Genomic DNA, 72,089 nt, shown 5'->3' with positions numbered 1-72,089 from the left:
TATTTTCACCTGGATCTTAAAAATCAGTCTAACCCAAAATTCGCTGCAAGAAAGAAGAACATGATTGATTGATTAAATAAATAAAAACTAATATATATGTTGCAGTAATGACAAGCCAAGTACTAGGCTCTCTATTTCCTGCTGAACGGCCTGAAATAACAGACTCCACTCATTTCTACTCGGTTTCTACTATGAGTTGAAATAAGTGGGCTATCTGTTTTATGTGGTTTTTCTGACGGAAATCGATCCGTCAGACCACTCTTTCATCACAAATGCCAAGGACAACTTTTTCCATGTCCACATGATCATCCTGAAATAAAATAAAAATAAATGTTGACAGAGTGTGCACCTTTAAAACAAGCTCTTCAAAACACTGATGTACATTAATTCAAGTTTTTGCACTACATTCAAGGAAAAGACATCCATACTCCCAAGCAAAATCAATTCCATCTTTCTTCATGACATCCCTTCTACTTTCCTGCAAAATTAAACATCAAGATGCATATCCTATTGTAGCGACCTTGGAATTTTTGTGCTAATCTTTCTTGAAGTAGTATAAGTCTTGTATATGTAATTCAGGGGTTTACACTTGTACACATATTTTACTATAAGTCTTCCTCTTGCTTTATTCACTTATCCCTGAATCATATCTGTGTTTTGGCTTAATCTATTCCATGTTTTATGCATTAATACAGTCAACATACATCCTTCATTAAATATGTTGCATAAGTGATGTTTTGGAACTCGGGAGCTGAGTTATGCTCGACCCCCGAATTTCAGGGCGTTACACCTGTATTTAGACTGTGGAAATCTTATGATATATAATTTAAAAGAATAAAGCCGTGATTGGAAGTGCACTTAAACCACATTTACAGCATAGAAGTTCTGAGGCCACCTTGTGTTGAAAAGTCCTCTGAGAATGGAGGTATAGTTGTTGTAAACCTTTGTAGGAATTACCTTATCAACTTTGTTTCCAACAAGCATCTTGATGCAATCTTGATTAGTTGAGTAGAGATCGATTTCCTTAGCCCTTATATCCGCAAGATTTGTAAATGTGTCTCGTCTTGCTACATCATAAACTGGAAACATTGCAAAAACTTTAAGATTATCCGGCTGAGTAGATTTTCAGCTTTCAAGACATTCTTAGTAGATCTTCTACTCACGGAACTACACCAATAAGAAAACTTTGAAAAGTTGGCTTTTCGTCACCAAAAGGGTGGGCTACTTTTCAAACATATTCAAGTCTAACAACGAATTTGGACTCTAAACAAATTGTAATCTATGTTCGGCAGAGCCCTCCATTATTCATCGAATATGAATGTGAACCCAGTGCTTGCAGACTCCTTGCTCCTTACCAAGTCTAGATTAGGCATCCCAAAGAAGATGCTAAATTCCCTTCTAAATTCTCCAAATTAATTTCCACATTCAGGTTGGAAAATTCCCAAATTCTAAAATCTACCTCCGAAGTTGAAAAATCCCCAAATCCTAAAAATCGACATACGAAGCTGAAAAATGACCAAATCCACATTCGAAATTGATAAATCTCTAAATCCCCATGCTGTTGCAAATAAGATTGAGATAGAGAGAGAGAGAGAGAGAGAGAGAGAGAGAGAGAATCAGACAGACCTTATGTGGAGTGTTTGAGTTTCTCTCGAACAATGAAGGGCTCCTGTGGTGAGAGGCTTTGGATTTGAGGTCTGATTCATACGTCGGGGTTAGCACGCCGTGAGATGCAACAGAGACATGGTAGTTTCTGTTGGATTTGAGAGAGGGAGAGAGAGAGAGAGCAGGAGAGAAATGGGTTTTTGTTGGACTTGAAAGAGGAGAGGCGGGAGAGAATTCAGATGCTTTCTCATCTCGAGCAGGTATTCGGGTGAAACGGGCCGTAACGCTGTTTGTAATGGTCATTTCACTTACCTCGATAGCTGTGATGGGCCTACTCTGATGCACCAATGGTAAGGCGCCAGCTATGAGCACCAGCCCAGGAGCTACTGGTGGGGGACTAGCCAATCCGCGTCCCTAACTTTCAGCCCAAGTGGCAACCTGTTCCGATTGCCTATTTCCGCCAATGCATCCGCAAAGGCGCGTTATTTATTAAAGAGAACGTGCGAGTCACGTCAAGGATTTTCCCTTTTCCATGGACAGTGGGTGTTGCTGGTGCTCTCTGCAACCGTGCGGTCGCTGATGGTCCCCGACTTTCCACGGCTACTCATGAATCTGGTCTCTCACACTGCAACCGTTGAATCCCTGCCACATGCACTACCATGTACCAATATCGCCAGTGCTAGCTGCTCTCGCTCGAGTGCACTTTGAAAGTGCATTCGCTTCACATGCTGACAAAAGCACACGTGTGCAAAATCAGAGCCATTAGTCAGGATATCCCAAACATGTACATAACATATCAAGGAAACCTCGCGTTATAATAATTGGATGAACACACGTGTGGAAAACATTTCGATTTCCTTTGACACGTGTGACACACATGATGATCGTACATATTAAATAGAAATGTACACGCCAAGAACCACCTGTGAAGTGCACTCGAGGACGCGGATTGTACAGCTAGGCGCTCACCACCCTTTGTAGTGGTGTGAAGAGTCTGTGGGGCCCACCATGATGTCTATTTTTTATCCACACCGTCTATCCATTTTTCTTGATCATTATAGAAAATGAACCCAAAATTGAAGCATCAATACTCAAGTGGACCACACAACAGAAAACAGTGGGGATAGTGACGTCCACCATTGAAACTTTCCTAGGGCCCGCAATGATGTTTATTTGTCATCTAACCTGTTTATAAGGTCAAACAGACCTGTATGAAGCGAAAACACAAATATCAACTTGGTCCGAAACTTCTGTAGGCCTGAGAAGTGGTTAGGGCAGTCATTCAATTCCCATTGTTTCCTCTGTTGTAGTCAAGCTGAGATTTGAATCTACTTCAATTTTGATCTAATGATATGAAATGATCTGGAAAAACTGATGAACGGTGTGGATAATTCACATACATCACGGTGGCCTCGCATTCTTCACACTAAGGTAAAAGGGTGGTGAGAGCCTCTTTACACAATCCACGTCCGCGCACTCGAGCGGGTGCAATTGGCATCTTCACTGCAAACTTGCAAGTAGTACTAGCATTTTCTTTTTATAGCTAAAAACTATGCTTTTTTTCCTTTCGTCGTGTATTCGAAAGGGGGTGAATACAGAGTGGCAGGAGAGGCAGAGATGGGACTGCTGAGGAATCATCCGTCACCTCTTCATTTGGGCTCTCACAGGCCATAACCTACCATACCACGGAAAGATGGGACACATGCATGTGTGGAATTCAGTAGGGGCACGTAGGCTCTCCGCTTCAATCGGGAGGTTGATTCCTCTACGACCGTTGTAGACAAGAATTCCGTAGTATTGAACCAGGTGGGTCAACCTGAGTCAACTGGGACGGCACAATGACCTGGTCATTGAGTCGGGAAAACTCAATTGAGTTGGCGGAGTTAAATGAGGAATAGGGAAGAGGGGAAGACGATTGCGTACTGAGTAAACTATGTGGGGCCCGCAGTCACTCATTCATTTTATCCACTCTTTCCATCCAGTTTACAAAATAATCATAGGGCTTTAGCCCAAAAATGAAGCATATACAAAGATCAAGTGGACCACACCACTGGAAATAGTGTGAATTGAGCGTCTATGGTTGGGGGCAACAGAAGTTTTAGATCGAGTTGATATCTGTGTTTTCTCTTCATCCATATCTGTGTGATCTTATGAATTGGTTGGATGATATATAAATATCACCGTGGACCTTAGAAAGGTTTCAATAGTAGAAATCAATACTTCCACTGTGTCCTGTGGTATGGTCCGCTAGAGCTTTGGATATGCTTCAATTTTGGGCTCAACCCCTAAAATGATATGGAAAAATAGATGCACAGTGTGGATAAACCACATGCATCCATGGCGGGCCCAACAGAGTTTACTCAGTATGATAAGAGAGTAACTTAGTACGCAATCCTATTCCTAGAGGAGGAGGTTTTTTTTTTTTTTTTTCCATACTTCTCTGAGTTTTTTTTTTCCTAAGAAAAAGACAATTGTTGATGTAGAAATTAATCTAGTGAGCCTTCCCGGACCATTGAGTATCTGTGTGAAGAATGGACAAAGGAGACTCCGGCTAGTGTAGGGGATCCTCTATTGCGTATGTTAGGTAGGGAATCTGGGTTCGGTCATTAATGAGGTTTTAGGCTTGAGATTGTATGTCCCTTTCACCATTAGGGATATTCCCATTTATAGGTGCGAGAGGACGGTGAAGTAGGAGGCAGTCTTCCTCTTTGGTAGGTGTGTATTTCAGAGAGATTCGGATCTCGTACATGTCATGAGGATCCTCTGAGATCCTCGGCTAAAATCTTGGGTAGGTCCATGTTGCGATTGTCTTCCTATGTCCTCGGCTGGGATCTCGGGTAGACAGCGTCGGGACTGGGTCAGAATCAATAGAAGTAGGGTTATGCCGACCTAAGATTATTCCAACTCAAGGTTATGCCGATCTAACTTCTTTAGCAAGTCGTAGTTGAGTTCCTTTTGCCATCTGCAGATCAACGAGTTCTCCGACCTGCTCTCGAGGACTGAGGAGACATTGAGTTTAACCTCGTTTCTTGCTCTTCCAGAAGTTGAGCCCTTAGTCTTATCAGTTATTGGTTGACCTAGTCGTATCAGTTATTGGCTGACCTAGCTAAGTGCACAAAGTTCTAACCGGACCCTGTCTTATTGGTCGATCTATTTTTCTCATAACAATAAGGCCCCTACTTCCAAGCTTGCAAAGCGGGCTTGAGAAGTAGGTCGGTCTAGGTCAGGTCGAACCATCTTGTGCTTGGGGTGTCAGATTTGTTTGTGAGAATCTTTTAAGTAGACTAGTCAAATCAATTTATCGTTAATTGGCAAGTCAACCCTTTAGGCCGTGCGAGGGCTCGTACTTAGGCCCTTCTTGTTTTCATAGAGTAGATGTAATGACCTCAACTTTGGGCACCTAGTGACATACATTTGTACACATAGGAAAATAATGAATATTATCATTGTCCCTAACCATAATAGAAGCACAGAATTTCGGAGACGAAATTCTCTCTAAGGGTGGTAGATTGTAACACCTCATACTTTCCAGTACTCGAGTGTAACCATATAACCAAACTTAATATAAATACAAGCCTGACATGTTACTTATACACCTTATGAATATTTAAAAATTTCATAGTAAAATGATGTATAATTATAATCCATAATATATTTATACATTTGCAACATCATTTATATAAATTATGAACCATAAAAATCTATATGATGTAAATTAATAAGAATTTATGACAAATAACATGGCTCAAACAACTTAACATTTTATATAAAATTTAAAACATAAAATAGATATAACTACACGAATAATGCCCCAAATAATATATGTTAATATTCTTCCTCACTATATTCATATAATTTAAATGTATTAATAATCTATGATAAAATAAGCTATATATGACAAATTTCATTAATGAAGTTCTTAGTAATGTAAGACAATGATAGTAATGGGTAATAATAGTAATAAAATTAATATTAATATTAGAAATTAGTAATATATTATGAAATGAGCCATTTAGACCACTTCAACCGTTGATGCTCAATCCCGGGATGATCCAACCATTAGATTTACAGAAATCCACCATTGGCGCTGGAAATAAATCCGTATGGCCCACCTGAGCCTTGAAGCTGTCCCATCCTTGGTTGAGGGCACTAACTGAACTCCTAGAACCTAATGAACGGAGTGGATTTCCTATAAGCGCCATTGTGGGCCCCATTGTGGGCCCCACATTGGTGTGCATGTACACCAGAGCTAAAGCAACCACAGCGCACCGGACCGTTTGCACTGTCAGACGGGCTCTGACCTGTGCCTAGCCAAAAGAGGCAAAGGGCCTCTCCTACCTTCCCACCTGCGGGCGTTTTTGAAAGAACGGAGCCCGACCGTTTGTTGCAAACGTGGCCCACCATCGTCATCCACCCGAAAAATCCAAACCGTCCATCGTGTCCAGGGCTTGGGTCCCACCAAAATCCGTCTATCTCACACGTTGAAAGGCATTCACGTACACACAACCCTTGCCGAAAACAGGCCCTACAAAAACAAAAAATTCCAAAAATGGGAGCTGTTTTTCATCCAACTCAGCGATCCGCGTGAGCAAGCAAGAGCTCATCCAGGCCGTCCCAAACTCAACATTCTCAGCCGTCCATTCCACTTGTAGAGACCATGGTTTTCGTAGGAAAACCAGCAGCCAAAAACAGCGCCGGTTTCATGTTGCAGACGGTATTTAGATCTGTTGCACGCTGGGCCATCTAAGTCGTTCGTTCTAATCCAACGGCTCCGAGAGCTAGGGTAAGCAATAAAAAGGGTCGCGGATCGAGCAGTAGTAGAATCCCCCTCCATTCTCGGGCAGCTGCTTGCCGTTTTCCTCCCACTCACGAACCCACCGGCCAAGACTCTCCTAAGCTTCAAAATCACACATCCGTGAGCTTCATAGAGTCCATACGGACTATCCTCAAGGGCTGGATTGCAGGGTGAAGCAAGGAGACTGAGGACGCCATTAATGGCCGTCATACTCTCCACCGCTCCAAATCGAGTCAGGGGCGGAATCGGGTCGAACCAGAACATTTTCTGGTCGTAGTTGAGAGGAAGAAAGAAAGAAATAAAGAAAGGAAAACAATAGGAAGAAGAAGAAAGAAGTAGAAAGAAGGAGAGATAGCTCGAATGAGGGTAGACCGTTGTGTTGCATTGGCCACCCGAACCGAGTCCCTGACCTGCTCGAACTCGCTGACGGGTTTGGGCAAGGTTGTCTGGCTGTTGCTGCCAGCAGATGGGAACCATGAGGAAGAAAGAGAAGTAGAAGGAAAGAAGAGAAAGAAGCAGAGGGAGAAAGAGAGCGTCCGCAATTAGCGGCAGCTACCCAAACCGGGCCGAGTCAGCTGGGTCGGGTGCTGAGTATCGGCCCTGGCTCAGTCGATCTTTGCTGGAGTTTCCCAGCTAAATCAGAAAGAGAAGTAGGGGGGGAGATAGGAAGAAAAGAGAAAGAAAAGACGGGAAGAAGGAGATAGAATAGAGAGTGGAGAGAGGGTGAGTTTGGGCCTGAGTTATGGGCTGACTCGTTGTCGAGCTAGCTGGTCGAGTTCGGTCCGAGTTGGGCCAAGCCCTATGTCAAGCTGGGTCGAGTTCGGTCTGAGTGAAAAGGAGAAGGAAAGAAGAAGATGAGTAGAGAAAGGGAGAAAGTATAATGGGTGGTTGTGTCGAGCCGAGTCAACTCGACTTGAACCGAGTCGACCAAGGTAACTCCACCTTCTCCTTCCTAATTTGGATTTGTTTCGATTTCTATTATCAATGCTAGCCTAATTATCATCATTAGTATCGTTAATACCAAACATGGTCAACTATGAGCAAATTACCTACACTAATGTTAGTTATTACATACAAATTACAACTGTTAAACACAAGTGCTTTAGTCCTCACCCTTAAAAATTATCATTGATAATTATGATCATCATCATTAAATAATATTATCATGGGGTTTGTATAATTCGGTTAATATGATTATTAAGTGTTAGTTGTCATTATATTATGGTTAGTAAGAAAAATCTTATTATTATTACTTGAATTATTTAAGAGATTATATGTCACTATAAGGGTATTAGGTAATGTCGGTATAATTGTTAATACCGGTTACTTAATACTTCCATTATGACTATTACTACATTCATGATACAAAGATAAACAATAATAATTATAATCAGAGTACGAATCCTAAAATACAAGCCTAGTACTAAACCCTAAGATGAAAACCCTAATTCTACACTAAAACCCTAAAAGATAACCCTAGGCTATGATCTTAAACCCTAGGTAGTGCTTAAAACCTGGATCTAATTGTACAAATTCATGATTTGTGGTAGGATATAATTCTAAGGGTGCAAGCACTTAGCAACACTAGAAGGTGATTCGGTTCATCAGGTGAGGACTCACCCTTTGAGGTTCCTACTTAAATTCATCAATCTAGATATGGATGATACATTGATTTCTCTTATTGCGTTACTTATCTTATTATATGAATATGTTACTCTGTTGTGGAATTGATTCATATAATAGACCCGTCTCTTTAAATTTAGCAAGTATAACTAATTTGATGCTCACATGCTATTTCCATTTATATAACCTGCTAGTTGATTAGACGTTGCTACTTGTGATCATTTAATGGATAGAATGAGATTTGCTGTGGGCTCCATCTTGCCGTGCATGTTTGCCTTATGTGGCTTGGATCGTCTATTTGCCCTTCGTGGTTTTGATGGGTCATTGGTGCCCTTTTGTGGCTTGATGGTTATATTCGCATATCTTATTGTTTCTTAGCCATTTTGTGGTATTTGGTCGTATTGTGATTTTCGGGTGGAGGGGGTGTTCGCTTGACAATTTCCTAGCCATCTTGCGGTGTTCACATATGCAATTTTCGGGTGGTCTAGAGTTTATATGTTGGTTTTCTAACCATCTTGCGCTGTTCAGTCGTACCATGATTTCCGTGTGGAGTGGGTATTCGCTTAATGATTTCCTAACCATCTTGCGATGTTCACGTGCGATTTGATTTTTGGGTGGTCTAGAGTTTGTATGTTGCTTGACTCTTCATCTTGTGATGTTAAGTGGTACCATGATTTTCGAATGGAGCGGGTGTTCGCTTAGCGATTTCCTAGCCATCTTGCATTGTTCACGTACGATATGATTTTCGGGCGAAGTAGATGTCAGTATGTTGTTCTCTCTTCATCTTGCGGTGTTCAATCGTACCATGATTTTCTGGTGGAGTGGGTGTTCGATTAGCGATTTCCTAGCCATCTTGCGGTGTTCACATACGATTTGATTTTCGGGTGTAGTAGAGGTTTAAAAGGTGGTTTTCTATTCGCCTTGTGAATTCCACTTGTACCATGATTTTCGGGTGGAGCTGAAGTTTGCTTATTGATTTTCTAGCCATCTTGCGGAGTTCACGTACAATGTAATTCGGGTGCAATAGAAAATCGTATGTTTGATTGTTTGGTTAATTTAGACATGTTATAAGTGATATGGTTTTATGCTCCTTTGGTTGTCAAATTTTGTGGTGCCAAAACATCAATATATGTCTTGTGTAATCTATGTCTTGTATAGCTCATTGGTATATATGATCAAGACATTGTATATGGGTTCAAGACATTACATCACCTCTCTAAACACGCTGTTTCAAGTCAAGAATGAAGATTTGCTTCAAACCATTTCAAGAAATGCAAGTACAAGCTACAACGAAATAAGTGATCTTGTTCAAAGACTCAAGTTCGTGTACAACTCGAAATGAAGTATAATTCAAACTCTAGAAGATCTTAAGTTCAATGCTACATCAAGTATAGAGATCTCAAGCTTCACAATCTTCAAAGGTCAACTATCATATGAAGAAAATGAAGTCTTGATGTTCATATCTCACTTTCAAGCTATGATTGACCTTAGATTGACCTTAGGGTAGGTCATTTTATATACACAATTCAAATTAAATTACTTTACATGTATTTGAGCTGTTCTAAGGCTAGTCCTGAACCCTGTTCGACTAGTCCTATCACTGCCTCGACTAGTGTAGGAAATTCCATAACCAGTCTTAAGGTTGTTGCAATTTTTTGAAATTTTCTGTTCGTCCACGACCAGTCCTGGACTCTGTTCGACCGGTCGTGTGAATAGTGCTGACTCGTCCTATGATCAATCCTAGATCTACGACTCAAACTACAACAACTAAATCTGGTCCCTCACAACCAGTTTTAGGGTGGTTAGAACCAGTCATGGAGGGATCACGACCGGTTGTAGACTGCCTTTGACCAGTCGTGGAACGGTCTGATCCGATCGCGCTCAAAATTTCAAAATGTTGTTGGTCTTACGACCAGCCATAATGTCCACAGGACTAGTCATAGATGCGATTTCTGAAACTATAAATAGTCGACGAATTTCAGAGTTTGATAACTCAATTTAAGTAAAATCAAGGCATCACTCTGAGATAAGTTTGTGTTTATTTTAAACTATATTGTGCATATTTAATATTCTCTTTTGTTAGCTTTATTGATTTGATTTTGTTTCTATATTCCAATTTGAATTTAAAAGAGGAATTATTGTATTCCTTCTTCTTGGAATTAAAATCAAATATAGCTAGCCCATCGGGTTTAATTTAAAATCAATGAGAACTTATAACCATTTCAAAGTGAGTATTGGACATTGAACTTCTATATTCGAACTTCTAGTTCGATTGGTTGTGTCGGGCTGCTATAAAAGCAGAAATCCAGGTATTTTACAATTGTGTAAATATTTTATTGTATCGGTTTCTTTTGAGTTTGAGCTAGAAAAATCTCATTGTGTTGGTTATCTGAGGAGAGCCAGAAAACTCAGAAGTGGGGTTTTTTGAATTGTGTAATCCCATTTGAAAGACATAATTATGAAGGTTTTAGGTGAACCTGAGAAACCTATTTTCATAGTGAATGCTGATATCCCCTGTGTGAGGATATTAGGAGTGGAGTAGCAAGCTGTGTGGCTGTTGTTCAACAGTTGGTGAACACACAGGCGAACCACTATAACTCTTTGTGTTTTGTGGATGTGTGATTTATTTTTCCTATTTTTTATCATTCAAGTTTGGGGGATGGATGGGTGGATGTGAATGTTGTAATATTTACATTTCAAGCATTGTGGGGAATGTTGTAATAGTTTAGAATTTCATTTCTTGTTATTTCCTTTATTTCCATACAGTCTGAGTTTTTGATATTCAAATTATTCTAATAAGGTTGTCCTGCCATAAACCCTTGGTATTTATGGTGCAAGGTTGTCCTTATAACAACATTGGTATCAACCTCTCTGTTCTAGAATTTGAAGTTTGCTTTACATTTCCATATTGTGATTGGTTTGAAGTGCTATCTTTACTTTATTCATTTTAATTTCGCTGTTAAACTTTTAATTTGACATAGTCTTATTCACACACCCCCCCCCCCCCCCCCTCCTCAAGGACATATAGCTAGGCCTTTTCTAGCAGTATCAGAGCCTAACAGCTCGTTCTAATTGTTATATTTTTGGATTTAATTCCTGAGCTAATCGATCTAAGCTATTTATAAGATGTCAAATTTTGATAGCCTTTCAGTCACTAGGCCTCCACCATTTGATGGCTCCAATTATGCCTATTGGAAAGCCAGGATAAGGATTTTCCTTAAATCCATGGATGAGAGCGTGTGGTAAGCCACAGTGACAGAATGGACCCCTCCTACCACTGAAGTGACTGGTATCGATGGTTCAAAATCAATGAGAGTAACACCTTATTTCTCTTAGACCACTCTTCAGAAAAATGAGAGTAGTGCCAATGCAAAAGCACTAAATGCAATCACTTGCGCACTATTACCAGATGAATTCAAAAGAATTATATCCTGTAATATAACAAAGCAAGCTTGTGATATTTTAGAAATGACATACGAAGGAACATTAATTGTCAAGAAATCTAAAGTCCAACTCCTCACAACCAAATTTGAGGAAATACATATGGAGAAAAATGAAATGTTCATGGACTTTTATACAAGATTAAATGACATTATGAACTCTGTGTGGGGTCTTGGCGATAAAATCCCAGAAATTAAAGTGTGTGCAAAGATACTACGCTCACTTCCTGAACGATTCAATTCTAAGGTAACCGCAATCCAGGAACTTCGTGATACGGACAATATGAGGGTAGAAGAACTAGTTGGGCCTTTACAAACCTATGAATTAAATTTTAAAGCTCCTAAATGTAAATCTATTGCCCTTAAATCTTCTAAATGTATTTCTCAAGAAAATTCTGATTGTGAAAATTCTGAAGATGATATGGCTCTTTTAGCGAAAAAGTTTTACAAGATTTTCAAAAGTAAAAAGAGGGTTGATTTTTAAAAATCAAATGATAAGAAAAGATCTAAATCTAAATCTAAAACTTGGAAATCTTTAATAGATAGTCAATGTTACAACTGTCAAGAATATGGGCATTTAGCAAACAAGTGTCCTAAAAAGGACAAACCTAAAAAGAAAGGAATGTTGGATACTTGGGATGAATCTTCTGGCACTGAAGCCTCTTCTGAATAAGAAGATTTTGAAACTGAGTCGGGCAATGAAGTCAAAGCCCTTATGACTCTAGCCAAGTTCACTTTTTCAGATCATGATGATTTTACTCGTGAAGAAAATCTGAATAGTAATCATGAAAATGAAGAAGATCTTCAAGATGCTTATAATGCCCTATACAAGGAAAGTTGTAAAATTGTCGTAAAACTAAAACTTCAAAAAGAAAGGTTTCCAAAACTTAAAGAAAATTTTGATTCACTTATTTTAGAAAAATCTCATATTTCAGATTATTTTGAAAAATCAAAATGCGATTTAGATTTCAAAACTTCCCTGATTGAAAATCTAAATCTGAAAATGAAAAACTAAAACTTGAAGTCTCTTCTCTTTTGAGTTTAAAGGATACATGGAGATATGCCCAAGGCGATCCAAAGTTTGTCTGGATCAAGAAAATGTGGCGACCGATCTGATTTGGGCTACGATAAAAATGTTCCTCCTAATCATAAGAATACTTCTCCTAAGTTTGTGGAAGGAGAATCTTCAAACTCAAAAGGAAATAGTTCACATCAAAAGTTTTTTGTAAGTGATAAAACTTTTCAATCTTTCAAACCTAAAAGTAATCATATCAACTAAAAAAATCAGAACCGAAACCCTTTAATTGAAAAAATAGTTGATTTTCTTAAGGAGCTCTTAAAATCTAACTCAGTGGGACATTCTTACAACAACTACAAACATAAGAAGACCAACTATACTCCTAAACCCAAAGTAGTTATGAAATGGGTTCCTAAGGGTACTTGTTTGGTTGCCCACATGGCTTTCGAAGCTTCAAGCCATTCAAAGTGGTACCTAGACAGTGGATGCTCCAGGTATATGACTAGTGATAAAGGTCTATTCACTAATCTTAAAGATATGACTGATGGTTCAGTCACATTTGGTGATGGTAGCAACTACAGGATTATTGGCCAAGGTACGGTTCAACTTTCTAACCTTCCTTTATTTGAGAATGTTTTGTACGTTGAAGGTTTAAAAATTAATTTATTAAGCATTTCTCAAATTTGCGATAAAAATCATGGTGTTAAATTTTCTAACCAAGGGTGTGAAATATTAAACAAAAATGGTTCAGTAATATTAACTAGTCGTAGAACTTCTGAAAACTACTACATTGTAAGTGATTCTAGCTCATCTAATCAACTGTGTTACATGGTCCATACCGATGAGACTGAGTTATGACATAAACGCCTTGGACATGTACACTACCGCAATCTCTATAGATTGAGCAAAAGAGAACTAATAAGAGGTCTACCTAAATTACAAAAAGTAGATAAAATATGTGGTGAATGCCAAATTGGCAAACAAACTAGGAGTGCTCACAAAAAGGTGGACTCTAATGCCACATCTAAACCTCTCGAACTTCTCCACATGGATCTTGTAGGACCAAACAGGATGGAGAGTCGAGGTGGCAAAAAATACATATTGGAATCATGGATGATTTTATCAGATTCACTTAGGTAGCCTTCCTAAGGGATAAATCAGAAACCCTTGATGAAGTAAAAAGGATTATCAAATGGATCCAAACTGAAAAAGGTTCTTAAGTCAGTAAAATCCGTAGTGATCATGGATTTGAGTTCGAGAATAGTAGTTTTGAGAAATTCTATAGCGATCAGGGGATATTACATGAATTCTCTGCACCTAAAACTCCACAACAAAATGGAATTGTTGAAAGAAAAAATAGAGTGCTTTAAGAAATGACTAATGTAATGTTGAATAGTATGAAGCTCCCTAAAAATCTTTGGATTGAAGCCGTAAATACTGTATGTTATATTATCAACGAACTGTGGTTCGATAAGAAGCCTGCTGTCAAATACTTTCCAATTTTTGGCAGCAAATGCTATATTTTACGTGACTATAAAAATCTGGAAAAGTTTGACACCAAAAGTGATGAAGGGATCTTTTTAGGATATTCTTTAAACAGCCGCGCATATCATATACTGAACAAAAGGACCGGTGTTATTCAAGAATCTATTAATGTAGTCATAGATGATCACTTGAATACACCTGCCCCAAGTTCAAATAATGATGAAGTTCTTTTAATTAACAAACCAGATACTTCATCAAATCAAACTGACTCTGAACTAAGGACTGTTAAAGATCATCCAACCACTTAGATTCTTAGAAACCCTCTCACTGGTGTACGCACTTGTAGATAACTAGAAGATATATATAATTATGTATGTTTTACATCCCAGATTGAACCGGCAAACGTAAAAGAAGCTCTTATTGAAAAAAATTGGATTGTTGCGATGTAAGAAGAGCTTAACCAATTTGTGAGAAATGATGTTTGGTATCTTGTTCCTAGACCTAAAGATAAACATATTATCAGAACGAAGTGGATTTTCAAAAATAAGTCTGATGAACTTGGTAATATAATTCGAAACAAGGCTAGACTGGTTGTACAAGGGTACACTCAAATTAAGGGTATTGATTATGATGAAACATTTGCCCCAGTAGCTCATCTTGAGTTAATCAGACTATTTATATTCATTGCTTTAGAAAATTCAAAATTTATCAAATGGATGTGAAGAGTGCTTTCTTAAATGGTGATCTACATGAAGAAGTAAATGTTGGACAACCAATGGGTTTTGAAGACCCTAAGAACACTGATCATGTCTATTGCCTTAAAAAGGCTCTCTGCGGCTTAAAACAAGCTCCCAAAGCATGGTACGAGAAATTGACTAAGTTTTTACTAAGTCATGATTTTCAAATGGGAAGTATAGATAAGACTCTTTTTGTTAAGAAACTTAATGATTACATCTTAATAGTGCAGATATATGTTGATGATATTATTTATAGATCTACCTGTACTAATATGACTATTAAGTTTGCAGATTTAATAAAATCTAAGTTCAAAATGAGCATGGTTGGGGAATTGAATTATTTCCTAGGGTTGCAAGTAAAACAACAACCTGATGACATTTTCATCTCTCAGACCAAATATGCTCTGAACTTGATTAAAAAGTTCAGATTTGAGAATGGTAAGAATTTTGATGCTCCTATGAGTACAACTTTAAGATCTTAAAAGACTTTACACATAAAAATGTGAATCCTAAATTATTTTACTTTATTTATCTACAAGTAGACCTGATATTGCTTTAAGTATTGATATTTGTGCTAGATATCAATTTGATCCTAAAGAGTCACATTTAACAGCTGTTAAGAGGATTATGTGATATGTCATAAGTACTGCTAAATTATGTCTCTGGTATTCATATAATACTAGTGTTCAATTGGCTGGGTACTCAGATGCTGATTGGCCTGGTAATATTGATGACAAGAAATCAACCAGTGGTGGTTGTTTCTATATTGGAAATTATTTGGTTTCTTGGTTTACCAAGAAGCAAAGTTCTATATCGCTCTTGTAAGACTCGTATCCTAGATCGTATTGTTCCGTAGGCTTCCGCGGTCCTCCCAGTCGAATTCCAGCAACCCGCGACCTGTTATCGGTAGTTACGTGCGACCCTGAGTCATATCCCGTAGATCTGAGTCGGCTTGACCCGAGACCTTTACCCTAGCGACCGTGCCGTCACCGCTGTTCCGATGCCACATCTCGTGCACCGAGGCGATACCCGGGCCAGGAGATGTGGGCCCGCGTTCAGTTCAAGGAAAAACACCGCGCATTTGCAAACCCAAGAAAGATTTCAAATCATGTCCCATCAATCCCATCAATCTCACCTCATGTCAAGTACACATCACCCCATCCCCAAGCAACCCCTAAAGTCAATACTCTCTTACACAAAGTATACCCATCACTCTATCACTCACTCACACCCATCTCTCTCTCTCTTACACCTCTCTCTCTCATCTCTCTCTCATTCTCCCAAGCAACCCCATGAGGGTCCATCGTCCAAGCTCCATGAGAGAAGCTTGGCATGGCCCACTCCCTACCACCCAATCCCACCCTCTAAAATCAATCTCGATCGTTGAATCGCACCCTTTGGAGCTCTAGGGTGTGTTGATGAAAGAAGAAGTCCAAGAAGAAGTATAGATGCGTGATTTTTTTTGTGTGATTTTGTTGATTACAGGGCCCACATATGGTGGGACCCATCCTGATGTATGTACTATTCAAAGAGGGACCCATAATGGTGGGGTCCCTCAGCTACTCATGTCCCTCCATCTCGTCTCTCCCTCTCTCTCTCTCCCCCATATTTTGTGGTCCACTTGATGGATGTAAAAATGATCCGGACCGTCCAGCAGCAAGGACGCTCTTGCTGTCCAAGTTGCTGGACATCCAGCAATCCCAGGCTCTAATGAAGGGAAAAACACATATTAGCTTGATCCTGGGGCCGTGTGGCCCGCCTGCGTGGACCCTCCTATGACGTATTGTATTTGATCCCAACCGTCAACTCTCAGATCATTGGGATTATGATCCAGTGGGTCAGATGCAGCTAGATTAACCGTTGACCATAGTAGGACCGTTGGACAGGGATAATGCTATCCCCGCTTTGTTTGGAGTGGGGTGGCCCACTGACATGGACCCCACCTTGATGTAAGTTGCATCATCACCGTCCATTTGTAGTAGGCCTAGATCCAGCGCCTGTGGGCTACACCATAGCAGCAACAGTAGAGGCGTGATTATGGTGGTGCCTTGGATCTCCATGCCACCTTGTTGCTGACCGTTGGGTGAAAGGAAAACACAAATACCAGCTTGTTCCTCAGCTGGTGGGCCACCCTCACATGGACCCACCTGATGCACGTATTGCATCCTGACCGTCCAGACGATGGGGTCTGGATGGAGGGAAAACAGAAATATCAGCTTCATTCCAAAATAAAAATAAAAATCCTTCGTGGGCCACACTCACGTGGACCCACCGTGATGTATATGTCAATCCACGCCATCTAGATCTCTGGACGGTGGGCCCCTTAAAATGAATGGATTGAATCCATCTGTCCAGACCGTCCATCTGGACGCTAGAGGGTGTGCATATAATAAATATAGTAATATATATATAATATTAGTATAATACTATGGTGGGCCCCACATGGGGACCCACCTTGATGTATGGAAAGATCCTAACCATCTAATATATTTGGACGGTGGGTCATCACACCGTCCAGATCAGGGTCCCACCCTGCACGTGTGAAACCCCACACCGTCCATCTGTTCTGATAGCATCTGGACGGTGCTGTGGGACCCACCTTGATAGTTGGTTTGATCCAGCCGTCCACCCAGATTGGACGGTGATGGGTGGGGTCCTCTTGATATATGTATTCTTTACACGCCGTCCATCCATCTCAGGACGTGGGGCACGCCACGATGTATGTGTCCTCCACGCCATCCATCTGTTTATCCAAGCTGTCCAGCTATGTGGACATGGACCCAACATAAACTACGTGTTGATTTATCTGCACCATACACAGTGTTATGGGGCCCTGTATTGACGTATGTGTTTTGATCTACACCATCCAATGTTTGGACAGTGCTGGACAGGTTGGATGGCACTGTGGACACCAGCCATGATGTATATTTTGATCCACACAGTCCAGAATGTCTGGACGGTGCTGTGGACCCCACACTCACTGTATGTATTGTATATCTACACCGTCCAGTGGTCTGGACGGTGGCGACCACCTTGATGTATTTATTGTATCCACATCATCCATCCTTGGACACGGTCGTGGACCTCACCTTTGATGTACGTGTTTCACCTGTCCATCCATCTGACGGTGGACACCACCTTAATGTATGAGTCTTATCTTGCACCGTCCAGCAACTGCTGGACGGTGGGACCGTCAGCAGATGTATTTATTATCCTCGCTGTCCATCTATTTGGCAGTTGTGGGCCCACCCCACACGTACTGCACTTGTGAGGGGTGGGGCCCACCTTGCTTGTATACAAGTTACATTCAGGCTGTCCAGCGTGGTCCACCTTGATTTATTTATTTATTTCATCCACACTGTCCAAATTGTGTTGGACGATGCTGGACAATGTTTGGACAATGCTGATTTACATAGACAATGTTTAGACGGTGTCGTGGGCTCCATCGTGATGTATTTGTTATCCACGTCGTCCATCTTATGTCTGCGGCCCACCTTGATATATGTACTCTATGTTTACACCGTTCATTTCTGGACGATGCCATGTGGGGCCTACCATTGATGCATGTATTATATATCTCCGTCGTCCGCCCCTTGGACGTGTGGCCTACCTTGAGGTACATGTTGTATCCAAACCGTCTAGCCATCTGAGTCACCCAGACCGTCCAGATCATGGGGCCTACTTTGATGTGTATGTGGCCCATTTGATAATGCCTGATGAAATGTAATTAGGGCCCAGGCATGAGGCCAATTGAGATGTATTTGCAGCCCATATATGAAGCCTAATGTGATGTATTTATGGCCCATTGGTGCGGCCTGTTGATGCGGCATTGGCGCGGCCCATTGTGATGTGTATTAGGCCCGTTAGTGTGGCCCAGTGATGCAGCCCACTTGATGTGTATGATGCCCATGTACAGGGCCCACCTGTGATGTATATTAGTCCCATGTGTAGGGTCCACCCGCTGTGTATTGAGGCCCATGGGCGAGTCCCAATGTGATGTATTCATGGCCTATGGACAAGGCCCATTGTGATGGATTCGAGGCCCATGGTTGAGGCCCAATGTGATGTATGTATGGCCCATTGCGTTGTGTATGAATCCTTTATATGGGCCACTCCTTGGGAGAAATGTTGGTTAAATGTCCACATTGATGGGTAATGATGGTTGAATGTCCACATTATGACCTTTCATTAGGCCTTGTTAGGCCCATTCTTACTGATTCCGAATGTCGTGGCCGATTGCCGATTTTGATTGACGTGACCGATTTGCTTATTCCGATTATTGACCGATCTCGATTGTCATGGCCGATTGCCGATTAGCGATCGAAGCTGATTCTCATGATCGATTTCTGATTTTCGATTGACGTGACCGATTTGCCGATTCCGATTGTCGTGGCCGATTGCTGATTTCGATTGACTTGGTCAATTTTTTTATTCTGATTATCGAGGCCGATTCTGATTTGTCGAGGCCGATTGTATAGGCCGATTCCGATTGTCGAAGCCGAGTATCGATGCCGATTTCAAGTGTTGATTCCGATTGTCGAGGCCGACCTCGATTGTCGAGGCCGATTTTGATTGTCAAGGCCGATTGTCATGACCTATATAATGTACATGCGACCAGTAGTTGAGGCCCATTGTGACATGTATTAGGCCTATGATGCACGACCCATTTGATGTATTCAAGACCCATGTGTAAGGCCCACATGTCAAGTATTTGAGGCCCATGGGCAAGGCCCATTGTGATGTATTCATGGCCCATGGGTAAGGCTCATTAGGATGTATTCATGACCTATGGGCAAGGCCCATTGTGATATGTATTAGGCCCATGAGCAGGGTCCACCTATTGTGTATATGTGGCCCTTGAGTAAGGCCATCGTGTTGTATATTAGGCCTTTGTGTGAAGCCGTGGGCCCATTATATGTTTGGCTCTATGTGGCCATTCCTTGGGGGCAATGTTGGTCAAATGTCCACATTGTCGAGGCCGATTGTTGATGCCGGTTATTGATACCGATTATGAGTATGTGAAAGCATAGCATCATAATACATGCCCGTACGCATCATCTACATGTTTGTTATGAGATGTGATTGACCATTGCATATGTCATAGGGCAGGTTGTTCATAGGGCTCCCTGATACGCGGAGTTGCCCCATATGAGAGCATGGCATGCACATGATTGATGCATGATTGGATTGTGTGACTCATGTATCTTGCATTTGTGTGACATGACCACTATACGCCCCAGCGACATCAGGGCCGTAGCCTCCACATGTATTTCGTGGATGGCCAGATGGGACACCGAAAATCTATTTTATATGGGGTGCTATAGATATCCTTGGGTGAAAGTCCCAGAACCCTCTTGGTACCAGAGGACGCCCTAACGTCAAGACCGAGTGGATACATGAGCACCTGAGTGCCGAATACCAGGAGGTCGCGTCTCCCACTGTGTCGTGGTCGATTAGGAGGGGGTATAGCCTTACCCGCCCGAGCGAAGGGGGCAATGCTAGGCTGAGTCTGACCAACTCGAGGAATGGGTCCGCTATCGACGAGCCGGGCCCGATATTGGCAGGCGGATAGTGAGGTTTCTTCCACTCACCTTGTTGTGCGCGATGGGGCGGCAATCTGGTTTGGAGTGTAATAGACCCCGGTGATTTTCTAAAGAGGAACTGTACTGATATATGGACTTATTGAGTAGGAGTTGCATACTCATACATTCATTTTATTCACTATCTACTTAGGTTGGTGGTGCATAAATAATTATTGTGTACCTTCGCATGGCCAGGATTTTGGTTGGGCGCGCGACTAACCTGAGATCAGGAGTCTACCACATTGGGTCTGACTATCTAAATTTAGGTATATGACTGGTTTGGATAGAAGCCCTTTCTGATAGACCCCTTAGCTTGTGATACTACGTACTACCATCCTGACTTCACAGTTCAGCTTGGTCATTTCATTCGCATCGCATATTACTTTGCATCCTCAGCACATAGTATTTAGCTTACTGCCTCCGCATTGCATAGCTGATCTACATTCCTTCATCAATATATGATATTGGTTTATTATATTTTTACATCACATAGCCTGGATAAGGCTGATGGTATTTATGGGCCTATTAGTATGTCTTCGCATTACTCTGATATCGCATGATTTATGAACTTGCTAGTATTTCGGATATTGTATGATTTATGGGCTTATTAGTATTTCCGCTTACTCTGATTACTCTGATATTGGTTACTGGGCACTTACCTTGTGCACACACTTTTACCACCCACTAAGCTTTCTATAAGCTTATGCATGATAGATGCATGCAGGTGGCGTTAGGTTGCCGCAGTGTTGAGCTTGGAGCGTGCAGTGGACTTCTGAAGTTTTGATTTTGACATATGTATTTTCCCTTTCAGCATTATATTCAAATGTTTATATTAGTGGATATGTGATGATGATGTTGTTTTTGTGATTTAGGTATACTTGTGGTTATGCTTCATACGAGACAAATGCACGTTGAAAAATCCTCCTTGTATGATCCCATGATCAAAATCCGGCGCATGCGCGCTGGGAGCTGAGAATGGGGTACTACGGAGGCTGTCGGCACCGGATTCGGTGATCGAGAATTTTATGAGCCCGGTTTCCGAGTTTGGGGCGTGACAGCTCTCAACTGTTAAGGCTGAATACATTACAGCAGGAAATGCATGTACTCAGATTGTTTGGATGAAAATATGTTAAGCGATTATGGAATTGCACAGGAATCAATGATATTATATTATGATAATTTTAATGCTATAAATATTTTAAAAAATCTAATTCAGCATTTATGTACCAAGCACATTGACATTAGGTATCATTACATTCGTGAATTAGTAGAAGAAAAACTGATATCTTTGGAATACATTTCTACCGAGACTCAACTTGCTGACATTTTCACTAAACCGCTCGACAAAAGCAGGTTTAATAAATTAAAATTTGATCTTGGTATGTGCATTTTAAATTGATTATTCATGCATAGTTGTATCATAATGTATATATATTTGATAAATTATTGGTTTAAATTTTAAATTTGTATGAAAATTGCATGTTTATGCTGGTACACGACTAGTCGAGGATGTGCTCGACCGGTCGTGGTACGATTGTCGAGGACGGCCCAAGACTGGTTGTGTAGCGTGCTGGTCTCTTTAATTTGGGGAAAACCATCATCTTCCTCATTTCTTCTTTTCTCTCCAACAAGCCATGGCACGGCTAGTTGAACCCTACTGTTTGATTCGTCAAGGTAAGTACATTTTGTCAGTTATTCTTGAAGATTCATATTCTATTTTCTTCAATTTCTTCATTGGAGTGCTTGATTTCAAGCTTTTTTGAGTTATTTGGGGTTTTCTTCTCAAATTTCTATTTTTGAGAAAACCCATTCCTCATCTTTTGCAACTCTTTAGTACAATGATTTTCTTGTTGCTAATGGATGCTAGAGGGAAAAAGAAAACTTCCCATGGTCCATCATTTTCTAGATCAACCCCTATCACTTGACGCCATCTTTAATCACCCGAAGATGATCTCTCATATGTGCGGGATTTGCGTATGCGCAATGTTATTGTTGAACGTTCTATGGATTTTGACCACATTACTCCTTTTGGTATCCTACCTCTTCTTCAAGCTGTAGGATGGGCTAACATCTTACATTGGGGTGGGCCTGCATTCCAATCTATTGCTCAATCCATGTTTGCGTGTATCTCTGATTTTTTGACTAAGAATTTAACGTTTAAAATTGATGCTAGAGAAGGTCCATTTGAAATTGATCGCCATCTGATTTCAGGGCTAATGGACATATCTGGTAATGACGAGGGTATTCCTATTCATACTCTAGCTGAGAAACCCTCAAAATTAGAAATACGCATGCTTACTAGAGATCTATGTAATATGAATATGCAATGGACTCATAAAGGGAATGCGCTCCCCTCAAAGTACTTGTTACCCAGATAAAGGGTTCTCCACAGAATCTTTATTTCAAATTTGTATCCGCGTTCTAGTAATAAAACAGAGCTTACATCCTTTATGGTTTGGGTTTTGCACTCTGTCATCTTTGTTACTAAAGTTTGTCTTCCTTCTTTGATATGTCATTTCACCATTCAGTTTCGTCTCCATCCAAGTCATAGTGATATTCCATTTGCCTATCTTATGACCGTTTTATCTACTCACCTTCTAGTTGCTATGCCTGTTGGAGAGGCTCCTATCCATCATCTTATTTTTAATAATTTGAATATTAACAAGATAAAATTGGAATTGGTTCCTGGCCAAGTGGATGTGGGTGGTGGTGGAGCTGAAGCAGGGAATGAAGAAGAAGCTGGTGATCTTCCTCCTGATGATATTAATATGGATGATATTTTTGATGAAATTGAATTAGACTCTGGAAATGATCCTGACTATGAGCCATCTGATTTTGATGCTCGTCTTTATGCTCTAGAGGAAAAGGTAGAGAATATGAATGTTGCCCATGATTTACAGTTTAAATATATGCGCAAGTATCTTAGGCGCCTAAACAAGGGCCTTCATCAACTTGATCCTACTATACCTGCTCCTTCTTCAGGATCTGATTAAGTGCTTTACTCTTGCTCTGTAATAAGTTTTCTTTTACTTTTATTGGCTTGTGAACTTTATTTGGTTTACTGACTTTTGTTTAAACTAGTTAATGGTATGTGGACGTTAATTTGCTTATTTCTTAACTAGTTAATTTATTTATTACTCCTGTTTATTATCCTATTCCATTTTTCTTCCTTTGTCATATTGTGACAAAAAGGGGGAGAATTTATTTGGTTTTGCATATGGATTGATATATTGCTATTGATTATGGATAATATGGACTATGGTAGTAGCATATGGATTGATATATTACTATTAATTTGCATGATTCTTTAACCAAGCTGTAACTGGTTCTCTTATATATGACTGGTGCATGATTCCTTATTGAGCATGTAATGCTTCTCTTATTTTGATTGGAGTATGTTTTGTCACAAATTTGACAAAGGGGGAGATTGTAAGTGCTATTGTTTTATGCTCCTTTGGTTGTCAAATTTTGTGGTGCCAAAACATCAATCTATGTCTTGTGTAGCTTATTGGTATATATGATCAAGACATTGCATATGGGTTCAAGACATTACATCACCTCTCTAAACACGCTGCTTCAAGTCAAGAACGAAGATTTACTTCAAACCATTTCAAGAAATGCAAATACGAGCTACAACGAAGTGATCTTATTCAAAGACTCAAGTTCGTGTACAACTCGAAATGAAGTGTAATTCAAACTCTAGAAGATCTCAAGTTCAATGCTACATCAAGTATAGAGATCTCAATCTTCACAATCTTCAAAGGTCAACTATCATATGAAGAAAATGAAGTCTCGATGTTCATATCTCACTTTTAAGGTATGATTGACCTTAGATTGACCTTAGGGTAGGTCATTTTGTATACATAATTAAAATTGAATTACTTTACATGTATTTGGGTTGTTATAAGACTAGTCCTGAACCCTATTTGACTAGTACTATCACTCCCTCGACCAGTCCAAGAAATTCCATGACCAGTCCTAAGGTTGTTACAATTTTTTGAAATTTTCTGTTCGTCCACGACCGGTCCTAGACTCTGTTCGACCGGTCATGTTAACAGTGCTGACTCATCCTACAATCAGTCCTAGATCTATGACTCAAACTACAGCAACTAAATCTGGTGCCTCACGACTAGCCATAGGATGGTTACGACCAGTCGTGGAGGGATCACGATCGGTCGTAGTCTGCCTTTGACCAGTCGTGGAACAGTCTGATCCGATCGCGCTAAAAATTTCAAAATGTTGTTGGTCCTAGGACCAGTCATAGTGTCCACAGGACTAGTCATAGATGCGAATTCTGAAACTATAAATAGTCGACGAATTTTAAAGTTTGATAACTCAATTCAAGTAAAATCAAGGCATCACTTTGAGATAAGTTTGTGTTCATTTTAAGTTATATTGGGCATATTTAATATTATCTTTTGTTAGCTTTATTGATTTGATTTTGTTTCTATATTCCAATCTAAATTTAAAAGAGGAATTGTTGTATTCCTTCTTCTTGGAATCAAAATCAAATATAGCTAGCCCATTTGGTTTAATTTAAAATCAATTAGAACTTAGAACCATTTCAAAGTGAGCATTGGACATTGAACTTGTATATTCGAACTTTTACTCCGATTGGTTCTACCGAGCTGCTACAAAAGGAGAAATCCACGTATATTACATTTGTATAAATCTTTTATTGTATTGGTTTCTTTTGAGATTAAGTTAGAAAAATCTCATTATGTTGGTTATCTGAGGAGAGCCAGAAAACTCAGAAGTGGGGTCTTTTGAATTGTGTAAGCCCATTTGAAAGACACAATTGTGAAGGTTTTAGGTGAACCAGAGAAACCTATTTTCATAGTGAATGCTGATATCCCCTGTGTGAGGATATTAGGAGTGGAGTAGCAAGCTGTGTGGCTATTATTTAACAGTTGGTGAACAGATAGGCGAACCACTATACCTCTTTGTGTTTTGTGGATGTGTGATTTATTTTTCCTATCTTTTATCATTCAAGTTTGTGGGATATACGTGTGGATGTGAATGTTGTAATATTTACATTTCAAGTATTGTGGGGAATGTTGTAATAGTTTAGAATTTCATTTCTTACTATTTCCTTTTAGTTTGAGTTTTTGATATTTAAATTGTTCTAGTAAGGTTGTCCTGCCATAAACCCTTGGTTTTTATGGTGCAAAGTTGTCCTTTGAACAACATTGGTATCAACCTCTCTATTCTAGAATTTGAAGTTTGCTTTACATTTTCATATTGTGATTGGTTTAAAGTGTTATCTTTACTTTATTCATTTTAATTCCGCAGTTAAAGTTTTAATTTGGCATAGTCCTATTCACCCTCCCTTTAGAACATATAGCTAGGCCTTTTCACATGTTTCCTTGTATTGCAACTGGCAACATATTTTACTTATGATGAAATTTTACTGATTGGTTTGACTTTCTTAACATGAGTATAACTATGAAATGCCCTATTTAGTGTATCCAATTTCATGACTTGTAATCTATATTGGATTATGAATGATGAGTGCGTAATCTTAGAGGGTGCTCCTCACTGCGATAACGATTGACGCTATCAAACCGTATCAGTTAATGCAGGTATAGAGCAAGGCGATGCTCTTTGCAGGGTTGCTACAGGGTTTCACATCCCAAGAGTGTTGTAATTTACTTTATTTCACATGTAATATTATTTCATTTTGTAATTGTAAGAATGAGGGCATTGGTTTGTATAAGTCATTATGGGCAGCTTCTTGTATATTCCAATTGTGAATGAAATTTTCCTTTTTTGATTTGCTCACTCTACGCTCATCTGCTTACTCTGAACAAAAAAAATGTGTACTTGAATTTGACCATCCTTTAAGGTTAACACTTGTGTTTTCAGGAAAAGGGTCATATACTCGGGTCCTGAAAACACGGGGTATTACAGTTGGTATTAGAGCATAGTTTGGACAAACTTGACATTAGGAAATGATCTTATACAAGCCTTAAATGTCTCAAGTTAGGATGTTTGAAAGTAGAAATTTGAACTTAGGTGAATTTTCCTTAGATTCAGAAGAATGATTGAGAATGTGGAAATCCAAACTTAGGTCCCCTTAGGAATTATCAGGGTCACCATTTGGACTCACGTGATATTCCCTTATAACTAGGATAAATTGAAAATATAGGGAATTGAGGTTCTAAGTTCCCTAGAGAATTTCTCTAATAACTGAAAAACTTAGAAGTGAACTTAGGTTCCCATGAGAATTATTAAATTAGTCATTTGAATATAGGCGGAATTCCCTTAGAATAAGAGAAAATGTGAAACCTGGAAATTTCAAACTCTAGACTCCCTTGACAATTTTAAGTTAGACCATTGGACGTTAAACTTATATAGAACTTCCTTTAAAATTATTAGAATAACCATTTGGACTCATTTGAACTTCCTCTGTAGTTAGGAAGAATTGAGCATATAGGAACTCGAAACCTTAGGCCCCTAGATAATTGTTTTGGACGATTGTAGAACTTAGAAATGATCTAAGGTTCCTTTGAAGATATAAATACTCAATGTTTTAGGTCCCTTAAGAAAGTTGTTGGATAATCTTAGAAACTTCAAACCGGACCTAAGTCCCTTTTAACATTTTAGGTTAGTCATTTGAACTTACAACCAAAGCTTAGTTCCCTATTGTAGAATATCAGGGTAGTTGCTTAAACTTGGAACTAAACCTAAATATTGTAGGAGGACAAACACCAATGCAATGTACATAAGACCTAATGAAAACATTCCCTAGACTTGACTCTCAAAATGCAATTCCTAGAGACCTAGATTCTGAATTCATTTAGAAATTTCGTTAGTTAGAAATAATGGCGTCATAATATTTAGCATATGAAGTGAACTTAGACTTCATAAGCGATTCCTTAAACACCATGTTGTACATTAGGTTGGGCATAAGCACTCCCTAAACTTAAGAAATTGCAATGGAAAATGTAATTTGAATTCCTTAACACATCTCTTTACTTAGAATCAATATTTCCTACAAATTCTAGCACATGAAATTAATTAGAGGTGAAGTTGTGGGATTTTGGGTAACTTTTCAACCCTAAGCTGCGCATGTTGGGATTAGATTTGAAATCCTAAGTGAGTTTAGAAATTTCCGACTCAAACTTCATGTAGAAATTTTGATTCTGGGATTTTTGATTAGTGCATTAAGGAATCAGAGTGCGCATTGGAAGCATAATGGGCCACGTGGTCTTATCCGTTATGGAGGTAGAAAATTGCATGATATTGCCCATAAGTCTAGAGTAATAAGGATCACGAGTGGATGGAACCATATTTAAACAAAGTTTACATGTTTTGGCTCAAAGTTTTAAGTCCTAGTAAATCTCAACGATCTCGTTGCCCTGATCAAGCAAAGAATCGAGATTTAACAGGATTGTGAATTCATACCAAAATCCTCTGTCCTGCAGGCAGATGATCGGTGTATCAGGCTCAAACCCACTACATACCATCTACTTGTGACAGCTCGAACACTGTACTTTAGACGCTGGGAACTATCATTCAAGGTAAAGGAAAATAAAAGCAAAGCTAGGATATTAGTACTTGCCACCCAAACGAACTTAAAATCTTAGTAAGTGCTATGAGAAATCCTGATGTTGACAAGCATTAGTAAGATCCCCTAGTTCTAGTTAATACTGAAATGATTCCTAAAATTTAGTGGAATCTAGACGCATTAGTTGATTTGCTAGGATGAAGAGTTAAGGGTTGTAGTAGATTGGGGCATAGCATTGAAATTTCACACTTAGACATACACTAAATAGGGTACACCTTGTCACTAAATCTCGAGGGCGAGATCTACTTTAAGGGGGGTAGATTGTAATGACTTCAGCTTTGGGCACCTAGTGGCATACGATTGTACACATAGGAAAACAATGAATATTATCATCGTCCCTAATCATAATAGAAGCATTGAATTCTGGGGATGAAATTCTCTTTAAGGGGGGTAGATTGTAACACCCTGTACTTTCTAGTACTCGAGTGTAACCGTATAACCAAACTTAGTATAAATACAAGCCTGACATGTTACTTATACACCTTATGAATATTTAAAAATTTCATAGTAAAATGATGTATAATTATAATCCATAATATATTTATACATTGGCAACGTCATTTATATAAATTACGAACCATAGAAATCTATATGATGTAAATTAATAAGAATTTATGACAAATAACATGGCTCAAACAACTTAACATTTTATATAAAATTTAAAACATAAGATAGATATAACTACACGAATAATACCCCAAATAATATATGTTAATCTTCTTCCTCACTATATTCATATAATTTAAATGTATTAATAATCTATGATAAAATAAACTATATATGACAAATTTCATTAATGAAGTTCTTAGTAATGTAAGACAATGATAGTAATGGGTAATAATAGTAATAAAATTAATATTAATATTAGAAATTAGTAATATATTATGAAATGAGCCATTTAGACCACTTCAACCATTGATGCTCAATCCCGGGATGATCCAACCATTAGATTTACAGAAATCCACCATTGGAGCTGGAAATAAATCCGTATGGCCCACCTGAGCCTTGAAGCTGTCCCATCCTTGGTCGAGGGCACTAACTGAACTCCTAGAACCTAATGAACGGAGTGGATTTCCTATAAGCACCATTGTGGGCCCCACATTGGTGTGCATGTACACCAGAACTAAAGCAACCACAGCGCACCGGACCGTTTGCACTGTCAGACGGGCTCTGATCTGTGCCTAGCCAAAAGAGGCAAAGAGCCTCTCCTACCTTCCCGCCTGCGGGCGTTTTTGAAAGAACGGAGGCCGACCGTTTGTTGCAAACGTGGCCCACCATCGTCATCCGCCCGAAAAATCCAAACCATCCATCGTATCCAGGGCTTGGGTCCCACCAAAATCCATCTGTCTCACACATTGAAAGGCACCCATGTACGCACAACCCTTGCCGCAAACAGGCCCTACAAACACAAAAATTCCAAAAATGGGATTTGTTTTTCTTCCAGCTCAGCGATCCGCGTGACCAAGCAAGAGCTCATCCAGGCCATCCCAAAATCAACATTCTCAGCCGTCCATTCCACTTGTAGAGACCGTGATTTTCGTAAGAAAACCAGCAGTCAAAAACAACGCCGGTTTCATGTTGCAGACGATATTTAGATCCATTGCACACTGGGCCATCTAAGTCGTTCGTTCTCATCGAACGGCTCCGAGAGCTAGGGTAAGCAATAAAAAGGGTCGCGGATCAAGCAGTAGTAGAATCCCTCTCCATTTTCGGGCAGCTGCTCGCCGTTTTTCTCCCACTCACGAACCCACCGGCCAAGACTCTCCCAAGCTTCAAAACCACTCATCCGTGAGCTTCATAGAGTCCATACGGACTGTCCTTAAGGGCTAGATCGCAGGGATAAGAAAGGAGACTGAGGACGCCATTAATGGCCGTCATCCTCTCCACCGCTCCAAATCGAGTCAGGGGCGGAATCGGGTCGAACTAGAACATTTTCTGGTCGTAGTAGGAAGAAAGAAAGAAGTAAAGAAAGGAAAAAGATAGAAAGAAGAAGAAAGAAGTAGAAAGAAGGAGAGATAGCTCGAATGAGGATAGACCATTGTGTTGCACTGGCCACCCGAATCGAATCACTGACCTGCTCGAACTCGCTGACGGGTTTGGGCAAGGTTGTCTAGGTGTTGCTGCCAGCAGATGGGAACCATGAGGAAGAAAGAGAAGTAGAAGGAAAGAAGAGAAAGAAGCAGAGGGAGAGAGAGAGAGAGCGTCCGCCATTAGCGGCAGCTACCTAAACCGGGCTGAGTCAGCTGGGTCGGGTGCTGAGTATCGGCCCTGGCTCAGTCCGATCTTTGCTGGAGTTTCCCAGCTAAATCAGAAAGAGAAGTAGGGGGAGAGATAGGAAGAAAAGAGAAAGAAAAGATAGGGGAAGAAGGAGATAGAACAGAGAGTGGAGAGAGGGTGAGTTTGGGCCTGAGTTATGGGCTGACTCGTGGCTGAGTTAGCCGGGTCGAGCTCGGTCTGAGTTGGGCCAAGCCCTATGTCAAGCTGGGTCGAGTTCGGTCTGAGTGAAAAGGAGAAGGAAAGAAGAAGATGAGTAGAGAAAGGGAGAAAGTATAATGGGTGGTCGTGTCAAGCCGAGTCAACTCGACTTGAACCGAGTCGACCAAGGTAAGTCCACCTTCTCCTTCCTAATTTGGATTCGTTTCGATTCTATTATCAATGCAAGCCTAATTATCATCATTAGTATCGTTAATACCAAACATGGTCAACTATGAGCAAATTACGTACACTAATGTTAGTTATTTCATACAAATTACAACTGTTAAACACAAGTGCTTTAGTCCTCACCCTTAAAAATTATCATTGATAATTATGATCATCATTAAATAATATTATCATGGGGTTTGTATAATTTGGTTAATATGATGATTAAGTGTTAGTTGTCATTATATTATGGTTAGTAAGAAAAATCTTATTATTATTACTTGAATTATTTAAGAGATTATAAGTCACTATAAGGGTATTAGGTAATGTCGGTATAATTGTTAATACCGGTTATTTAATACTTCCATTATGATTATTACTACATTCATGATACAAAGATAAACAATAATAATTATAATCAAAGTACGAATCCTAAAATACAAGCCTAGTACTAAACCCTAAGATGAAAACCCTAATTCTATACTAAAACCTTAAAAAATAACCCTAGGCTATGATCTTAAACCCTAGGTAGTGCTTAAAACCTAGATCTAATTGTACAAGTTCATGATTTGTGGTAGGATATAATTCTAAGGGCGCAAGCACTTAGCAATACTAGAAGGTGATTCGGTTCATCAGGTGAGGACTCACCCTTTGATCTTCCTACTTAAATTCATCAATCTAGATATGGATGATACATTGATTTCTCTTATTGCATTACTTACCTTATTATATGAATATGTTAATCTGTTGTGGAATTGATTCATATAATGGACCTGTCTCTTTAAATTTAGCAAGTATAACTAATTTGATGTTCACATGCTATTTCCATTTGTATAACCTGCTAGTTGATTAAATGTTGCTACTTGTGATCATTTAATGGATAGAATGAGATTTGTTGTGGGCTTCATCTTGCGGTTCATGTTTGCCCTACGTGGCTTGGATCGTCTATTTTCCCTTAGTGGTTTTGATGGGTCGTTAGTGCCCTTTTGTGGCTTGTTAGTTATATTCGCATATCTTGTTGTTTCCTAGCCGTCTTGCGGTGTTCGATCGTATTGTGATTTCCGAGTGGAGCGGGCGTTCGCTTGGCGATTTCCTAGCCATCTTGCGGTGTTCACATACGCGGTTTCCGGGTGGTCTAGAGTTTATATGTTGGTTTTCTAGCCATCTTGTGGTGTTCTATCGTACCATGATTTTTGGGTGGAGCGGGTGTTCGCTTAGCGATTTTCTAGCCATCTTGCGGTGTTCACATACGCGATTTCCGGGGGGTCTAGAATTTATATGTTGGTTTTCTAGCCATCGTGCAGTGTTCTGTCGTACCATGATTTTCGGGTGGAGCGGGTGTTCGCTTAGTGATTTTCTAGCCGTCTTGCGGTGTTCACGTACGATTTGATTTTCGGGTGGTTCAGAGTTTGTATGTTGCTTGTCTCTTTATCTTGTGATGTTTAGTCATATAATGATTTTTAGGTGGAGCGGGTGTTCTCTTAGCAATTTCCTAGCCATCTTGTGGTGTTCACTTATGATATGATTTCCGTGTGAAGTAGACGTCAGTATCTTGTTCTATCTTCATCTTATGGTGCTCAGTTGTACCATGATTTCCTGGTGGAGCGGGTGTTCGCTTAGCGATTTTCTAGCCATCTTGCGGTGTTCACATACGATTTGATTTCCTGGTGAAGTAGAGGTTTAAAGGGTGGTTTTCTATTCGCCTTGCGAATTCCACTTGTACCATGATTTTCGGGTAGAGGTGAAGTTCGCTTATCGATTTTCTAGCCATTTTACGGAGTTCACGTACAATGTGATTCGGGCGCAATAGAAAATCGTATGTTTGATTGTTTGGTTATCTTGACATGTTTCCTTGTATTGTGACTGCCAACATATTTTGCTTATGATGAAATTTTGATGATTGGTTTGACTTTCTTAACGTGATTATGATTATGAAATGCCCTATTTAGTATATCCAATTTCATGACTTGTAATCTATATTAGATTATGAATGATGAGTGTGTAATCTTAGAGGGTGCTCCCCACTGTGATAGCCATTGACGCTATTAAACCGTAACAGTTGATGCAAGCATAGAGCAAGCCGATGTTATTCGCAGGGTTGCTACAGGGTTTCACATCCCTAGAGTGTAGTAATTTACTTTATTTCACATGTAATGTTATTTCATTTTGTAATTGTAAGAATGGGGGCATTAGTTTGTATAAGTCATTATGGGTAGCTTCTTGTATATTCCAAATGTAAATGAAATTTTCCTTTATTTTGATTTGTCCACTTTACGCTCATCTGCTTACTTTGAACAAAAAAAAATTGTGTACTCGAATTTGACCATCCTTTAAGGTTAACACTCAGGTTTTTGGGAAACTGGTCATATATTCAGGTCTTAAAAACACGAGGCGTTACAGTAGATGGGTTGTTTTAACTCTTATTGTAGATCATACAGTCTTAGTGTTGTTATTTAGTTAGTTGTTTGACCTATTCTTTAAGGCTTAGGCGAATGGTGAGGTCTGTTTCTCCCTTGTACTAAGGGAAGTCCTCAGTAGGCTATGCAGTGGAACTGGTTAATGGTCCGACCTCTTTTTTAAGGGTCGGGCGATTGGTGGGAGGATGTTTTTCCTTGTTTTAAAGGAAGTCCTCAATGGGCTATGTGGATCAAACTATTGTAGATAACGAGTATAAAGTAAAATTTTCCGACCTCAGGATTTTTTTTGTAGATTCTTAGTAACAAAACTGTAAATTTTGGATCCAGGCCTACTCGACCTTCATGGGTAGTAAATCTTTAGGTGTTCGGCGTTCCATGAGTGTAGCAAAGGTCAACCATCTATATTCTTGAGTTGATAGGTCCCAGGTCGGGTTGTCCTTGACACTTTGTACAACATTTCTCAATTCGGCCCTAGGGTTCTTATACCAGGCTCTTTGGTATTCTAGAAGGTTCATCGGAGGATCAAATCTCTAGTTTGGAACCTTGTTACCTTCACTCTAGAGTTACAGAATCGGGCGACTTGCAATTACCGAGCCGCAACTTTGAGTTGGGCTTGCCCTCTCCTTTCTTCGAGTAGGTCAAGGTCTAGGGTCATCTACTTGACATTCTGAGCTTCATCATAAAAATAGACTTGAGCAGCGGGGAGACCGATCTCGACCGGGGTAATGGCTTCGGCCCCGAAGGCTAGGGAGAAGGGAATTTCTCCCGTGATTGTTTAAGCGGTGCTTCGGTATGCCGAGAGGACGTGGGGGAGATCCCTGGCCCAGGCCCCATTAGCTTTCTCAAGCTTGGTTCAAAGATGGTTCTTAATAATCTTATTGACCGCTTCAAACTATCCATTATGTAAGGCCCGTAACCTAGTCTGTACCGTTCCTTAGGATCCCGCGGTCCTTCCAGTCAAATTCTTGCAACTCGTGACGCGTAAATAGCATTTGCAGGCGACCCTAAGTCGCATCCTGTTAACCCAAGACTTATACCATTATGACTGCGCCGTCGTAGCAGTTCCGGCACCGCGTTTCGCGTGCCGATGGGATACCTAGGCCAAGAGTTTGCACCCGCGTATATTTCGAGGGAAATGCCATATGTTATGAATCTCGAGAAAATCTCTACCATCTATCAAATCAATCAATCAAGTACAAGTCAAGCACACATCCCATCACACTCATCCCTCTCTCACCTAAAAGTCAACACGACCCATGCCTCTCATGTCACGCTCTTACACAACCCATACCACCCATCACTACATCCCATCCCTTTAATCCCATCACCTTCTCTCTCCCTCTCATTCTCTCCACCATTTTCCAAGCAACCAAGAGTGGACGTCTACGCTTCCCAAAGAGAGAGCCAAGTGTGGCCCACTTCCTATGCCCTTAAACTCTCATATCCACCCTTCAATCTTCATCATCCTCCATCAAAGTTAAAGCCAAGGAGCTTGGGAGATCAAGAAGCCAAGAAGTGAAATCAGTAGGTGATAGTAGGATTTCCATCCTTAATTTCTATTTGAGGGCCCAATTGTGGAGAATGCAAGATAAGAAGCCCTTAAAAGCAATATATACAATGTGGCCTCTCTCTCTCTCTCTCCCTCTCTCTCTCTCTCTCTCTCTCTCTCTCTCTCTTTCCCTCTCTCTTTGTGATGATGTGTGTGGCCCACCTGTGATATGGTATGTTGATCCAGACCGTCTAATAGGTGGGACGGCCTTGTTGTCCACCCTGCTGGACTGTCAGTCCAGTTGGGCCATTTGGATGATGGGAAAACACCAATATCAACTTGATCACTAGTTGTGTAGACCCCTCATGGACCCCACTGCGATGTATGGGTTTTTATCCTCACTGTCCATCCCTTGCTTACCCAAACAATAAGGCAGGCAGGCCACCTCCTGCTGGGCAGTCTGCTATCTAGCAACAAGCCCAGATGTAGAAAACAAATATCAGCTTGATCGTGGGAAGCTGCAGGGTCCACCTGAGGCATGTTTCATCTAAGTTGTCCATCCTTGAACATGGGGCCTGCTATGATGTGCGAAGAATCCACACCGTCCGCACAAGGGATGGTGGGGCCCACCAGGCGCATCCCATCCAAACTGTCCAAATCATGGGCCAGCCATGATATATGTGTTTTATTCAACACCGTCCAGATAGGCTGGACGATGGTGTCTGCAATGATGTATGTGTTTTAATCCACATGTGGGACCCACCTTGATTTCATCCAGACCATCCTAACTAGGGATGGTGGGTCCCATGTAGCTAGTGTTGCTGTTTGATGTCAGTAATTTATGTAGGTTTGATCGTGAGGTATGTGTTATACCATACCGTCCAAGTCATGGGTCCCCACCATGATGACGTGTGATATCCACACTGTCTATCACGTGTGGGGCCACCATGATATGTGTTTCATATCCACACACATGTGGACCTACCACACCATGATGTATGTATGGGTCTCATCCACACCATCCAATACTCTGGAGGGAGGGACCCACCTTATGTATGTGTTGTATATCATGTCCGTTCGTGGCCCCCCACAATGGTGTATGTATTTTAGTCACGCAGTCGATCTCAGGACGTGGCCCACCTTAATGTATACATTCTGTATCCACACCGTCCAATGGTGTTGTGGGATGCACCATGATGTATCTGTTTCACCCACGCCTTCCTTCTGTTGGCTGGACGTGTGGGGCCCACCCCACACGTGCTGCACGTGTGAGGGTGAGGCCCACCTTATATGTATGTGTTGTACACACACCGTCCCTCCATGGGACCCCCTTGATGTATGGGTTTTATCCATCCCGTCTGTCCTGATGGGTTGGGCGTGGGCCCATCATGATGTACATGTTTGATCAAAGCTGTCCACATAGGACGTGGAGCCACTGTGATATATGTGTTGTACATTCACACCGTTTAGGGCAGCGGCCCACCCTAATGAATGCGTTGTACATCCAGGTTGCCCATCCATTTTTCCTAGATTATGGTCTGCCCATTAGGCCCATTTGTGGTGTATTAGGCCCACCTAGAAGTATGTAATGTAGGCCCATGGGATGTGGCCCATTGTGATGCATTTGTGGCCCATGAGTGAGGCCCAATGTGATGTATTTGTGGCCCATCTGGAGAGGCCCATTGATGCGACCCACTTGATGTATATAAGGCCCATGCGATGCAGCCCACTTGATATATATGAGGTCCATGCGATGCAGCCCACTTGATGTATATGAGGCCCATGTGATGCAGCCCACTTGGTGTATATGAGGCCCATGTGATGCTGCCCAATATGATATTTGTGTCGCCCATATGTGTAGCCCATTGTAATGTATGAGAGGCTCATATGATGAGGCCCACTGGATATATGAGAGGCCCATATGGTGAGGCCACAATGATGTATAAGATAACATGAGAGAAGTCCATTTTTTCCCAGCCATTTGAGGGCTATGGGCTGTTTCATTAGGCCTTTGTGTGAGGCCCATTATAATGCATATGTGGCCCATGAGTGAGACCCTTCATGATGTATATTTAGGCTCTTGGGTGAGGTCCATTATATTGTATGTGAGGCCCTTATGTGAAGTCATGGGCCCCACTATATGTTAGGCTCTATTTGGGCCACTCCTTGGGAGAAATGTTGGTTAAATGTCCAGATTGATGGGAAATGATGGTTAAATGTCTACATTGTGACCTTCCCTTAGGCCTTTGTTAGGCCCATTCTCATCCTTCTCTAAGTGAGTTGACCCTAATCATTGGGCCTCATTGATAATTGCATGATTCATCTATTCTGATTGGGCTAACCCAAAATGTTGGGCCCCCATAGGTTGCTAGTAGGGTTATTTTTAATCTTGGAGTCCATCTAGGACTTATTTGGGCCCCTTAGGGCATCTAGCGGACCATATGATAATATGGTGAAGGAAGCTTATTCCGGATCCTTAGGATTATAAATAGGCCACCTAGGCCCAACCATAATATGAGGAGAGTTCATCATCACCGTAGATGAAAAGATCTGCTCTATCAGATTTGGTATATTCACAGTCGAGGATTGACCCTCATGTTATGGATCTGTTGTCCTTCTATGGACCCCACCATATATAGGCCGATTATTGATTACGACTATGAGTACATGCTAGTATAACATCATGATACAAACCATTGAGATGGTATGAGGCCCATTGTGACTGTATTAGGCTCATTCTCATTTTCCCTTAATGGGCTAACCCAAATTGATGGGCCCCTATTATTATTAGTATGATCCATTCGCCTTATTGGACTATCCCAATTCTTTGGGTCCCCATTGAGGCTAGTAAAAGTACCCAAACCTGGAAGGCCACCCTTAGGCCCATGAGTAGGCCATCTAGACCCATCATTGTTATGAGCAGGATGCATCATCACCTCTGGCCATAGGTAGAAAAATCTGTAGTATTAGATTTGGTGTATCCGCTGTTAAGGATTGACCCTCATGTTATGGATCTGTTGTCCTTCTATGGACCCCACCATATATAGGCCGATTATTGATTACGACTATGTATGTTAGTATACGCATTGAGTATGTGTTAGTATAATATCATGATTATATAAGGTCATTGCAAGGTTAATTGTTATATGAGGCTCATTATGACCATATGAGGCCAGTTGTGATTGTATGAGGCCCATTGTGATTACATGAGGCCCATTGTGAATGTATGAGACTCATTATGATGGTATGAGATCCAATGTGATAGTACAAGGTCGTTGTGATTGTATGAGGCTCATTGTGATTGTATAAGGCTCATTATGATTGTATGAGGCCCAATTGTGATGTAAGAGGTTCATCATATGTGTGAGGACCATTATATGCGTGAGGCCCATTGTATGTGTGAGACCCACCATGTGTAGGTGATTATTGCACACCACCCATTCACCTATATGGGCCATGGGCCATCTTATACTGGCCCACTATGATGTATGTGATTATACTCATGCTTGGAATACTTCATGATACCTGTCCATACGCATCATCTGCATGCTTGTTATGAGGAGTGATTGAGCATAACATGTGTCATTGGGCTGATTGTTTAAGGGACTCTCTGAGAGACGGAGTTACCCCACATAAGCGTGCGGTACACGCAGGTTTGATACATGACTGAATGGTATGACTCATGCATCTCACATTTTATGATATAACCACCATACACCCTAACGACATCAGGGCCATGGCCTCCACAGGCATGTCGTGGATGGCCAGATGGGACATCGAAAATATTTGGTTCTAGCATACGGGCGTGATAGATGTCCCTGGGTGAAAATCCCTAAACTCCCAAGGCTAGGGGATGCCTCAACGTCTAAACCGAGTTGATATATATGAGCGCATGAGGGTCATATACCAGTAAGCCACGTCTCCCACTATGTCGCGGTCGGTAGGGAGGGGGTGTGGCCTTACCCGCCTAAGGGAGTAGACAATGTTAGGCTGAGTCTGACGAGCTTATAAATGACTCTGTTATCAACGGGCCGGGCCGATATTGGTAAGCAGATAGTGAAGTCTCTTCCACTTACCTAGTTGTGCGCTTGATGAGGCAGCAAGCTGACGTAGAGTGTACTAGACCCCGGTGATGATCCTAAAGATGTACAGTACTGATATGAGGACTTATTGAGCAGGAGTTACATACTCAACATTTTACTCTTTCTTTCACTATCCACTTGGGCTGGTAGTGCGTAACTAATTTGTTATGTGTACCTTCGCAATGGCCAAGATTTCAGTTGGGGCGCGCGACTAACCTGAGATCAGGAGTTTACCACATTGATTCTAGCTATCTAAAATTAGGTATGAGACTGGTTTGGAAAGAAGTCCTTTGTAATAGACCCCACAACTTGTGATACTACGTACTATCATCCCGACTTCACACTCCAGTTTGGTCATTTCTTTTGCATCGCATATTACATTGCATCCTCAGTACATAACATTTGGTTTATTATGCTTCTTTATTTCATACCTTAAATGAGGTTGATAGTATTATGGACTTGCCAGGATCTGCATATTGCATTACATTCATGACATATGACATTTGGGATGCTATGTTTCTGTATTTATATGGCCTAGATGAGGGTGATGATATTCGTGGCTCTTCAGAATTGTATATTGTATTGTATCCTCGGTATTTGATATTTGACTCATTATGACTCTGTATTGCATAGTCGATCTGCATTGCATACTCGGATATTAAATGAATTATAGCTTTACCAGTATTCCACTTACACTAATATTTGTGTGATTGGCACTTATCTTGCCCACACACATACACCACCTTCTAAGCTTTCTATAAGCTTATGCACGATAGATGCGTGCAGGTGATGATGGGACGCAGTCAAGCTGAGGTAAGAGCGTGTGGTAGAGATTCTGGAGCTTTTGGCATTTATCTTGTATTTCACATTCATGTATTATACTTAAGTTTTTGATATTAGTGGATATGTGATTATGATGTTGCCTTTGTGATTTTGGTACACTTGTGGTTATGCTCCTTTATTTACAAAAAAAATCACACTGAAAATCCTTCTTATAGGATCCTAGGATCGGAACCTAGCGTATGGGTGCTAGAAGCCGAGAATGGGGTACTACGGAGGCTGTCGACACTTGATTCAGCGATCAGAAATTTTGTGAGCCCATTTTCCGAGTTTGGGGCATGACACGTGTAAGACCTGGGTGTCCCAACCTAGTGGGCCACTCCAGGCCGCACCACGGTCGGTATAGGTACCCTATGGCCTTAAAAATTTACAGAGTGGTCCTTACATGGGTGGGCCACACCTTTAAAAAAATTTATAATTTTTGGATAATTAAAAGTATTTTAATTAACTTAAAGAAAATAGTATGTCCAGAAAATCTGTCTGACCTAGATGTCCCAACGTGGTGGGACGGTCCAGCCCTTGTTACGGTGTACACAGGGGTCCTTTGGCCCTAAATTTGGTAAGTGACTCTTACCATGGGTGGACCATAACTCTACAAAATTTTGTAATTTTTGGATACTCAGACATATTTTAATTAAATTTAGGAATACAATCTATCTAGAAATTCTGCTAAGTGCAGAATTCTGGATAGACCATGATTGAGCACCCAACGGGGTGGGCCCAAGGTATTCAAAAAGTGGGGAAAAATGATTTTAAAATCCAAACATATGTATAGTACAATTTAGGGTCCACCAAAGTAGCTCACCTATTCAAAACTATTTTACATTTTAAGTTTTCCAGACTATAATGTTGTTGGAATTTACAGCAGAAAATCCAGCAATGTCCACCTCACTTGGCCCACACCTTTGGGACCTCAATCAAGGTCAGATGGGGCTGAAATTTGGGAGACATGAAGATGAGATCCCCAAATTTTATGAAAGTATATTTTATGGGTATGAATAGTGCCCCAAATAGTCCCAAAATTGGGTTCAAAATCATACATCCAATGGGTCTGAAATTTGGACAGCAACATATGCTGTCCATTTCCAGCCCATAAAAAAATATCCAAGGGGATTAATGCTCAAATAATATAAGTGAGGTCCACCTAGATGGACCATAAAAATTTCTAGACCCATTTCCAATCAAATTTCTCCAAGAAAATCAAACATTCGAGGTCATCCAACCCATGCATGCAACATGCCTAGGGACGTCCAACCTAGTGGGCCTGGACGTCCTAAAAATCTAAGGGTCTGGGACGTTTGTGGCACATCACTGGGCTACCAATAATCAAGAGAAAAATAGAAGAAAGAAATAGAGAGAAAGAGAGAGATAGGGAAAGAGATCAACGACCATAGGGGAGGATTCCGGTACTATGAATCCTCCACCATTACAATCACACATACATCCTTCATATATCATGCATGCATGTGATCATACAATCCAAAGAAGTTTCTGATGCTATCCCTAATATGCATACAATGGTCTAGATGATCAAACAAAATCCTAGATCAAATAAATTGATCATGGTGGGTCCACGGAGAATGGCCCACCATGGAAACATACATGCATGAAATAGGCCTTTGGCCTCTCATCATGGAGTGATGTAGGACCTCCATCATTGATTGGTGGTTCCTACATACTACCAAATATTCTAGAAAGGAAATGCAAAAAAGAAAAGAATGGATAAGCTTCATATATATCACCCACATTCAAGATCTTCCTCCAAACTTCAAGGGCTAGCTCCTAAGCTCCAAAGGAAGCAAGAGCAATGGGTGAGATGGGTTTTCAATGGAGGGATTGAGAAGAAAAGGAGGAGAAGGGACTAGAAAATGGAAGAAGGTGTGAATGTCCCATCTCTTGCAAGGGAAAGAGAGAAAGAGAGAGAGAGAGAGAGAGAGAGAGAGAGAGAGAGAGAGAGAGAGAGAGGGACTAGAAAATGGAAGAAGGTGTGAATGTCCCACCTCTTGCAAGGGAAAGAGAGAGAAGGGGCTGGAGAAGAGGGAAAATGGGGCTGGATTTTTTTCTAAGAGAGAAAGAGAGAGAGAGAGAGAGAGAGAGAGAGAGAGAGAGAGAGAGAGAGAGAGGTTGTAAGAGTGTAATCATCACTCTCTCTCCTAGATAAGAGAAAAATCATCATAGCCTATGGTAATATAAACTATGTTGCTAGGCTAGAGTAGGGATGGGTAGTGTAGGATATGGGGGTTTAGGTAGTGTATGGGTGGTGTGTGTTAGAATTTGCACAAAAGAGGGTGGCAACCTTGAAAAATGTGCTCTCCACACTAGGTGGGCCACATGACATGATCAAGGGCTAGAAATGAGATGTACACAACTTATGATCCACTCGTCAGATGGACACACAAGATGCGGTGTCGGAACCGCAACGACGATACGAACAAGATGACATAGGTTTCGGCTCAATCCGAGTCGTGTCTACATGACCGGACTAAAGGATGATCGCAAAAATTATTCGAGGGTCACGGGTCACCAAGATTAGACTGGTAGGACCACAGGAATAAGAGAAAAAAAATACACACACACGCACTCGGGTCGGGTCTTACAGGTGGGCCACATCTGTGAACTCCACTTTGTAGTATACATATGAGGGGACACAAAACCTATTTTTTCCCAATTTTTTGAGGCCATTAATCTACCTCATTGGAAGCTCATATCAGGGTCTATCAAAAATTTGCACTAAACAGATTTTCTGGACAATCTGTTTTCTTTAAATTAAATAAAATACTTCTATTATTTCAAAAATTCTAAAATTTTACAGAATGGTGGCCCACCCATGGTAGGACCCACCTACCAAGGTTTGGGGCTAATGGACTCCTGTGCACACTGTGGCATGGGCTAGACTGTCCCACCAGGATGGGACGTCAAGCCATGGCTGGGCCGTCCACCCTCTTTGTGGGCCCACCTTGATGTATTTGTTATCCCCACCATCTACCCATTTGTGGTCCATGTGGGACATGGCCATCTCCCTCAGTGGCATCCATTTTTAGGACCCATTTGGTTGTGTCTTTGGGTTAATTGCCCAGGTGTATAGGACCCTTTACCTTGGGACGCCCAGGCCCATTAGACTGTTACTGGACTTCCAGTCCAGCAGCATGGTCTACCTGATTTATGTGTGTGATTCATTACTCCCATCTGATGGGACCCATAGGGATATGTGGGCCACTAGTGAACATAAACTTAAATTATATTTATTATTACTAGACTCCATCAAGCCCAGAAACGGATGGGCTGAAATTTTCAATAATAGATCCATATTGGCTGCCCCTAATGACATGATTTGGGGCAGCATAGCCCACCATATTTAAGGATGAATTATGCACATAAGCTTGCCATTTTCTAAGGTGCATTTGGGCTTCATTTGTGCACACTTGGAGGCCCACCTTAACTGAATTTTATTTTGGATTTATGTTCATAGTTTTGGTTGGACTTTGTAGGCCCATTTATCTGGGAATCTTCTAGCTAGGTCCCTTGACCTTTGGGCCTGTATCTCACTACTTATTGTGATGGGTTTGTGGGCCATAATGTGCAAGTGGTTGGGCCTTTGGTTTCCCACCAAAATAACCTTGTACTCAGGCCAAGTTGTGAGGCCCAACTCACTTGGATAAAGTATAAAAATTGTCACATGGTTGGATTTCCGGGCTGCCCACTAGGCCCACGATAATATGTGGGTTAATGACATTTATGGTTGGGCCCAAACTTTGCTTGAGGACCCACCATATTACCTATGTGTTGGGCTTGGTGTATAGCCCTCTAGGCCATGGATTGCTTAGGCCTTGGGCCTTGATTCATATTCGAGTAGTGGTGGGCTATCTTTTGGGACCCAGTTGAGGTTGTATGTCCTCCTTGGTGGCCCTAAGATAGGCCCATGGGTTGCTATGGGTGGTTTAAGGCCTACCATAGGCCCTTGATAGGACCGCTTATCATTCTAAGCTCATATATTATATTCTTTAGCCTTGTGGGCTACCCCAATCTATTGGGCCCTCACTTGAGGATTTCTGCTTAGAGTATCTATCTATATATCTAGACTTGATCCCTCCTTGGGAAGGAGGAGTGTATTGAATGTCATCATCACTATATGGTGCACCTATTTCACCTTCATGACCCATATGCATCATTGAGTAGTTGGATTGCATTCGTGTGTGGTTATTGGGTTGATGTGGTAGATGGATGGAGTTTTCCTCTTGTGCACATTTAGTGCTTGGAGCTAGTGCATGATTGGTATGCGTGATTTATGCATTTGGCATCCCATTTCATGGATATTATCATCCTTGCTTCATCAGGGCCTTACTTCCACAAGTTTATTCATGGATGGCTATGTGTGGACACCAAAAATGTTATCTGAGCATATGGGGTGCATAGGATGCCCTTGAATGAAAACCCCAAAACTTCCATGGTACCAAGGATCTGCCCTAATGCCATGATTAAGTGAAAACTCTGAGTGCATGAGGGCCTTACACCGTTAGGCCACGACTCTCACTGTCGTGTAGTCGGTTGGGTTGGGGTGTGGCCTTACCTGCCTGATGTAAGAGGACATTGCTAGGCTGAGTCTGACCATCTCGTAAATGGGTCCGCTACCATCGATCCTTGTTGGTGATTGGCTGTCCACAAGCAGGCAGTGAGGTCTCTTACACTCATTTGACTATACGGGTCTTGGAGAGCGGCAGTTATCCAGTAGTGTACCTGACCCCGTTGATTTCCTTATGATGAAAATGTATTTGCTATGTGGATTGGATATGAGCACTGACATTACTTCGCATTTCATTAACATTAGCTGTATGAGCCCTATATTGCATCACCTTGGTATGGCGCCCAGTACTCATGTATTGCATTGCATAGCCTTGGTATGCTTCCTGCATTCATAGCTTAGCCTTAGTTAGGCTTGTGGCATTGGCATCATCATGCTTGCCTTTCGTATCTCCTATTATTCCTTTGCACACCATTGTCACACACCTTCACCACCCTCTAAGCTTCTATAAGCTTATGCATGATTGACGTGTGCAGGAGATCCTAGGTCGGCATCATAGCAGATGAGCTTGGATAGGAGTTAAGCCGAGGACCCAGTGTTACTGATCTTCCTTCCTTCTCTTGTCATCAAATGTATTTCCTTTCAGCTATGTACTTGAAAAGCTCAAATTTATAGTGGATTTTATGACGTGTGCCTTTGTTATTTCTCAGATATACTTGCTGTGATCTTGGGTATGCTCATATTGGAATGGATATACGGTTATGAAAATTCTCCTTGTAGGATCCCAGGATTGGAACTGCCTCAGGAGCCGAGAATGGGGTACTATGGAGGCTGTTGCGGCTAGAACTAGCTATCGGGTTCCTTGTGAGTCCGATTACTGAATCTGGGGCATTACAACACATTAGCTTGTGGGTGCCAAGGTAATGAGTAGACGTTTTGGATTTTAAGGTTTTCGCACATCCCTTGGAATTGATTATTGTCAAATTGCTTCCCATTGTCCGAGATGAACATATGCGAGATCTCATATCTGTAGATGATGTTTTCTCAAACGAAGTCAGTAATTTTTTACTCGGTGATATTATCTAGCGACTCTGCCTTGGTCCATTTAGTGAAGTAGTCAATTGCGACGACTGTAAATTTGGTTTGACCTTTCCCGATTGGCAGGGGGTTGATAATGTCGATTCCCCATTGGGCGAAGGGTCATGGTCCAATCGTGGGAGTCAACTGTTCAGGTGTCTTGTGAGGTATTGCCACGAACCTTTGGCATTTATCGCACCTCTAGGTGTACTCCTTGGTGTCCTTCTAGATGGTTGGCCAGAAGTACCCCAGTCGAATGACCTTATAGGCCAGTGCGCGACTGCCGGAGTGTTAACCGCAGATCCCCTCATGTATCTCTCTGAGAACATATTCGGCCTCCTCAGGTTGGAGGCACCAGAGGTATGGCAGGGAAAATCCTTTCTTAAATAAAGTGTCCCCGATCATGGTGTATTGAGCCGACCTGGATCGGAGTCTTTTTGCCTCAAGTCGATCTTCGAGCAATTTTCCTTCCTGAAGGTAGCTGGTTATCGGGTCTATCTAGGTCGGCTTCGAATCTATCGAGAGGACTCACTACCAAAAAAATGATCAATGGCTACAAACTAAGCTAGTTTTTAGCTACGGATATAGACTGTAGCTAGATTGTTATGGCTTAAACCCGTAGTTAAAAATGCCCAAACCATACCTAAAAGCTCACACCTCCATGCGTTCATATAACTTGGGATAGCCCCATAAGGGACTTTACGAGGCCCATTAAAATGTGTGTGCTCCATCTAATATGTCTATCCATTTTTAAAGAGTATGTTAGGGCAAGAGTCCAAAAAAGGAAGTAAATCGAATTCTCAAGTGGACCACATGGTAGGAATGAGTGGAGATTAATACCTACCATTAATTAATGGTCTGGTGCAATTAGACCTTTGATTTGCCTAGATGTTGGGGTCATTTGCTCTAAAAAAAATTACAAAATTATTAGATGGAGTGGATATATCAAATGTATCATGATGGACCCCATAAAGCCCTTGACAAGATGGTCCATCCAGAATCCATCAGACGTGCAGTGGGGTCGTGAAGGATATGTAATGGCTACGGTCTAAAACTGTAGCAGGACTGTAGTAGCTGAAAATGCAGAAAACCGTGATGCCTTTTTCTTTTCCCCCTCTCACGAAACCTTTCATTTCTCGTGTTCGTCCCTTCCTCTCTCATGAAACGTTCATACAACCTGGGAAAAAAAACCCATTCTCTCTCACGTCCGTCCCTTTCTCTCTATCTTGATCACCCCCGCCCCTTTTCTCTCTCTCTCGATCTCCCACGCCCCTTTCTCACTCTCGATCTCCCCTCTGACGAAATCCTCTTCTCTCCCTAACCATCCCCTCTCACTCGATCTCATGAACTCCTCTTCATCAATGGATGATTTCGAGTTGTTGCACTCCCGGTCGTGAAGGATCTAAAACCTCTCTCTGCTGAAAGATTTGGAACCCCTCTCTCACTCCCACTCACAAAAAATAAAAAACCCATTTCTGCTGATAGATCTAAAAGTAGAGCTCTCTCTACTACTTGTCGCAAAAGTCACTGGCAGAGCACCAAACAAGCTCTTTATGGAAAGGTTAGTTTATGAAGAAATAATTTTCAATCAATTTTTTGTTGTTTGTTTCCAAATTTTGGATGTTTAGATTTAGGAGTTTCTGATTATTATTTTTTGATTTATACTTTTTTTTTTTGCTGAAATCGAATGTTGAGATTAGAGTTTCTAAAATTTATCTGTAAATTTGTTGTATGATGATGTAGAGGGGGATTTCCCTTGGAAAATGCATGGTGTACCCTATTGTAAAGCTTAACATGGTGTTGTGGGCTGCGGCATGGTTCAATCCCAAGCCAATTGATCATTGCTTCACTATCGTCAATCCAGTGTCTGGGGACAAGAACATGTGTAGGAAGGGATGCCAACTGTTTGACGAAATTCCCAAAGCCCATGTTGCGCACGCATGCACCTCTTATGTATTCATCACAACTTCTTTCCATTAATATTTCAAATATATATTAGAGTAGTTGTCATAGGTTTTGATTTTTTTTGTTGCATTGATTTGAATTGCAAGTAGGTTTTGTTGGGCAGGTTCATGCTTTATATGCACAACACTAGCAAGCTTACAACATGCGTATATGGTTATACAACCACCACCTTCAGGTATATTCCCTACTTCCTCCTCCAAACATGTGGAAATTTAACCACTGAAGTAAGTTTTAATGCATTTGTGGACTTATGGAATTGAAAATATAGCCCAAGGAGCAGGGACGAGTTGCCTTAGCATGTTGGCTGCTATGTTAAGGAAACACTCTTTTATGCAAGCTTGGGCTTGGCAATAAGAACACAAAACTCTTACATATGCTATGAGTATGCAAGTAATTACAAAGGTTTATTAAAAGCAACCGGTTGCTTTGAGAAATAAAATTATGGTTCCAATAGAATATCCCATGCATATGCAATTCAATTGTTTTGCTAAGCTATGGTTTTGGGAAAAGTGTCTCATGATCAAGGGAGGTGATTCAATAATTGTGATAGAAAGAACCATTGATTTTGTAATTGGCCTTGAATATTTTTGTCATACCAAGGTACTGCGGTATTTTTGTTATTGTTCTGTGGTACATTTTGAAGGGCTTTCCTTGATGTGATGCAGTCTCACTTTATTCATTTTTGTAATATGTGTAGGCTTGTCAATGTTCATAATTGGTAGCATGTTTGATGATCTTTAATTTAGCGTTTTGATGGTCCGATACATTGGTTTTTCCTTTACCCACAATAGCATTTGGATGTCTGCACTCTGCAGTATGCAGCATGATCTTTTTTTGTTTTGTTTTGTTTTTCTTTGTTTCTGTTTTTGTTTTTGTTTTTTGTTTTTGTTTTTGTTTTTTGTTTTTTGTTTTTTTTTTTTTTTTTTTTTTTTTTTGGTTTCTTTTAAGAACTTCCCATCCCACTTAGAAATTTTAGAAAGTTCTTGTATAAAAATGTTGTTTTAACCCTGTTGTCCATATGTGCTATGAGTGATTCAGTAGAAAGAGATATGGAGCTGTTGGTGAGAAATGAACATTCATCATGGCCTGAGGGTAAACAGGAAAATGCTTTGTTATGGTTAACCATATCAGAAATCTCCATTTTGCACATTGCAAATGCAAATAGAATGTAGTCAAATTCCTTTCAAGTGGGACATCCATTGCTTGACAAAAGAAAAAAAATGTATTGGCCCTATAAGTATTTTTGGACTGACAGCTATCTCTGTTGGTGCAAATTAGCTGGACTGTCCAAATCATCTTACCATGAAGCCAGATATCCATGGTAGGGCAAATCATGACACAACAAAGGTGCCACCATAGCACATAGGTACATGTCCAATCCATACATAGGTTTAGCCCTAAAAGTAGATAGTCTTATATGCATCCTGGTTTTATATTTTGTTCTCATACTTTCATATGCTTCTATGCTAATCTTGTTTCACCAATTAGAATTTATGTTCTTCCCTATAATTATTATTATTTTCTTTACATGTTCAGTGATGAGTTAGAGAAACATAACGATTATTTTATAGACGTGGTTATTTATCACCTTTCAGCATATAAGGTATTTTTATTTTATTTTAAGTGATTCATTTCATTTCTTCTTCTTTTTCTTTTTTCTTTTTTTCTTTTGTAATAAAAGGTAAGCATATAGATAGTAGTAACCCATGCTCCCTTTTCAAGACATGAGCTATGGGACATTGCCATTATTAATGCTTAATTGTTGAGAACATAATCAATGCTTGAAGATAAGAATTAATAGAAATAGCGAACAGTTACTTATTGTTATATTGTGAACAATCGAAAGCTCAGTTTCGCCTGTGGTCCAGAATCAGTATAACTCACCTAAAGCATACATGTTTCAGGTGTGACTCAGTTCATTCTCCAGAAAAATAGAGTCGACTTCCACAAATTCTTACTTGGGTTTAAGTCATGGAACAAATAAAGCAAAATAGATTTTTTCCATTGTTTTGATAGATTCATGTGAATTTCACTTTTGTTAATTTTCACCATACAACTTGTTTTTATATGTATAGTAACAAGGAGCAGAAGATTTGAGAGAATGTTAGCCTCGCATGACGTGCCTGACTCCCACCATCAGATGGCACGTTTGTCAGAGATATGGCATGTACCCATTTATTTGCATATGGAGCCCTTGAATTAGCATGTGCAGCTTTATCTCTCTTAAGTACTATCGTATCCAAGTAATATAATCTTTATAAAATAGTTGCATTATCCTATGCATTTACATCTGCTTACTCCTACCTCAATATATGATGGAATGCTCGGTGTTTTTGTGCCTTTGCATTAAAAAAATAAATAATAATAATAAATAAAAAAATCATCTCTACCTTGTTACTATTTTTTTGCCACCCTTCTATATCATCAATGTCATCGTCTTACCTTTTTACTATTGATGCATTTTCTGATTTGCTATTTTGTTTTTGTTTTTGTTTATTTTTTTTTATTTTTTAAAAAAATAGTTTTTAGCTCATTGTTTTGTTTTCAAAGCTAATATTCTTACTCACGGTTGTCTCTTGGACCAACATAAATCCCTAATTATATGCATCTTGATGGTTCTTTCCTCTATTAATGCATTTTGTACTTGTTTTTTTTCAGCTCATGATCTGTTCTCAATGGTAATTTCATGTTCTTAGTCATATTTTGGACTAGTATAAATCCCTAATTCTATGCAATTTGATGTTTTTTCCTTTTTAATTATATTGATGTACTTTATGATTTGGGTTTTTTTGTTTTATGTTCTTTACCTGACAAGTTTGTTTTGAAGTGAATTTCATGTCCATGGTTGCCTTTGCCTGATGAGTGCACCAGTCTGATTCTTGAGTTAAGGCACGTCAATGGCAGTATCACCTTTGATTTAAAATTATGGCTATTTTTTATGCTTCATCTCCATTCTTACATATGCCATGTTACCTTTGCCTCTACAGGAATGGTGTTGGGGCTGGTATATGCTAAGACGCGGAACCTTCTCACTCTAATAACCATGCATGAATGTTGAAACTTGGGTGTTGTCCTCAAGCTTACGTTTCTTCAAGTAAGTGATTTGATTTACCAATAATACCAGACAATTCATTGGGCTTTTTCTTTTATTTTTTGGTCTACTTATTCCTACTTCTAACGGGACTTTTGCTGTAAGTCTCTCAGAGGTCTTTTTTTCAATGGCTTTTTAAAGATACTCTTGGATTTTTACTCACACTACTTACTCACAAGCATGGCGTCCGTGTGTGGTGGGCAGTTTATCAAAATGGCATCTAAGGAAATGAAAAATAGCCTGTATTCAAAATACATGCGTGGCCCATCTGATTGGAAGTTGAGAATATGCGCTTCTTTCTCGGCCAAGGTGAGTTGATTTTATGGACGGCAGGGATCTTCCTGTCATGCCCCAGACTCGGTAACCAGACTCACAAGGAATCCGATATTCGGTCTGATTGTAACAGTCCCCGTATTACCCTATTTTCGGCTCCTGAGGTAGTTTCCGATCCTGGGATCTCATAAAGAGGATTTCTATAACCAAATAACCATTTCCAATACGAGCATACCCAAGACCACAACAAGTAAAATCTCGAAAATAATAAAGGAACACATCACAAAATCCACTATGAATTTGAACCTTTACAAGCTTTCATAAGGTCTAAAAGGACATACATAAGATACTGAAAGAAAGAAGGAAAAGTCTGCAATATCGGGGATCCTCAAGCTCAACTCTAGTCTAACCTCCACCGCTACGACGCCTGCCTAGGATCTCCTGCATGCATCAATTGTGCATAAGCTTATAGAAACTTAGAGGGTGGTGAAAGTGTGCGGCAATAGTGCGCATAAGAATAGCAGGAGGTATAGGAATGGAAACATGCTCAATGACAATATCACTAGCCTTACCAAGGCTTATCATGAATACGATGCAATGAGTACTGGGCGCCTTACCAAGGCGATGCATAAAGGGGCTTAAGTAGCCGATGTGAATGCAATATGAAGTTATACCAGTGCTCATAACCAATCCACATATCAAGTACATTTCCAATCATATGGATATCACCGACGTCCATTACACTGCTGGATGACTGCAGCTTTACAGACCCCGTACAGTCAAACGAGCGTAAGAGACCTCACTATCCGCCTGTGGATAGCCAATCACCAGCAAGGTCTGACGGTAGTGGACCCATTTATAAGCTGGTCAGACTCAGCCTAGCAATGCCTCCTTACATCAAGCAAGTAAGGCCACACCCCTACCCAACTGGCTACACAATAGTAGGAGTCATGGCCTAACGGTATAAGGCCCTCGTGCGCTCATAGGAGAATTTCAGCCATGGGCATCCTATGCACCCTGTATGCTTAAGTAATATTTCTGGTGTCCACTCATACGACCATCCACGAATATCCCTGTGGAGGTAAGGCCCTGATGAAGCAAGGGTGGTATTATCATGAAATGCAATGTCAATGCATGAGTCACACATACAGATCATGAACCAGCTTCGGGCACTCAATGTGCACAAGGGAAGAAACTCCATCCCTCTATGACCACCACACAATTCAATCAATACACACAGATGAGGCATATGGGTCACAATGATGTAAGTGCGCTACTTGTAGAATATACTCCTTCCCAAGGAGGGATAAGGTCTAGATACATAGACAGGTACTCCAAGGAGAAGTGAAGTCCTCTAGTGGGGGCCCAATACTTTGGGATGACCCACAAGCTAAGAGAGTCATAAAACCTCAAGGAGGAAACAGACCTAATAAGGTCTAAGGTGGGCCTTCAACCACCTATAAGGACCTTATGGGCCTACCTTAGGGCCACTAAGATAGTCAGCTACGTATATAAAGTCCAAGGCCCAAGCAATCCATGGCCTGGTGGGCCATGCACTAGGCCCAATACTTTGGTATCATGGTGGGCCCTTAAACAATGTTTGGGCGCAACCATAAAGGTCATGAGTCCACACATTGTGGTGAGAATAATGGGCAGCCCATTATTTCAAACATATAGGTAATCCTTACATTTAAAACAAGTAAGTTGGGCCTCACATCTTGGCCCAAGTTTAGATTTATTTTAATGGGCAAGTAAGGGCCTAACTACTTGAGTATTTGGCCAAAAAACCCATCACAATAGTGTGCTATTTATAAGCCCAAGGATCAGATTTCTATCAAGAAAATTCTAGGTCAATGGGCCTAGGAAACCCAAAATGCAAATATGAATATTTTTCCAATAAAATCCCAGTTGAAGTGGGCCTTAAGTATAAACTAATTAAGCCAAAAATATAATTAAAATAGGGTAAGATATGTGTAAAAATGTCTCTAAATTTGGTGGACCATGCTGCCCCAAAACATCCATTTATGGACAGCAACCATGGGCCTATTACTTAAATTCCAGCCCACCTACAATCTGACATTGCTGGAAATTCAAAAATTAATTAAATTAAATATTTATTTTAGTTCCTGGTGACCCATACATGTCACAGGGGGTCCACCAAATGAAGGAAGTAGATTAAACACATAAATCAGATGGGCCATGCTGCTGGACTAGACGTCCAGCAGCAACCCAATGTGCTGGGCGTCCCATATGTAGGCAGCTCTATGGGATTGGGTATTTGGCCCAAAAACTCACCCAAATGGGGCCCAATTGGACGCTACTGAAGGGGAGGATGATCAAGTTACCTATGGGTCTGACATGGATGAACGGTGGGATATAAAATACACCAAGATGGGCCCACAAAGTGGCCTGAATGACCAGCTAAGGCTTGGACGCCCCAGCTTGGGCGTCCCAATCTGGTGGGCCACTCCATGCCACACCATAGACGGTACAAGGGCCCATTGGCCATGACATTTTGAAGGTTGATATTCCATGGGTGGGTCACACCTCTACAAAATTTCGTGATTTTTAGATAACTAGAAGTATTTTAATTAACTTAAAGAAAATAAATTGTCCAAAAAATATGTCTGACCTGGACGTTCCAACGTGGTGGGCCGGTCCAAACCTTGCCACGGTGTACACAGCGGTCCGTTGACCACAAAAAATGGTAGATAACTCCTTACATGGGTGAGCCACACCTCCACAAAATTTTATAATTTTTGGATACTCATAAGTATTTTATTTTAATTCAGGATTACAATCTGTCTAGAAATCTGGATGTTACTGGAATTATAACTCTCCCTATGTTTAGGACCACATGAAGTGGGCTTGGACCCACTCAAACCCTTGAAAATTTGGGAGAAAGGTGGTCCTATATCTGGTCAACAAATGGGGTCCACTGATGTAGCCCATTTCTTCCAGAAATTTAGGCGAACAAGATGATTTCTACTATACTGCATTGCTGAACTGTCCAAAAAATTCTGGACAGTTCGCCATCTTTGGCCCAACGCATGGGCCTCAATCATGAGATGTAGGGTGTGAGACCCATCCCACATCAAAGTGGGGTCCACACAATACAAATCCCCTAAAGAAATTTGGGAAAAAAGAATTTGAAAATGGGTTAATCACTAACCCAAAACACCTACTTTAACTGGGCTGAAATTTGGACATCAACACATGCGGTCCATATTTTGGCCCATGCATAAAAATCAAAGGGGCCGATGGCCCTGATTAAACTCGTGGGGTCCACCTTGACATGCCAGAAAAATTCCAAGCCATCGATTTCATTTGAAACCTTCATAAAAAGGGGGGTTTGGAGATCACCCAAACCTTGCATGCATGGTTGGGCCTAGACATCCATTCAAGTGGGCTTGGACGTCCACACAACTTAAGGCCTGAGAGGTTGCTGACCTTCATTGGTGGACCTCACCTCATCAGTATATATGAAAGGAGATTACAGAGAAATGAGAAGGAGAAAGAGTGAGATCCAGCCATAGGTGGGTTGTCCCGCCACTAATGGACCACCCACACACCATCCACACCATTACAAACCTTATAAACTTCATGCATGGAAATTTACATGAAAAATAATGTGTTGGATGGTGGGGATTCCTCTCCCCACATACATGTAAGGCCTATATGGCCCTTGATGTACAAGAAATGGGAAGAAGAAGAAGCCTCATTGTTGGTCCATGGAGAATGGCCCACCATGGCCAAGTTATGCAAGATCTTGGCCATTAGCCCTACCTAGGAGCCATGTAGGGCCTCCACCATGGATTGGTGGGCCCTACATGCTTCCATGCATGAGGCAAAAGAGAAAGGAAAGAGGAAGAAGAGGAAGAGAAGAGGCAAGGAGAGCACCCACCTCATAAGAACACCAAGAATCTTCTACCACTAGACTCCTTAGGCTCCAAGGTGCATAGATCTAAGGTTGAGATGGGATTGGGATAGATGGATTGAGGGGAAATGGAGGAGAAGGGGGCTGGAATGGTGGGGACGTCTCACCCTCTTGCAAGGGAAGAAAGAAACAAAGAAAACAGGAAAGGGAGAAATGAGAGGGAGAGGAGAGAGAGGGGTGTTGTAGCAATTCCATTATTACAAGAGGCTTGATAAGAGTAACCATCATGCTCTCTATCTCTCTCTTGGGAAGAAAAAAATCTGACTTTTCTAGGAAAGAGGTCCTTGGTTAGAGAGTCTTATGATGATCTAGCAGAAGAGAGGCTAGATGGTGGCTATAGGTATGTGTGGGTAGTGTTGGTAGTGTGGAAGGTGTAAGAGATGTAGGTTTAGGTGGTGTTGGTTGGAAAATGTGTAAATGGAGTGGGCAACCTTGGGAAACGTGCACACCACTATAGGTGGGCATGATTAAAGGGCTAAAATGATGAAATGCTTATAACTTATGATCTACACATCGAATGGAAGCATGGGACGCGGTATCGGAACCGCGGCGATGATGCGGTCACTATGTCACTAAATTTGAATCAATCCGGGTCGAGTTTATGTGACCGAACTTGAGGATGACCACAAAAACTAATTGAAGGTCGCATGTCACCAGAATTTGATCGGTAGGACCGCGAGACCTAGAGGAATGAAATGCACTCACCCGAGTAGGGTCTTACAACTCTCCCCACTAACAAAGAAATTTCGTCCTCGTAATGCATAAACATCATAATATATATATATATATATCTTAATCATTAATCACAAGAGAAGGCAATACAAGTAAAGCAAGCAATCAATCAACGAACAAATGGGGATAACGCTCTCTAATCTCAGCCTCACATTCCCAAGACGCCTCGGCCTCCGAATGATGACCCCATTGCACCTTCATTAAGGGAATGACCTTGGTCTTAAGGACCTCCTCCTTCTGATCAAGAATATGAATTGGCTGCTCAATGTAGGAAGGATCCTCACGGACCTCGAGTGGTTGCCTATCAATCACAGGAATAGTGTCTGACCCGTATTTCCATAACATAGAAACATGGAATATGTCATGAATCACGAACAACTCAAGAGGTAAGGCAAGCATATAGGCCACAGTGCCCACGCGCTCGGTAATCTCAAAAGGTCTAATGAATCTCGGGGCAAGCTTTCTCTTCACACCAAAGCGAACCACGCCCTTCATAGGCAAGACCTTGAAATATACCATGTCCCCGACTGTGAACTCGAGGGGTCAACGCCGACGATCAACAAAACTCTTCTGCTAACTTTGAGTTGTGCGCATCCTCTGCCTGATAACATCAATAGCCTCCGATGTCTGCTGCACAAGCTCGGGACCCAAGAGACGACGCTCGCCAACCTCGGTCCAACAACTATGAGATCTGCACGGTATACTATAAAGTGTCTCAAAAGGAGTCATACCGATAGTCATCTGATAGCTTTTATTGTATGCGAACTCGGCGAGGCATAAATGCTTATCCCAACTACCCGTAAAGTCAATCACATAAGCTCTGAGCATATCCTCAAGGATCTGGTTGACCCTTTCAGTCTGCCCATCCATCTACGGATGATAAGCGGTGCTGAGATGTAAAGTGACCCCCATTGCCTGCTAGAAACTCCTCTAAAACTGAGACGTAAATCTGGAGTCTCAGTTTGAAACGATCGAAAATGAGATGTTGTGCAGTCTCACTATCTCCTCAATGAACACCTTTGCAAACCGGTCCATAGACCAAGAAACACGCACCAGGATGAAATGAGTTAACTTCGTCAGACGATCGACAATAACCCAGATGGTATCATGACTGTGCTAAGTCCTCGGTAAACCTGTTATGAAGTCCATCAATATGTGCTCCCACTTCCACTCTGGAATGTTCAACAGCTGCAAGGGACCAGGATGTCTCTGGTGATCGGCCTTGACACGCTAGCATGTGTCATACTCGGCCACGAAACTAGCAATCTGGCGCTTCATCCCTTACCAAAAATACTGCCTCCTTATATCAAATACATCTTCATGGAGCCCAGGTGAATAGTAAGTCTTGATCATTATACCTCGGTCATTAGATCATGACGCAACTCTAGCACGTCCGAGACACACAATTGGTCTCTGAAGCCTAATCCACCATTGGAACCAATCTGCCAGACTGATTGCTCCATGGATGTGGCCTTTGCTCGGTACTCCTAAAGTGACTCGTCCGACTGCTAAGCCTCGATCACCCTAGCCACCAACGAGGGTTGAATCGAAAAGCTCGAAAGCTGACCAATAAAAGAATGCAGACTGAAATCAAAGTCATACTTTGAAACATCCTCGATCATCTGCCACTCTCGCACCATCTTCTGTGACACCAGGCCTTGTGGCCAACGGCTGAGCATGTCCACCACCACGTTCGTCTTGCCCGGGTGGTATTGAAGATCAAAATCATAGTCCTTCAACAGTTACATCCATCGCCTCTGACGCAGGTTCAACTCGGAGTGCAAAAATAGGTACTTCAAGCTCTTGTGATCCGAGAAGAGCTCGAACCTGACCCCATATAGATAATGCCTCCACACCTTCAGTGCGAAGATGACCGCTGCAAGCTCCAAATCGTGGGTGGGGTAGTTCAGCTCATGGACCTTGAGTTGGCGCGAGGTGTACGACATTGGCTTCCTGTGCTATATTAGTACAACACCTAAGCTAACTTTAGAAGCATTGGTGAAAACAACAAAACCCTCACTCCCATCAGGAAGAGTGAGAACATGAGCGGACGTGAGGTGGTCCTTCAACTCCGTAAATACCTCCTCACAAGCACCACTCCAGATGAACTAGTGCCCTTCCGTGTTAACCAGGTCAACGGTGCAGCAATACGGGAGAAACCCTCGATAAACCGTCGATAATATCTCACTAGACCAAGGAATCTATAGATCTCGGACGCATTCGTGGGATGACCCCACTGACGCACTGCATTAACCTTTGAGGGGTCCACAACGACACACTCCCTCGTCACCATGTGACTGAGGAACTTCACCTCCTCCTGTTAAAACTCACACTTCTCCAGTTTTGCATACAACTGGTGGGCACGGAGGGTTTCTAGCACAATCCGCAAGTGCTCAACATGGTCCTCCCGGGTCCTCGAATATAGAAGAATATCATCAATGAATACCACTAGGAACCGATCGAGGAACGGCCGGAAGACCTCGTTCATCAACTGCATGAATATGACAAGCGCATTGGTTAGTCCGAACGATATGACCAGGAACTCGAAGTGACCATAGTGCGTTCGAAAGGCCATCTTCAGAATGTCCTCCTCTCGGACCTGAATCTAATGGTAACCAGAGCGCAAGTCTATCTTAGAAAAATACTGTGCACCCTACAACTGATCAAACAGATCATCGATATGGGGAAGTAGGTATCGGTTCTTGATGGTGACTCTGTTAAGCTCACGATAGTCCACACAGAGCCGCAACGAGCCATACTTCTTCTTCATAAACAATACCGGGGCTCCCCAAGGTGAACTGCTGGGACAAATGAAACCTAAATCCCAGAGCTCATCCAATTACTCCTGCAGTTCCTTCAACTCCAACGGTGCCATCCGGTAGGGGGCCTTCGAGATAGGTATGGTACCAGGCACCAAATCAATCTGAAACTCCACCTGCCAACAAGATGGTAAATCCGGGTACTCGCAAACAACTGGCAGTTGCTCAATCACCCTGCCAAAGAATCCTCAACAACAGAAGCCAATAAACTAGATAACAGCTCTCCTCTAGGCTCGGCGACAAACTAGAATACTAGCAAGCAGGGAATGTGAAACGTAACTATCCTCACGGCACAGTCTAAGATAGCATAATACTCCGCAAGCCAGTTTATACCTAGAATAACATCAAAACCTATCATTGGCATCATGAGCAAGTCGGCAGGAAGAAATATCTCATCCACTAATACCTGACAAGAAGGGCAGCGACGGGTCAACACAACAGACTTCCCCATGGGAGTCGAAATTGCTAAGGCCTCAGACATGGACTCCGATGGAATACTGGTTGATTGGTAAAACTGTTCGGCCACGAAAGAATGGGAGGCACTAGAGTCAAATAAAATATGGGCGATACAAGCAGAAACAAGAAAAATACCCTCTACGACTCCTCCAGTCAATGACTGTAGAACCTGGCCTGGCACCTACTGTGTGGGATAAAATTGGCCCTGAGCTGGTAAGGGAAGCAAACCGAAAGACCGCGGATTTGGAGTCTATGCCTACTAGGTTGCAATACACATTCGACCCACGGACTGAATGTGGATATCCCCTCTGTGGCTGCTTCTGTTGTCTCTGCTGCTAGTATCTCTGTTGGGGAGGTCTACCTGGCTGCCTCTGTAGCTGAGGAGGAGCTCCAGGAGCGGCGGGTGGATGTTGCGCTCTCTATTATTGCTGCTGCTGAGGAAGACAAGGAGAAGGCAACTGTGGTGGCCTCTGCTGCTGTATGGGGAGAGGAAACTCACGCCTCTAATGCCTGACCTGTCCACAACTGAAGCAAATGCTGGAAAAGGGGCCAGAAGATGGAGCGGCTAGCGATGCTGATGATGATGATGGAGCTGCTGATTGAGCCACAGGTTGGTGAAACTATGATCTGCCCCTCCATCTCTACTGACGGTGCTACTTAGAACTGTCGGCTGGTGCTCTCCTCTTCCGGTCTCCACCGGAACTCTACTCTCTCGATCTCTGGGTCATAGCCTAGTCCTCCTCATAAACAAGTGCTCGATGAATAACCTGGTCAAATGTCTCTAAACAATGTCCACCACATGGCTACGAAGGGCAGGACACAAGCCAGACACAAAATGACAAGCCCTTATCTTCTCATCACTGGTGAGATGAGGAGTAAATTGAGATAAGGCTAAGAAACGGGCCTCATAATGTGACACCGATAAATCACCCTGAACTAGGGTCTCAAACTCGATCGCCCTCTAAATCTGAATGTGTTCGGGGAAGAATTTTTGGTCGAAACGGACCACGAACTCCTCCCACGTCCAAACAAAATCTGGCTCGGCTATCCTGAATACAGACGACCACCAATGAAGGGCCTCACCCTGAAGGAGATAGGTCGCAAGGGATACCTTTTAATTGGTTGGACACTGCATAGTGTCAAAAATCCTCGTAATCTCAGTGCGTCATGCCTCAACGGCAGATGGGTCGGGCTCATCCCTGAATCTCGCAGGATCATGCTGTCTAAACTCCTTGAAAATAGTGCCAGCGTGCAAAAAATCACCCTGATTAGATACTGGAGCAGCTACAGGCCGACAAGTCTGCAATGCGGTAGCAACAAGCTGCATCAACTGCTGAAAATGCTTGACTACTATAGGCACTATCAGAAAAACAGGAGCGGCACTCGCCTCGGGTGGAGGCACGGGTACGGTTGAAGGAGCAGGAGCCTCTGTAACTGAAATAGTAGGCTAAGATGGGGGAATCAGTGGGGGAATTGGAGCAACTGGAGGTACGGGTGCTCGAGAATCAGATCCTTCAAAACGGGAGCAAGAAGCTCTCGAGTAGAACGGGTATCTCAGGCGCCTCGTCCACGGGCACCATGACCATGGGCGCTACGACCATGGGTGCCACGTCTAGGCGGCGTCGTTTACAAAATAACAATGACACAAGGAAATTAGGACAATTACGGGCTCAATACAGAGCGGAAGGAAGGGTCTCGGGACACTACTTGTCCTAAGCTCTAAACAGACATTTGATGTTATCCCAAGTTATTTTAGAATTACTTGCTATGCTCTGATACCAACTCCTATCACGCCCCAGACTTGGTAACCAGACTTATAAGGAACCCAATAGTCGGTTCTGATCACAATAGCCCCCGTAGTACCCCATTCTCAGCTCCTGAGGTAGGTTCTAATCCTGAGATCCCACGAGGAGGATTTTTATAACCAAATAACCATTTCCAATATGAGCATACCCAAGACCACAGTAAGTAAAATCTTGAAAATAACAAAGGAACACATCGCAAAATCCACTATAAATTTAAACTTTTACAACTTTCATAAGGTCCAAAAGGACATACATAAGATAATGAAAGAAAGTGAAAAAAGTCAGCAACACTGGGGGTCCTCAAGCACAACTCTAGTCCAAGCTCCATTATTACGACGCCTGCCTAGGATCTCCAGTACGCATCAATCGTGCATAAGCTTATATAAGCTTAGAGGGTGGTGAAAGTGTGTGACAATAGTGTGCAGAAGAATAGCAGGAGGTATAGGAATGGAAACATGCTCAATAATAATATCACCAGCCTTACCCGAGCTTATCATGAATACAATGGAATGAGTACTGGGCACCTTACTAAGGCGATGCATAAAGGGGCTTAAGTAGCCGATGCGAATGCAATGCGAAGTAATACCAGTGCTCATAATCAATCCACATATCAAGTATATTTTTAATCATAAAGAAATCACCGGGGTCCATTACACTACTGGATGACTGTCGCTCTACAGACCCCGCACAGTCAAACGAGCATAAGAGACCTCACTGCCCGCCTATGGATAGTCAATCACCAGCAAGGCTTGATAGTAGCAGACCCATTTACAAGCTGGCCACACTCAGCCTAACAATGCCTCCTTACATCAGGTGAGTAAGGCCCCACCCCTACCCAACCAACTACATGATAGTGGGAGTTACGGCCTAATGGTATAAGGCCCTCGTGCGCTCATAGTTTCCACTCGATCAGCGCATTAGGGCAGATCCTTGGTACCATGAAAGTATTGAGAATTTCACCCATGGGCATCCTATGTATCCTGTATGCTCACGTAACATTTTTGGTGTCCACTCATAAGGCCATCCACGAATATCCATGTAGAGGAAAGGCCCTGAAGAAGCAAGGGCGGTATCATCATGAAATGCGATGCCAATGCATGAGTCACATATACAGATCATGCACCAGCTTCAATCACTCAATGTGCACAAGGGGAGAAACTCCATCCCTCTATGACTACCACACAATGCAATCAATACACACAGATGAGGCATATGGGTCACAATGATGTAAGTGCGCTACCTGTAGAATATACTCCTCCTTCCCAAGGAGGGATAAGGTCTAGATACATAGACAGGTACTCTACGGAGAAGTGAAGTCCTTTAGTGGGGGCCCAATACTTTGGGATGACCCACAAGATAAGAGAGTCATAAAACCTCAAGGAGGAAATGGGCCTAATAAGGTCCAAGGTGGGCCTTCAACCACATATAAGGACCTTATGGGCCTACCTTAGGACTACCAAGGAGGACATCAAACCTCAATTAGGTCCCAAAAGGTAGCTTGCTATGCATATAAAGTAAAGTCCCAAGGCCCAAGTAATCCATGGCCTGATAAGTCATGCACTAGGCCCAATACTTTGGTATCATGGTGGGCCCTTAAACAAGGTTTGGGCCCAACCATAAAGGTCATGAGTCCACTCATTGTGGTGGGCCTAATGGGCAGCCCATTATTTCAAACATATGCGTAATCCTTACATTTAAAACAAGTAAGTTGGGCCTCACATCTCGGCCCAAGTATGGATTTATTTTAATGGACAAGAAAGGCCCAACTACTTGAGTATTTGGCCCATGAAATCCATCACAATAGTGTGCTATTTATAAGCCCAAAGGTCAGGGGTCCATCAAAAAAATTCTAGGTCAATGGGCCTAGGAAACCCAACATGCAAATATGAATATTATTCCAATAAAATCCCAATTGAAGTGGGCCTTAAGTATATACTAATTAAGCCCAAAATATAATTAAAAATGGGGCAATATATGTGTAACATTGTCTCCAAATTTGGTGGACCATGCTGCCCCAAAACATCCATTTATAGACAGCAACCATGGGCCTATTGCTGAAATTTCAGCCCACCCATAATCTTGCATTGCTGAAAATTCAGAAATTAATTAAATTATATGTTTGTTTTAGTTCTTGGTGACCCATATATGTCACAGGAGGTCTACCAAATGAAGGGTTTGGATTAAACATATAAATCAGATGGGTCATGCTGCTAGACTGGAAATCTAGCAGCAGCCCAATGGGCTGGGCGTCCCATATGTAGGCAGCTCTATGGACCTAGGTATTTAGCCTAAAAACTCACCCAAATGAGCCCCAATTGGATGCTACTGAAGGGGAGGATGATCAAGTTCCCAATGGAACCCACATCGATGAACGATGGGATATAAAATACACCAAGGTGGGCCCACAAAGTAGCCTGAATGGCCAGCCAAGGCTTAGATGCCCTAGCCTGGGCATCCCAGCTTGGTGGGCTGTACCACGGACGGTACACTGGGCCGTTAGCCCTGAAGTTTTGCAGGTTGGTACTTCCATGGGTGGGCCACACCTGCACAAAATTTTACAAATTTTTTATTGCTAGAAGTATTTTAATTAATTTAAAGAAAACAGACTGTCTAGAAAATCTATCTGACCTAGACGTTCCAAAGTGGTGGGCCAGTCCGGCCCTTGCCACGGTGTGCACAGGGGTTCTTTAGCTTTAAAAATTGCTAGGTGGGTCCAACCATGGGTGGTTCATACCTCCGCAAAATTTTATAATTTTTAGATACTCATAAGTATTTTATTTTAATTCAGGATTACAATCTATCCAGAAATCTGGTTGTTGCTGGAATTATAACTGTCCCTATGTTTGGGACCGCATGGAGTGGGCCTGGACCCACCTAAACCCTTAAAAATTTAGAGGAAAGGTGGTCCTATATTTGGTCAACAAACGGGGTCCACTAAAGTGGCCCATTTCTTCCAAAACTTTAGGTGAACAAGATGATTTCTGCTATACTGCATTGCTGAACTATCCAGAAAATTCTGGATAGTTAGCCATCTTTGGCCCAACCCATGGGCCTCAATCATGGGAGGTAGGGTGTGGACCCTATCCCACATCAAAGTGGGGTCCACACACTACAAATCCTCTAAAGAAATTTGGGGAAAAAGAATCTGAAAATGGGTCTAATCATTAATCCAAAACACATACACTAACTGGGCTGAAAATGGTCCATATTTTTTCCCATGCATAAAAATCAAAGGGGCCCATGGCCGTGATTTAACTTGTGGGGTCCACCTTGACATGCCAGAAAAATTTCAGGTCCTTGGTTTCATTCAAACCTTCATAAAAAATGGGGTTTGGAGATCACCCAAACCATGCATGCATGGTTGGGCCTGAATGTCCATTCAAGTGGGCTTGGACATCCACATAACTTAAGGCTTGGGAGGTTGCTGACCTTCATTGGTGGACCTCACCTCATCAGTAAACATGAAAGGAGACTACAAATAAATGAGAAGGAGAAAGAGTGAGATCCGGCCATAGGTGGGTGGTCCCGCCACTAATGGACCACGCACACACCATCCACACCATTACAAACCTTATAAACTTCATGCATGGCAATTTACATGGAAAATAATGTGTTGGATGGTGGGGATTCCTCTCCCCACATGTATGACAGGACTATATGGTCCTTGATGTACAAGAAATGGGAAGAAGAAGAAGCCTCATGGTGGGTCCATGTAGAATTGCCCACCATGGCTGAGTTTACAAGATCTTGGCCATTAGCCCTACCTAGGAGCCATGTAGGGCCTCCACCATGGATTGGTGGGCCCTACATGCTCCCATGCATGAGGAAAAAGAGAAAGGAAGGAGGGAGGAAGAAGAAGAAGAGAAGAGGCCAAGGAGAGCACCCACCTCACAAGAACACCAAGAATCTTCTACCACTGGACTCCTTAGGCTCTAAGGTACATAGATCTAAGGTTGAGATGGGATTGGGATGGATGGATTGAGGGGTTAATTGAGGAGAAGGAGGTTGGAATGGTGAGGACGTCCTACCCTCTTGTAAGGGAAGAAAGAAAGAAAGAAAATAGGAAAGGGAGAAATGAGAGGGAGAGAAGATCGAGAAGGGTGTTGTAGCAAGTCCATCATTACAAGAGGCTTGAAAAGAGCAACCATCATGCTCTCTTTCTCTCTCTCTCTCTCTCTCTCTCTCTCTCTCTCTCTGTGTGTGTGTTGGGAAGAAAAAATATGACTTTTCTAGGAAAGAGGTGCTTGGTTAGAGAGTCTTACAATGAGATAGCAAAAGAAGGGCTAAATTGTGGCTATAGGGTAGGTGTGGGTAGTGTTGGTAGTGTGGGTGGTGTAAGAGATGTAGGTTTAGGTGGTGTTGGTTGGAAAATGTGTAAATGGAGTGGGCAACCTTAGGAAATGTGCACACCACTATAGGTGGGCCACACAATCATTATCAAAGGGCTAAAATGATGAAATGCCTACAACTTATTATCTACACATCGGATGGACGCACGGGACACGACATCGGAACCGCGGCGACGATACGGTTGCTATGGCACTAAATTTGGGTCGATCCAGGTTGGGTCTACGTGACCGGACTTGAGGATGACTGCAAACACTAATCAAAGGTCACGGGTCACCGGGATTTAATCGGTAGGACTACGAGATCTAGAAGAACAAAATGCACTCATTGAGTAGGGTCTTACACTTCCTATTCCATGTCTGTGTAGTATGGCTAGGTGTATGGAGGCAGGTTTTTATATGTTCATGAGACTGCACATCGAGTAGATTCATTTATGCACATCTTCCAGTTCCACGTTTTTCTAAAGTCATCCCTGTAGATATCCAGCCTACTTATTTCTGCTTTTGATAGCGAACTTCTAGTTTACTTTATTGAATATGAATACTAACTAATTGCAATTTGGTCATTTCCACTTTATTGAACTTGTTATTGTAATTTTATTATATAGTGCATCCAAATGTTGCCTAAATAGTCATTTCGTGTTGGATTAGAGGTATCACAGTCGCGAGAACATACAACCTAAACTGAAACTCAGAAGACAAAATAGAATCATGTAATGAATGTAACATTCTTGGGTTGGTGTTCTCAACAATGGGATAAGAGGTCCTATTTAGAAGGAGGTTTTGATGCGGTTCTCAAATTTTCCTTCCTATTTGCTCTGCCCCCACTAATTGGTCTTTATTTGATTCTCAGTATCACTGGAAGTGTTCTTGTTGGAATGGGTTATGGATTCTTCGCGCCGTGGGTTTCAACTTTTGAGGCCTTTAGGCAGGTTAGGTAGTCAAAGAAGTTCTTGCACTACATTGTGGTAAGAGTTTCAATTAGCACTAGCTGCTTTTTTTTCTTCTTTCTTGTCCACTTGTATTATTTAGTTGCAATCAGTTTGATTTCTACTTGCATGCCCTTCATTCTTCTTCTTCTTCTTCTTTTTTGCCATCTCTACATGTGCAAAGATACATTTGCAATTTTGCATGATGATGTATTGATGTATAATTTAATGCATGGTCGGATAGAGAGGGAACTGCTCTAATTTTATTGTATTTATTATGCAAGTACATATTCATCCATGATCTCTCTCTCTCTCTCTCTCTCTCTCTCTCTCTCTGTGTGTGTGTGTGTGTGTGTGTGTGTGTATGTATAAACTTGTATAGGTCCACATGCATTTATGCATAGCCCATTTATGTAAGTTTAGATGTGTTTATGTATGCATATGTAACATGTTCATGTGTATACAATATGCAGACAAACATGGATAATTGGATATTGTATATAGACCTAGTTTGCTTTCTAAATGACTGCAAATAAAAAGTCTTTTGGGGAGGAAAGTGGAGTGGCTTTATTATATTCTTCAAGCATTTAATGCTAGTGATTTGGTTCGTTGTTAAGAACTCTACCATGTCCATAGTGTTGCTCTTAGTGCATGACTTGCGTTAGTTGAGAATGAGAAGAAACTACTAGAGAAAATTAACATTCTTTGTTTGATGGAAATCATCTTCAGGTCAGCTTCACCAATTAGGCCTAAAATTGAGCGATTTTTTTTCTTTTGACTAAGCTTCATGCAATGAATGGAAACTAAATTGATGAATGTTTCCATCATAGTTTGGGTATCTATGAACAGTATCAGGAGCAATGGGATGATCTGTTGCAACCCCATATGTGAGTTCTCTTTCTTTCCCTGAGGAAATACCAAGTTCATCATTCTTCTCTTCCCTCAAGCGATCATAATAACCTTGATTGCTAGTTTAACTGGTTGTGGTTTTTTCTTGGCAGGTTGTGGGTTTGTTGTATATGAAATTTAATTAATAATGGTAACTCCCTCTCCTTTTTCTTGCATTGTAAAAAGAAATGTATTTTCTTGGTTTGTTGGTTGCAGGTGGTTTAGCTGAAAATCATATGTACCTTGTAAACCATGTCGAGATTTTTGGAGGTAAGCTATTCCCAAGCTTTGAATTTCAATGGGTTTTGATTTGTTTTGTGTATTTTCCACAAATTTAGTTGGTATTTTGAATAGCTAAATGTTTATTTTGTCTTTGGCTGTTGCAAATTTTGTTTATTCAGAAATGAGAAGATCAGTATATGCTCCTGAGTATTTTCTTTCTTTTTTATGTCATCTTGTCGTCATTCTTCTCTATAATTTAGTTCTTCAGTTTCGGGGCATAGCTTTTTCATATGACTACATTGTTTGTATGATGAAATTGATTTTCAGCCATGTGTAGTAAGCTTTTGGATCAAAGCGAAGCTGAGAATAGGGTGTTAGTTGACGGCAAATTGATAACCACTAGAGGCACATCCATGGAGTTCTCGCTTGTGATTGTTGAGAAGCTATTTGGTTGCAAGAAGGCATTGGATCTTACTGTCAATGACAACTTTAAATAAACATATAACTATTATGTTGGCATTGTACTTTGTGAATGGATTAAAATGAATTATTGTATTTGATTGAATGAATGAATGATTGTGTTTGATTGAATAAATGAATGAATGATTTAGCCATGAAGTATTTATCTATATTAGCTTATATGAGTTTATCTATCAGGGCATGTACTATAATGGTAAGAGATGCCATTAATATATTTTCTTTAACTTTTTTTAAAAAAAAATAGGCAGTAGCTACGACTATTAACTGTAGCCCTTTATCTGGAAACCATAGTTGTTGCTAATTTCAGTCTATTGCTATGGTTCTCGTTCTACTTTTAGTTACAGATATAATCTGTAGCTGTATATACTTTAAAGCTATGGAAGCTATGACTATGGATTTAATCCGTACCTATTGTTTATATGGCTATAGATTAAATCCGTAGCCATAGACTTAAGACCTATGGCTGTACCAATGTCTACAATCGTGCTACGGACTCTAATTGTAGTTATAGGCCTTTAGCTACGGTTTTTATCTGTAGCCTTTACCCAATTTTCTGGTAGTGACCGTGGTCGGGTTGGATTTGCTAATGCTCGGTTCAGCTAAAAATTTTATTGGGATTGACTTTGGAATGTCGCCTTTGCCTGCTATGGCCAACTTTGCTAACATATTTGCTTTGGAGTTTTCCGACCTAGGAATTAGGCCGATATCACATTTATAAAATTTACCAATAAATTCTTGGGCTTTTTGCAACTAGGCCTTCATTTTTTCTTCTTTGGCTTGGTATTCACTAACTATTTGGTTGACGACGAGCTATGAATCATTATGGACTTTCAGGTTCTGAGCTCCCATTGCTGTTACTAGAATGAGCTCGGCCAGTAGTGCTTCATATTCTGTCCCGTTGTTTGATGTTTGAAATTCAAATCTTAAGGCATATTGTGTGTAAGTCTGATCAGGAGCCTTAAGAACTACCCCGGCCCCACTGCCCTTAGAATTGGATGAATCGTCGACATATAATGTCCATGTTGGCAGATCTGGCTTGGTTGTTCAATCTTCGGGCTAATTGGTCTTACAGCTCGAACTAGCCTCTAAGTCGGTCTCGCTCATGAGCTCGACAATGAAATCAGCCACTCCTTGGCCTTTGATGGCAGTTCGAGGCTGGGATTTAATGTTAAACTCTTTGAGCTCAACTGCCCATTTTGTAAGTCTTCTTGATACCTCAGGTTCCTAAAGTACCTGGCGGAGGGGTTGGTTGGTCGGGACTACGATGGTATGGGCTTGGAAGTAAGGTTGTAAGGGACGGGATTTGACGACCAAGGCCATAGTGAGCTTCTCGATGTCTAGGTATCTGGTCTTTGCTGACATAGTACACTGGTAGTTGTTTCCCTTCTTACTCTTAAATAAGAGCCGAGCTTACTGCTGCTATTGAAACTGTTTAGTATAGCAATAGCAGCTCTCCTTGCTCGGGCTTTGAAAGTAGTGGTGGAGATCCCAAGTATTGTTTGACCTTTTAGAAGGCAAGCTCGCATTCTTTGGTCCACTCTATTTTTTGTTTTTTTATTTCAATTGCTTAAAAAAGGGAAGACATTTATCAGTGACTCGAGAGACGAAATGGTTGAGGGCGGCTATTCTCCCTGTGAGGCATTAAATTTCTTTCATCGTCTTGAGCAAGCTCATGTCGAGCAAAGCTTGGATTTTTTTAGGGTTCGCTTCTATCCCCCTCTAGCTGACTAGAAAGCCGAGGAACTTTCTTGAGATGACCCGAAGGCGCACTTGCTCGAATTTAATTTCATCTGGTACCTTTGTAGGATTACGAACATCTCCTCGAGGTCAACGACGTGGCTTACAGATTTGATGCTTTTGACGAGCATGTCATCGACGTAGACATCCATGGAGCGTCCGATCTGTTTAATGAACATTTGGTTTACAAGCCATTGGTATGTGGCCCTAGCGTTCTTTAGCCCAAAGGGCATGACCTTGTAGCGGTTAAGTCTTTTGTCAGTGACGAAGGTCGTCTTCTGCTTGTCGCAAGGGTGCATAGCGATCTGATTATATCCTAAGTAAGCATCCATGAAGCTTAGGAATTCGTACCCAGTAGTGCTGTCGACTTGCTGGTTGATCCGCAAAAAAGGAAAACTGTCATTGGGGCAGGCTTTGTTCAGGTCGGTGTAATCAATACAGACCCGCCACTTCGTAGTGGAATTTCCCATTAGGACGACATTGGCGATCCAGTTGAGGTAATTGATTTCTTTGATGAAACCAGCTTTGAGGAGTTTTGCTGACCTCTTCACCAATTATTGCGTACCATTCTGGCTCGAATGCTCGGTGCTTCTGCGTTACCGGTTAGTAGTAGGGGTTGACATTTAATTTCTGAACTATTACCTTTAGATCGATGCCATGCATGTCCTAATGGGAACATGCGAATACATCGGCCAGTTGTCGGAGGAGATTCATGACTTCATCTTGCAGAGCTGAAAGTCAGCAATGAGCAAATCTGCACAGTTTTGATCAGGTCGGATTCATCGAGCGAGATGCTTACGAGATCCTTCATTGGACACCCTTTATCGACTGAGTCCTCCAGAGGGTCTAGGGAGGTGATGGTCATCGCTTGGCAATGGGTTTTCAATGCCATGGAATAGCATTGCCGAGCTTCTTGCTAATCTCCTTTGACTAGACCGACTCCATGCTCAGTCGAGACTTCATTGCAAGATAGTACGTTGATACCACTGCTCATAGAGTGTTAAGAAAAGGTCGTCCGAGAATGACGTTGTAGACAGAGGGGCAATCGACCACCAAGAAGTCGATCATGGTCGTTGTTTGATTCTATCCTTCTCCCGTTGTGACTAGGAGTTGTATGGATCCTTCCGAGGTGACTTGTCCCCCGCAAAACTGAGTAAGGGAGTTTTGACATGTCAGAGTCGGGACCTCCCGACTCCCATCTTCTCGAAGGCTTCAACAAAAAGGATGTCTGTCGAGTTGTCGGTGTCCACTAATATCCGAAACACTTTGTGGTTGGCTATACTCATGGTCACCACTAACGCATCACCATGGAGGTAGTAGACAAATCGGGCGTCCTCTTTGGTGAGGGTCAGCTCATAGGATGCTACCTTTTGTTCCTTTGGGGGTCTGTTGGTGACGTTAGCTTTATGCTCCAAACTACTGTGACTGATACTTCGAGCATGAGCTCTTCGTACTTGGTTCGAGGCTCCTCCTCCAGCAGGTCCGCCAAAGATGGTGCGAATTTTCCTGGTAGCTTTGTTGTTGATGTATTGTTTGTTCTTCTGATCTGCACGCTCTTCTCTTTTATTGACATATTCCCACAAATACCCGTACTGGATGAGGGCTTTGATTTCTTCATTGAGATTGAAGCAGATGCTAGTAGAGTATCCGTGGTCATGGTGGAAGTGTCAGTACTTCTATTTGTCCCCTTTTTTGGCATCGGTCTTCATCCTGTTCGGTCACATGAAGAGTTGTTTGTCTCGGACTTCCATAAGGACTGCCGAGCCCTGATCGAGTCATTGTCCTTTCTCCGTATGTTGCTGTTGGTTAAGGTTTGTTCCTCCTTAGGTCGTTTTTCCTTGGTCAAGCTACCCTTGTTCCAAGCAGCTTTTCGCGAGATGAAAAGCTCCTCAGCGTTGGAGTATTTCTGAGCTCGATTGAGGAGATCGGCCAATGTTGTTAATGGGTTCTTGCCGACTGAGAAGAGGAATCTCCCATCCTTTAGGCCTCCCAATAGGTTGGATGACAAATAAACATCACTGTGGACCTTAGAAAGGTTTCAACGGTGGAAATCAATACTTCCATTGTTTGTTGTAGTATGGTCCACTTGAGCTTTGGATATACTTCAATTTTGGACTCAACCCCTCAAATGATCTAGAAAAATGGATGGACGGCGTGGATAAACCACATGCATTCACAGTGGGCCCAGCGGAGTTTACTCAGTAAGATAAGAGCATACCAAGTAACTCAGTACACAATTCGATTTTCAGAAGAGGATGTTTTTTCTTTTTTTTTTTCTGATTTTTTTTTCATACTTATCTGATTTTTTTTTCTTTCTTTAGGGAGAAGAAGAAGAAGACAACGACAACAATGATGATGAAATTAAGGGTTCTTATCTGATTTTATATATCTTATTTTATTTTATGATTTTTTTTACCCTGTAATACTTTTCCAAGTAAGAAGAAAAACCAGAAGATTGATGATGATGACATTAAGGGTTCTTATCTGATTTTATATATCTTATTTTATTTTATGATTATTTTTTTTTCCTGTAATACTTCCCAAGTAAGAAGAAAAACCAGAAGATGAATTCTCTTTTTCTAATTTATTTTGTCATTTGTTTTTTAAGACTAAGAAGAGAAAGTTGTGGCAAATTTCTAGTAATATATGAGATTCCAGTAACGATCTTTGAGTTTTGATATTTACCAAAACATTTCTTTCATTGTACGGCTAAAAGGTGAAAAGTCTAATTTCTTATTAAGACGATTCTACGCCGAACCAAAATAACCCTTCCCCGGTAAGGAAGCAAATTTTATTTGTCTACCTTTAAAAATCAGAAGCTATGTAGCCACACCATGATGTGTTTTTAAAATTCACTCCAACAGCAAGTTCTGTGAAGCAATTTTAGGTGCAGGGTTAACAAAACAATCTCCATCCATGATTTAGGTAGACCACAAGATTGGAAATATTGAACAAGGCCATGCACACTCTCCAAAAATTCTCTTGATGTGGCCTACTTGAATCACAAATTGTCTTAATTTTTGGGCCCTAAGACTAAATTTTTGTGTGACATCTAATGGTTCAAGTTGATTTTAGATAACTATTATCATGGCCCTGTTAAATGACTAGTCCACGTCTCCTTTCCAACTACTTGCTTTGTGTTGCCACTTGAATCACTGGGTCAGCTAGATTTTTTGCCCTAGGCCTTGTATGGGATTACCTATTTAACAGTCAAAAATAAAAAATAAAAAAATTCATATACATATCATGGTGGGCCTAGTAAAAATTCAGGTGGGTTGCTCTACGAAGATAAGAGATTTTCGCTATTTATATTAAAAAATAAAATTTTTATGAGCTCACCGTGATGTTTATGTGAAATCCATTCCAACCATTAGATGTTTAACCTCATGTTAGGCCCAAGACTAAAATTCAAGTTGTCTTATAATTCAAATGGGCCACATCAAAGGAAATAGTTGGGAGCAAAATGTCTATCACTGATTTTTTATAGAGC

The 72,089-nt window shown here is 41.4% G+C and overlaps 1 long non-coding RNA gene across 1 annotated transcript; it reads left to right on the top strand.

Moving 5' to 3' along the window:
• The first annotated feature begins 46,977 nt into the window (after positions 1-46,977).
• On the top strand, positions 46,978-50,219 carry LOC131241481 (uncharacterized). The gene is made up of 3 exons (XR_009169054.1): positions 46,978-47,059; positions 48,421-48,487; positions 49,872-50,219. It is a non-coding gene; the product is annotated as an uncharacterized LOC131241481 (long non-coding RNA).
• The last annotated feature ends 21,870 nt before the right edge of the window (positions 50,220-72,089 follow it).

The sequence above is a fragment of the Magnolia sinica genome, chromosome 3 (assembly GCF_029962835.1).
Source record: "Magnolia sinica isolate HGM2019 chromosome 3, MsV1, whole genome shotgun sequence".
NCBI lineage: Eukaryota > Viridiplantae > Streptophyta > Magnoliopsida > Magnoliales > Magnoliaceae > Magnolia > Magnolia sinica.
Note: the sequence above shows the minus strand (reverse complement) of the source record. Positions and strands in the feature narration are given on the sequence as shown.